The sequence below is a fragment of the Rutidosis leptorrhynchoides genome, chromosome 5, assembly GCF_046630445.1.
Source record: "Rutidosis leptorrhynchoides isolate AG116_Rl617_1_P2 chromosome 5, CSIRO_AGI_Rlap_v1, whole genome shotgun sequence".
Taxonomy (NCBI): domain Eukaryota; kingdom Viridiplantae; phylum Streptophyta; class Magnoliopsida; order Asterales; family Asteraceae; genus Rutidosis; species Rutidosis leptorrhynchoides.
In genome coordinates, this window is record NC_092337.1 from 25,206,737 (window position 1) to 25,278,825 (window position 72,089).

A 72,089-nucleotide genomic window follows, 5' to 3' on the forward strand; every position below is an offset into this window, starting at 1 on the left:
AGTTAGCGTGGATTCTTAACAAAATTTCTCATAGTTAATTTGTTTGTTTCTAACAAATTTTATTTTTGTAAAATGTTTTCATCATTATGCCACTTGTTGGATTCTGATAGGTCAAAATCCAATTACGAAATTGAATGAAGATGGTTATTCTGCGGTGAACAGATACGTATATCGGTTGATGTAAGTAGAATAATAAATGACCGTTGAATTAGATTCAAAGAATGTACAGTGTAACTTATTAATGTGAAATCTAAATATTCCTCGGGTATTACCTACCCGTTAAAATATTTTCACCATTAACAGTTTGTACAAAAGAATTTTTTTTTTTTAATTACAATCTTTATGAAAACATACTTAAATATATATTTTCTTCAGATGTAATTATAGATTTAATGAGTCGATATGATATTAAACTCATTTGATTTACCGTTTGAACAAGAATATATAATCTCTAAAATATTAGAGTTTACATAATCATCATGTCGAACGAAGATAAATGATGTAGAACGTCATGTGGAACGATGATTATACTCAAGGTACAGAATGAGATGTCGAAGCTGGTGATGTGAATGTTGTTGTTGGTGGTACTAGTGCTGTTGGTGCTAAGGTTGGTGATGTGACTGGTGTTGGTGATACCGCTGGTGCTTGCAAACTGTGTACCGTGCTCTCTAAAGTTAACACTCGAGCTCGGAGTTCTTTAACTTCTTCTACTAACCCTGGTTGGTTATCAGTGTGGGGTAGAGATTGGATATCTTCTCTAGTTCCGTTAATGGTAGTCTCAAGACGAAAAATTCTGGCAAAAATGGTATAAACGGTGTTGCGAACAGGTTCGCCGGTGAGCGGGTCGAGTACTCCAAGGTTAGGTGGTAGATTTGATTCATGATATGGAGTACCTTCTTCCCTTCTCCATAGGGTGAGTATGTCGCGAACCCACCCCCATTTTTGCCAGTAATCACGATAGTTGATTGATTGGTGTGCTCCTGTCACGCTGTCTTCGGAGTTCGAGGAACTTGGTCGATTCGTAGAGGCCATCTTACGCGATCTCAGGAAAGATTTTTGATATGAAGAGTTTAGTGACAGTAATTGATAGTTGGATGGTATTCTCAATGCATAATTTACATAGATATATATAGTACCAGGATCCCTTAAATTAAGGAGAAATTTACTAGAGATATCAGGCAAGGTCTACAGTAATAGATACGCTAAGATATGAATTGTCAGATACGCTAAGATATGAATTTTGTCTATACACTATTCATGCAGTCAATGCAGTAAAACGTGTCTAGACTAAGAATAATGAGCATGTAATTTTCTAAGGATGATAAGCAGATGATTTTCGACAAAAATGATAAGCAAAACTTTTGACATGCAGACACGGTCGAAGTCCAGACTCACTAATGCATCCTAATGACTATCAGTTAGACACACTAATGCAAGACCCGGTTCACTAAGACCACCGCTCTGATACCAACTGTGAAGACCCGTCCTAATCCATCCGGACGAAGTCCACATCGATTATAAATGATTCACAACAGTTGATTACATCGTGAGGTTCTTGACCTCTATATAATACATTTTATAAATATTGCATTCGTTTTTAAAAGACAAACTTTCATTTACATTGAAAGTTGACGACATGCATACCATTTAATAATATATCTAAACTATAAATGACTTAATAATAATCTTGATGAACTCAACGACTCGAATGCAACGTCTTTTGAAATATGTCATGAATGATTCCAAGTAATGTCTTTAAAATGAGCAAATGCACAGCGGAAGATTTCTTTAATACCTGAGAATAAATATGCTTTCAAGTGTCAACCAAAAGGTTGGTGAGTTCATTAGTTTATCATAAATAATCATTTCATAATTTTAATAGACCACAAGATTTCATATTTCCATTTCTCATAAACATACGTCCCATGCATAGAGACAAAAATATCATTCATATGGATTGAACACCTGGTAACCGACATTCACAATATGCATATAAGAATATCCCCATCATTCCGGGATCCTCCATCGGACATGATATAAATTTCGAAGTATCAAAGCATCCGGTACTTTGGATGGGGTTCGTTAGTCCCATAGATCTATCTTTAGGATTCGCGTCAATTAGGGTGTCTGTTCCCTAATTCTTAGATTACCAGACTTAATAAAAAGGGCATATTCGATTTCAATAATTCAACCATAGAATGTAGTTTCACGTACTTGTGTCTATTTCGTAAAACATTTATAAAAGCAGCGCATGTATTCTCAGTCCCAAAAATATATATTGCAAAGGTATTTAAAAAGGGAATAATGAAACTCACCATACTGTATTTTGTAGTAAAAATACATATGACGTCATTAAACAAGTGTAGGGTTGACCTCGGATTCACGAACCTATATCATTAATGTATATTAATACATATATTTGCAATCGAACAAATTTATTTAAATCGTATCTTAGTTTATATGTTATATGTATTTAATTTGTATATATTTAAAATGATTAATATTTATACATGTAGATATCTTAATATGTATGTTAGTATTTTATCAATAAATTGTTATTTGTAATATTTATAAAAATAATGTTAATATGTTTAGTATATAATTATATGTAATATAAGTATAATATTTATTTATTATTAAAATAATAATAAAATGATAATTAAAATAGTAATGATAATCAAAATAGTAATGATAATAATAATGATAGTTTTTAATAATAATGTAAATTAATAATAATAATATTAAAGATAATAATGTTTTTATGTAAAAAAATCATTTCAATAATAATAATAATAATAATAATAATAATAATAATAATAATAATAATAATAATAATAATAATAATAATAATAATAATAATAATAATAATAATAATAATAATGATAATGATAATGATAATGATAATGATAATGATAATAATAATAATAATAATAATAATAAAAACTACCTTTGAAGAATAAGTCTCAAAAAAAAAAAGTGTCCTTGCTCAGACTCGAACCCGAGACCTCTTGCTAACCAACACTCCCTCTAACCATTCCTCCATTTAATCATTTCTGATATAATCTAAACTTAAATTTGTAAAACCCGTATTTTTTTTCTGTTTCATCTTCTTAATTTTATTCCCATTAATCTATGGATTACTCTTCCTAGCCCAACAGATAGCTTTCGGCCCAACCTTAATTACTCGACCCAGTAACACTTTACGGCCTATTTAACATAAGGGACTCGGCCCAACATGTACTATTCTGGCCCAACAGTTTCAATTGTTAAAAATAAAACTCAATAGTCTGGTTTCGAAGCTTGGACCTCTCGCTCAAACACAAAGCCCCTAACCATTGCTCCGCTATTTTCTATCTGTTTTATTAAGGATTTAATTCCTTTTATTTCTTATTTCGCTTTCTTCTTCTTCATAAAAGTAATAATCGATCAAAATACTTATCAATTAATGTTTATCATTATCAACTCAACCTGTTAACACCGTCAGTATTAATTGGCTCACCTCATCATCATATTACATCACCATCATTGTTTATCTTATCACATAAAAAAATAAGCGACTTAATCCCCTAGTTCAAAGTGTCGGCTAGGAGATGTATTGGTTGTCCCACATAATAATTTATTTCGACCACTTTTTATTCCTTTAATCCTCACGGTCCATTCCTAGTTATTTATTTTCCACTTTGTCTGCCAATAAGAAAAATAAAGCAAGGTGTATGACTAACTATCAATTGTAGTTGCCAAAAGAAAAAAAATGCGGGCCAGCAGTTACCCAAATATGTTTGGGGTATTGGACTTGTATAGAAACAGATATAACATAGTTGTAGCTGTACAAGAGAAATAGCTAAATATACAAGAACAATTGAGGTGCTTGGCTTTTGGTTTTACACTAAATGAAAAGAAAAGAAAGAAAAAAAAATATCAGCAACAATATCGACAATGAGCTGTAGGTGGTGATGGTTATTGATTGTTATGAAGAAGATGGTGATTATTGGTTCAAAGCGAGTACGTAACAGTCGAGTTGAGTAACGAATGGGTTTGTAGGGTTTGCTTCTTATGTTCAACAGATAGTAGCAATTGAGGATTTTATACAGATGGTTCATAGGTGTGACCAAAACATAAACATATAACAAGGTTACAATGGTTTAAGAAGATGATTAATGGATAACGGTGTACATCGAGTAGAACAGAAAGGAACACTTACATCTTAGTTCAAAATCGACCAGGTATCCATACATCCGAATACAAACAAAAGTAAACCAAAACGGTTAGCAGTATTTAATAGTTATGGTGGTGAAGTGGTTGATCGAATTGCAAACCAAAATCGTGTAGTAATAGGTAAACTATAATGATGGTGTTTAGGTGGTGGTCTCTCGGTTATAAATAGGTACGAAACAATGGTGGTTCTTAATGGCTGTTTTATGATGGGGTTTGAATGCTTCTCAACGAAAACAGGAAAAGGTGATGGTACGGTTGTGAGGGTGGCGAGTTTGTTACTAATGGTGGTAAGGTAGTGATGGTGATTCAAGGTGGTGAGAGTGGTTGAACATGATGGTAACCGGGAGTGGTGGTTGAGGGTGATGGAGGTTCACGTCTACAATAAAAAGAGAAGATAAAGAGAGAGAGAGGAGATAGAGAGGGTAAATCATGGTGGTGCTCCGGTGTAGTGGTGGCGGCAGAGGAATATGGTGTGACGTTGTGGTTTACTAAGGTGATCAAACTTGGTGAATGTTGTAGGAGAGGAAGTCAAAAGGGTGGTGATTTCTCCTTTATCAATTCTCTTCGCATATATAAATATAAATATACATAATATACTCCGTAATAATTGGTGGGGAAAAGAGTCCAAACAAAACACTAAATCAATTATCAATCAATACCTCATATGTCAAAAAGTTTCCAATTAGTAATAGTGGACATATTGTTTTGTTTTGATGATTCTCGTCCAAAATGACAAAATGACAAGTAAAATTCAAATATCTTAAATAGTAGCAGCCGGGTATTTGTCTATATCTCATTGCATCTATCCCTATATAGATATATAATATATTAATTTATAATCTAGTTGATTAATAATAATAATAATAATAATAATAATAATAATAATAATAATATTTATAATAATAATATTAATGTTAATAATGAAAGTAGGAAATATATCATTAATATTAATACAACAAATATATTTTAAATTTGTAGTTATTTACATATAAATAAATTTTATAAGTTTTTACATATAATGTTTATAAACTATTTATTTTTTCAATATAAAAATAATTATGTATAGAATATTTTATATATATATATATATATATATATATATATATATATATATATATATATATATTCATGTGTATATTTATTTACATATTTATTTTTAATGAGTTAATAACATTTTATAATTTCTAAAACTTACATTTATAATTATATATGTATATATATATATATATATATATATATATATTTATTTTCTTACAAACAATTGTTCGTGAATCATCGGGCATAGTCAAAGGTCAATGAATTCATTAAAATAGTTTAAAATTTCTTGAGACTCAACTTTACAAACTTTGCTTATCGTGTCGAAACCATATAAAGATTAAGTTTAAATTTGGTCAGAAATTTCCGGGTCGTCACATTTTGCGACCATTAGTTATCATTAAAACGAAACTACACTCTCATATATTCGCGTTCAATATGAATTCTAGAAACAAAAACAAAAATAAGGTCATGAATCTCGAGAAATAAAAAAGCGGCTAAAAATACTCAATAATAAAACCAAGTCGTTATAAAAGCAGCAACGTTTTATAGCTAGTGGTGAGATAGTAGCCCCAACATGATTCTAGATGGACCTAAATACAAATAAAAACAAGTATCATAGTGGTATGTAAACAAGCACAACAATTCACACGTTAAGGTATTACTTATCTTTAGATCTAAAAGTAAAATTAACCTTTAAAAATAGTAAAATGTTATTTTCTGCATCTAAACTGCTTCGAACTAGGGAACGCCTTAAGGAAGTCTTGATCGTAGTGTCATTTTCTAGTTATCTTGCAAAAATGGGTCTAATTTACAATAGAAGATTTTTCGAAAAATTCTGCACGAAATTTTACTCGATTTTGTGGGGAATGTAGTGACTTCAAATATGTGTTTTGCGGCCATTAGTTATCATCAAAACGAAACTACACTCTCATATATTCGCGTTCAATATGAAATTAAGAAATAAAAATAAAAATAAGATTATGAATCTCGAGAAACAAAAAAGCGGTTAAAAATACTCGAACAATAAAACCAAGTCGTTATAAAAGCAGCAACGCTTTGTAGCTAGCGGTGAGATAGTAGCCCCAACATGATTCTAGATGTACCTAAATACAATATTAAATAAAAACAAGTATCATAGTGGTATTTAAACACGCACAACAAATCAAACGTGAAGGTATTAGTTATCCTCATATCTAAAAGTGCAAAATTTACCTTTAAAATAGTAAAATGTTATTTTCATCATCTAAACTGCTTCGAACGGGGGAACGCCTTAAGGAAGTCTTGATCGTAGCGCCGTTTTCTAGTTATCTTGCAAAAATGGGTCTAATCTCCAATTGAAAATTTTTCGGAAAATTCTCTACAAAATTTTACCCGATTTTGTGAGAAATGTAGTGACTTCAAATATTTGTTTTGCGGCCATTAGTTATCATCAAAACGAAACTACAATCTCATATATTCGCGTTCAATATGAAATTTAGAAACAAAAACAAAAATAAGGTTATGAATCTCGAGAAATAAAAAAGCGGCTAAAAATACTCGAACATGTCATTATAAAAGCAACAACGTTTTGTAGCTAGTGGTGAGATAGTAGCCCCAACAAGAAACTAGATGTACCTAAATACAATATTAAATAAAAAAAAGTATCATAGTGGTATTTAAATAGGCACAACAATTCACACGTGAAGGTATTAGTTATCCTCATATCTAAAAGTGCAAAATTCACCTTTAAAAATTGTAAAATGTTATTCTCAGCATATAAACTGCTTCGAACGGGGGAGCGCCTTATGGAAGTCTTTATCGTAGCGCTGTTTTATAGTTATCTTGAGAAAATGGGCCTAATCTGCAATTGAAAATTTTTCAAAAAATTCTCCACAAAATTTTGCCCGATTTTGTGGGGAATGTTGTGACTTCAAATATGTGTTTTGCGGCCATTAGTTATCATCAAACAGATACTACACTCTCATATATTCGCGTTCAATATGAAATTTAGAAACAAAAAAAACAAGAATAAGATTATGAATCTCGAGAAATAAAAAAGTGGCTAAAAATACTCAAACAATAAAACCAAGTTGGTATAAAAGCAGCAACGTTTTGTAGCTAGTGGTGAGATAGTAGCCCAAACATGATTTTCGATGTACCTAAATACAATATTAAACAAAAACAAGTATCATAGTGGTATTTAAACAGGCACGTACAACAATTCACCTGTGAAGGTATTGCTTATCCTCAGATCTAAAAGTGAATAATTCACCTTTAAAAATAGTAAAATGTTATGTTCGGCATCTAAACTGCTTCGAATGGGGGAAAGCATTAAGGAAGTCTGTCTCGTAGCGCCGTTTTCAAGTTATCTTCCGAAAATGGGTCTAATTTGCAATTGAAAATATTTCGAAAAATTATCGACAAATGTTTTCCCGATTTTGTGGGGAATGTAGTGAATTCAAATATGTGTTTTGCGGTTAGTTATAATTTAAACGAAACTACACTCTCATATATTCGCATTGAATATGAAATTTAGAAACAAAAACAAAATTAGGGTTATGAATCTAGAAAAATAAAAAAGTGGCTAAAGATACTCGAACAATAAAACCAAGTCGTTATAAAAGAAGCAACGTTTTGTAGCTAGTGGGGAGATAGTAGCCCCAACATGATTCTAGATGTACCTAAATACAATATTAAATAAAAATAAGTATCATAGTGGTATTTAAACATGCACAATAATAAACATATTAAGGTATTACTTATCCTCAGATCTAAAAGTGCAAAATGCACCTTTAAATATAGTAAAATGTTATTTCCAGCATCTAAACTGCTTCGAATGGGGGAACGCCTTAAGGAAGTCTTGATCGTAGTGCCGTTTTCTAGTTATCTTGCCAAAATTAGTCTGATCTGCAATTGAAAATTTTTCGGAAAATTTTCCATAAAATGTTACCCGATTTTGTGGGGATTGTAGTGACTTCAAAAATGTGTTTTGCGTCCACTAGTTATCATCAAAACGAAACTACACTCTCATATATTCGCGTTCAATATGAAATTTAGAAACAAAAATAAAAATAAGGTTATGAATCTAGAGAAATAAAAAAGCGGCTAAAAATACTCAAACAATAAAACCAAGTTGTTATAAAAGCAGCAACGTTTTGTAGCTAGTGGTGAGATATTAGCTCCAACATGATTCTAGATGGACCTAAATACAATATTAAATAAAAACAAGTTTCATAGTGGTATTTAAAGGGGCACAACAATTCACATGTGAAGGTATTACTTATTCTCAGATTTAAAAGTACAAAATTCACTTTTAAAAATAGTAAAATGTTATTTTCGGTATCTAAACTGCTTCGAACGGGGGAACGCCTTAAGGAAGTCTTGATCGTAGCGCCATTTTCTAGTTATCTTGCGAAAATGGGGCTAATCTGCAATTGAATTTTTCAAAAAAATTCTCCACAAAATTTTGTCCGATTTTGTGGGGAATGCAGTGACTTCAAATATGTGTTTTTCGATCATTAAATATCATCAAAATGAAACTACACCCTCATATATTCACATTCAATATGAAATTTATAAACAGAAATAAAAATAAGGGTATGAATCTATAAAAATAAAAACGCGGATAAAAATACACGAACAATAAAACCAAGTCCTTGTAAACGCAACAACATTTTGTAGCTAGTGGTGAGATAGTAGCCCCAACATGATTTTAGATGTGCCTAATTACAATACTAAATAAAAAAAATATTATATGGTATTTAAACAGGCACAACAATTCACATGTGAACGTATTATTTATCCCCAGATCTAAAACTGCAAAATTCACCTTTAAAATAGTAAAATGTTATTTTTGGCGTCTAAACTGCTTCGAACGGGAAAATGCCTTAAGGAAGTCTTGATCGCAACGCCGTTTTATATTTATCTTGCGAAAATGGGCCTAATCTGCAATTAATAATTTTTCGAAAACTCTCCACAAAATTTTGCCCGATTTTGTGGGGAATGGAGTGACTTCAAATATGTGTTTTGCGGCCATTAGTTATTGATAGATCAGATCATGTTGAGATTGAGAGAAAAGATAAGATAGAGTGAGATTCGGTATATAGGGAGAAGACTCGGTATGAGAGAGAATCGGTAAAATTACATTCCACAGCTTCCTTGAACACTTTTACAAATCTTTGGCTATGTGTGTGAATGGCTCACATCTAAGGTTGCCTTGTGGGATATATATAGCCCTCGTCTATATCCCACCTTTACAAGGCTTAGCACACAATCTATACAATTCCTGGGGTCCTAACAATCTCCCTCTTTGCATTGATTGTGTGCAAAAAGTTATCAACCTTGCTAATTACATACAAAAAATCTAAAACTACTAGTCTAATCCTCGATTTATGTATGTTGCCATTGTTGACGATCTTGAATTTCTTGAATTCTTGGAGCTTCAACGGACTTCTTGAGAATCTTCTTTGAATTTGCGCGAATTGTTGAAGACCTCGTACTTTCCCTTATATCTCCCCCTCAAAATGTGATTATCCCTTAAGCATATTTTGATCTGAGAGGGAAAGGGTATCAGAGCCCATGCAAAAGTAATCGGCGTTGAATCTTCATGCATAGCTCCCCCTTGACTAATGCGGAAACTTAATCAAGGTATCAGAGTCAGGAATTATGGTAAGCGTGTGTTCACTCCCCCTGGAAGTAAGAACACTTTCTCCCCCTTGACAAGTTATGTCGGTCAAGGTATGATGTTTAACATCTCTTTGAAGAGCGGGTCCCATACAGAAGTATATGGAAACCGTAGTGAAGTTAAATCATCTTTGTGTGAAATATCACTGGTAGGTATTATCAATTGCATCTATGGATTCTTCACTCCACTTTGTCGGGACATTTGTTTTAGCTTTCGAGAATAGTTCCGGTGGAATTAAAGGGAATGAAGTTTTAGCCATATTCACGGATCTTGGCTTAAACTTGAGTAACTCTTTAAAAGAGTATTTGGTTTTTGTTGTTGCAGAAATGTGTGTGGTGCCAGCTTTGATTGACACTTGTTTCGGAAACCGAATCTTTAAAGTTTTAGAAACTAGGTCAACTTTGGTACGCGGGGTTTTTCTCGGACCTATGGATGACTTCTTGGTTTTGTGTGGAAACCAACCATATTGATCACGATAACCCGTAATTTCTCTATTCTCCCCGTATGTAGTTTTCAGAAACGGACGATTCACGTTGGTTTCGTAACCGGAATAAATCTTTTTGCTTGTGGAAAATGTTGTCTTGGGTTTAGAAGCTGTAGGAGGAGTGGATTCCGTCTTGATGACCTTCTTCTCAACCGTTTGAGGAAAATCTGGAATCGTAGACGTTGATTTATCCACTACTGATATCGGATCAGTATTAACTCCTAATGACACCGTTTTGGGTTTTGGAATTGGTGTTGATTTAACATCTAACTCATTTTGTAACTCAGACATGTGTTTCTCAAAGTCACACATTAATGTTTGATTTTGCTTGCGAAGTTGAGTGATGACCTTTGAATCAAGCTCACGTTCCTTGGAAAGTATCAGTTTTTCAACAACCTGTGAACTTTGAAGAGTAATCACTTTCTTTTGAAGCTTTTCAGATTCTGATTTACTGTATGCAACGAGAGATTCCAGTTCTTTGATTTGAGCTTGCAACTTGGAAATCTCTGAAGATGTCGTTTGAACTTCTTGTTCTTTCATCTGTTGAAGTTCTGTTTGAAGTTGTTGATGAAGTTTGTATTGTATAAAGATACAATTGGAAGGTTCACTTCTGTTGTGGCATGAACAACTATATTCATAATGTACAGTCTTTTCAACAGATGATGGTTCTCGTGGAGTCATTAAGAAAGCAATCGACTCAAGTTGTGTAGCTTTTGTATCTTCCACAAATCTGATAAAAGCACATTTTTCGGGAGTGTTGTAACAACAAGACCATCTCTTGTCTCGATGATTGAATCTCACAATGAAATCGGGTGTCATCATCACGAAACGTTGAATAATATCAAGTATTATCGCCTTTTCTCCCCCTCGAAATATGATTCCGGTGAATCAAATTTTGTTTTTGAACGTTTCGTTAACTTTCGTTAAGTTCTCGTTAGTCTAGATTCGTAATGGACTACCCTTGTAAATTCTTATAAACTGACAGGGGCTGAAAGTGTCAAATAAGTCCTCAGATTCGGTAAGGGACTTCTGTTGCAAAAATCTGAAACCTTAAGGGACCAAAAGAGACAACTTTGCACTCAGATTCGGTATTGGGCTGAAGTAGGCTTGTTGGGCTTAGAAGCTTTGGTAAGTCCAAATTAAGATTCGGTAGGCCTTTATTGGGCCACAATATGATCTAGTAACAAATAGGAACTGAATCAGATGTATACCGAAGCTTATACCAAGTCAGTAACTGAAACCAAATGTGGTCGTATACCGAATATATACCGAGTGTGATTCAAGTGCAAGTACCGAATGTTATTCAATATGAAATACCGAATGTGTTCTTGATTAACACCAAAAATTCTGTGAAATTCGAATCTAATGAAATTGATCCTCAACTTTGATGTCAACACACTCCTGAAGCAACAAAATACACTTTATTTGAAGGATCTAATTCCAAAACATCACAAAATTCATGAATCAGTCAATGAACAGTGGCGTGTTTGATGAACTTCAATGATAAAATCGATTTTCCATTTTAATTTGTTTCAGATCATGATACCTTCACCAAACATGTGACAAATCACCTCAATAACACTCGACAACACCAATCACGATCTAAAAACTGCTTGAGTTTATCAATTTTACGATCTTTGACCTTTAAGAAAAGTCAAACGAACTCGAATCTATAATCAAATGATGTTGTTGATTGAAATTACTTGTTCACGAAGCTCGAAAATGTATCCAGGAACTTGAATATATGATTCATTCGATGCAATTATGATCGAGTTCCATGAAGAAGATAACAAAGCACTGTAGCAGTAGCAGTTGATTTTAAGATAGATAGATCGATGTTCGAAGATGAAGATGCTTTATCATAATCTGATAGTGAAGATTAAGATTCGATAAAATAGATCTGATGTAGATGATATGATCGATGTTGAGATTCGGTTTTGAGGAAGATAGATCGATATACAGTATATGATAGGAGAGAGAAGGAGACTCTGTTACTGTAGCGTAAGAGAGAGAGAGAGAGAGTTGAGATCTCAAAATAATTTTCGGTACTGTTGGTGTCAGGAGAGAGAAGATTAGAGTGATCACTGTAGCGTCAGGTGGATGTATATTCGGTATATAATTTTTTATTTTGTATTTGTAAAATGAATTTGTTTAAAATTCGATAATTGAATAATATTTTGGATAAATTCGGATTCGGTAAAATTTTGTTGGAAGATTCGAAGATTCGGTAAAATTTTTGATGAAGATATGAAGATGTGTATGAAGATGAGTTGAAGATTTAAAGATTCGGTTTGAAGATTCAAATGAGAGTATGAAGGTGGTTTGAAGATACACACGATATTCGGATCGATGCTTAAAAGCTTTTGCTCTGATACCAAATGATAGGTCAGATCATGTTGAGATTGAGAGAAAAGATAAGATAGAGTGAGATTCGGTATATAGGGAGAAGACTCAGTATGAGAGAGAATCGGTAAAATTACATTCCATAGCTTCCTTGAACACTTTTACAAATCTTTGGCTATGTGTGTGAATGGCTCACATCTAAGGTTGCCTTGTGGGATATATATATCCCTCGTCTATATCCCACCTTTACAAGGCTTAGCACACAATCTATGCAATTCCTGGGGTCCTAACAGTTATCATCAAAACAAAACTACACTCTCATATATTCGAGTTCAATATGAAATTTAGAAACAAAAACAAAAATAAGGTTATGAATTTAGAAAAATAAAAAACCGGCTAAAAATACTAGAACAATAAAACCAAGTCGTTATAATAGCAGCAACGTTTTGTAGCTAGTGGTGAGATAGTAGCCCCAACATAATTCTAGATGTACCTAATTACAATATTAAATAAAAACAAGTATTATAGTGGTATTTAAACAGGCATACCAATTCACATGTGAAGGTATTACTTATCCACAGATCTAAAAGTGCAAAATTCACGTTTAAAAATAGTAAAATGTTATTTCCAGCATCTAAACTGTTTCGAACGTGAGAACACCTTAAGGAAGTCTTGATCATAACGTCGTTTTCTATTTACCTTGCGAAAATGAGCCTAATCTACAATTGAAAATTTTTCTAAAAATTCTCCACAAAATTTTGCCCGATTTTGTGGAGAATTTAGTGACTTCAAATATGTGTTTTGCGGCCAATAGTTATTATTAAAATGAAACTTCACTCTCATATATTCGCATTCAATATGAAATTTAGAAATAAAAACAAAAATAAGGTTATGAATCTAGAGAAATAAAAAAATTGCTAAAAGTATTCAAACAATAAAATCAAGTCGTTATAAAAGTGGCAACGTTTTGTAGCTAGTGGTGAGATAGTATCCCCAACATGATTCTAGATAGACCTAAATACAATATTAAATAAAAACAAGTATCATAGTAGTTTTTAAACAGGCATAACAATTCACATGTGAAGGTATTACTTATCTTCAGATCTAAAACTGCAAAATTCACCTTTAAAAATAGTAAAAATGTCATTTTCGATATCTAAACTGCTTCGAACGGGGGAACACCTTAAGGAAGTCTTGATCGCAGCGCTGTTTTCTATTTATCTTGCGAAAATGGTCATAATCTGCAATTAATAATTTATCAAAAAATTCTCCATAAAATTTTACCCAATTTTGTGGGGAATGTAGTGAATTCAAATATGTGTTTTGCGGCCATTAGCTATCATCAAAACAAAACTACACTCTCATATATTCGCTTTCAATATGAAATTTATAAACAAAAACAAAAATAAGGTTATGAATGTAGAAAAATAAAAAACCGACTAAAAATACTCGAACAATAAAACCAAGTTGTTATAAAAGCAGCAACGTTTTGTAGTTAGTGGTGAGATAGTAGCCCCAACATGATTCTAGATGCTCCTAAATACAATATTAAATAAAAAACAAGTATCATAGTAGTATTTAAATAGGAACAACAATTCACATGTGAAGGTATTACTTATCCTCAGATTTAAAAGTGCAAAATTCACCTTTAAAAATAGTAAAATGTTATTTCCGGCATCTAAACTGCTTCGAACAGGGGAACGCCTTAAGAAAGTCTTGATCATAGCGCCGTTTTCTATTTATCTTGTGAAAATAAACCTAATCTATAATTTAAAATTTTTTAAAAAATTGTCCAAATTTTTTTTCCCGATAATGACTTCAAATATGTGTTTTGTGGCCATTAGTTATCATCAAAATGAAACTACACTCTCATATATTCGCATTCAATATGAAATTTAGAAATGAAAACAAAAATAAGGTTATGAATCTAGAGAAATAAAAAAGCGGCTAAAAATACTCGAATAATAAAACCAAGTCGTTATAAAAGCAGCAACGTTTTGTAGCTAGAGGTGAGATAGTAGCTCCAACATGATTCTAGATGCTCCTAAATACAATATTAAATAAAAAACAAGTATCGTAGTAGTATTTAAACTGACACAACATATCACATGTGAAGTTATTACTTATCCTCAGATCTAAAAGTACAAAATTCACCTTTAAAAATATTAAAATGTTATTTTCGACATCTAAACTGCTTCGAACGGGGAAACGCCTTAAGGAAGTCTTGATCGTAGCGCCGTTTTCTTGTTATCTTTCGAAAATGGTTCTAATCTGCAATTGAAAATTTTTCAAAAACTTCTCCACAAAATTTTTCCCGATTTTGTGGGGAATATAGTGACTTCAAATATGTGTTTTTCGGCCATTAATTATCATCAGAACGAAACTATACGCTCATATATTCACATTCAATATGAAATACAGAAACAAAAACAAAAATAAGGGTATGAATCTATAAAAATAAAAAAGCTGCTAAAAATACTCGAACAATAAAACCAAGTCGTTATAAAAGCAGCAATGTTTTGTAGTTAGTGGTGAGATGGTAGCCCCAACATGATTTTCGTTGTACCTAAATACAATATTAGATGAAAAAAATATTATAGTGGTATTTAAACAGGCACAACAATTCACATGTGAAGGTATTACTTATCCTCAGATCTAAAACTGCAAAAATTCACCTTTAAAAATAGTGAAATGTTATTTTCGCCGTCTAAACTACTTCGAACGGGAAAACGCCTTAAGGAAGTCTTGATCGTAGCACTGTATTATATTTATCTTGCGAAAATGGGCCTAATCTACAATTAATAATTTTCGGAAAACTCTCCACAAACTTTTGCCCAATTTTGTGGGTAATGTAGTGACTTCAAATATGTGTTTTGTGCCATTAGTTTTAACCAAAACGAAACTACACTCTAATACATTCATGTTTAATATGAAATTTAGAAACAAAAATAAAAATAAGGTTATGAATTTAGAAAAATAAAAAACCGGCTAAAAATACTCGAAAAATAAAAACCAAGTCGTTATAGTAGCAGCAATGTTTTGTAGCTAGTGGTGAGATAGTAGCCCCAACATAATTCTAGATGTACCTAATTACAATATTAAATAAAAACGAGTATTATAGTGGTATTTAAACAGGCACAATAATTCACATGTGAAGGTATTACTTATCCACATATCTAAAACTACAAAATTCACCTTTAAAATAGTAAAATGTTATTTCCGGCATCTAAACTGCTTCGAACGAGGGAATGCCTTAAGGAAGTCTTGATCGTAGCACCGTTTTCTATTTATCTTGGGAAAATGGACCTAATCTGCAATTGAAAATTTTCGTAAAATTCTCCAAAAAAATTTGCCCGATTTTGTGGAGAATGTAATGACTTCAAAGATGTGTTTTGCGGCCATTAGTAATCATTAAAATGAAACTTCACTCTCATATATTCGCATTCAATATGAAATTTAGAAAAAAAAAAAAAATAAGGTTATGATTCTAGAGAAATAAAAAACCGGCTAAAAATATTCAAACAATAAAACCAAGTCGTTATAAAAGCAGCAACGTTTTGTAGCTAGTGGTGAGATAGTAGCCCCAACATAATTCTAGATGGACCTAAATACAGTATTAAATAAAAACAAGTATCATAGTGGTATTTAAACAGGCACAACAATTCATATGTGAAGGTATTACTTATCCTCAGATCTAAAATTGCAAAATTCATCATTAAAAATAGTAAAATGTTATTTTGTTATCTAAACTGCTTCGAACGGGGGAACACCTTAAGGAAGTCTTGATCGTAGCGCCATTTTCTAGTAATCTTGCGAAAATGGGCATAATCTGCAATTGAAAATTTTTCAAAAAATTCTTCACAAAATTTTGCCCGATTTTGTGGGGAATGCATTGACTTCAAATATGTGTTTTTTGGCCATTAAATATAATCAAAACGAAACTACACCCTCATATATTCACATTCAATATGAAATTTAGAAACAAAAACAAAAATAAGGGTATGAATCTATAAAAATACAAAAGCGGTTAAAAATACTCGAATAATAAAACCAAGTCGTTATAAAAGCAACAACATTTTGTAGCTAGTGGTGAGATAGAAGCCCCAACATAATTCTAGATATACCTAATTACAATACTAAATAAAAACAAATATTATAGTGTTATTTAAACAGGCACAACAATTCACATCTGAAGGTATTGCTTATCCTCAAATCTAAAACTGTAAAATTCTCCTTTAAAAATAGTAAAATATTATTTTCGGCGTCTAAACTGCTTCGAACGGGAAAATGCCTTGAGGAAGTCTTGATCATAGCGTCGTTTTATATTTATCTTGCGAAAATGGGCCTAATCTGCAATTAATAATTTTTCGAAAAATTCTCCACAAAATTTTGCCCCATTTTGTGGGGAATGTAGTGACTTCAAATATGTGTTTTGCGGCCATTAGTTATCATCAAATCGAAACTACACTCTCATATATTCGCGTTCAATATGAAATTTAGAAATAAAAACAAAAATAAGGTTATGAATTTAGAAAAATAAAAAACCGGCTAAAAATACTCGAACAATAAAACCAAGTCGTTATAAAAGCAGCAACATTTTGTAGCTAGTGTTGAGATAGTAGCCCAAACAAAATTCTAGATGCACCTAATTACAATATTAAATAAAAACAAGTATTATAATGGTTTTGAAACAGGCACAACAATTCACATGTGAAGGTATTACTTATCCTCAGATCTAAGAGTGCGAAATTCACCTTTAAAAATAGTAAAATGTTATTTTCGGCATCTAAATTGCTTCGAACGGGGGAACGCCTTAAGGAAGTCTTGATTGTAGGGTCATTTTCTATTTATCTTGCAAAAATGGACCTAATCTGCAATTGAAAATTTTTCGAAAAATCCTCCACAAAATGTTGCCCAATTTTGTGGAGAATGTAGTGTCTTCAAATATGTGTTTTGCGGCCATTAGTTATCATTAAAATGAAACTTCGCTCTCATATATTCGCATTCAATCTAAAATTTAGAAATAAAAACAAAAATAAAGTTATTAATCTAGAGAAATAAAAAACCGGCAAAAAATATTCAAACAATAAAACCAGGTCGTTATAAAAGCAGCAATGTTTTATAGCTAGTGGTGAGATAGTAGCCCCAACATGATTCTAGATGTGACCAAAATACAATATTAAATAAAAACAAGTATCATAGTGGTATTGAAACAGGCACAACAATTCACATGTGAAGGTATTACTTATCCTCATATCTAAAAGTGCAAAATTCACTTATAAAAATAGTAAAATGTTATTTTTAGCATCTAAACTGCTTCGAACGGGGGAACGCCTTCAGGAAGTCTTGATCGTAGCGCCATTTTCTAGTTATTTTGCGAAAATGGGTCTACTCTGCAATTGAATATTTTTCAAAAAATCCTCCACAAAATTTTGCCTGATTTTGTGGGAATGCAGTGACTTCAAATATGTGTTTTTCAGCCATTAATTATCATCAAAATGAAACTACACCCTCATATATTCGCATTCAATATGAAATTTAGAAACAAAAATAAAAATAAGGGTATGAATCTAGAAAAATAAAAAAGCGGCTAAAAATACTCGAACAATAAAACCATGTCGTTGTAAAAGCAACAACGTTTTGTAGCTAGTGGTGAGATAGTAGCCTCAACATGAAATACTCGAACAATAAAACCATGTAGTTGTAAAAGCAACAACGTTTTGTAGCTAGTGGTGAGATAGTAGCCTCAACATGATTCTAGATGTACCTAATTACAATATTAAATAACAACAAATATTATAGTGGTATTTAAAAGGCACAACAATTCACATGTGAAGGTATTACTTATCCTCAGATCTAAAACTGCAAAATTCACCTTTAAATATAGTAAAATGTTATTTTTAGCATCTAAAATCCTTTGAACGGGTAAACGCTATAAGGAATTCTTGATCGTAGCGCCGTTTTCTATTTATCTTGCGAAAATGGGCCTAATCTGCAATTAATAATTGGGTAAATTGCCCAAAAAGGTAACATAAATGCCACTTTTTCCCAATAAAGGGTATATCCGTTTTTTTTTTCCCATAAAGGAGTATCATTTCAATTTAGTGTGTAAAAGGGTGTGTTATTGAAAAATAGTTGCAATTGAGGTAACATGTGAAATGTCCCGTTCTTATTGATTAAAAATGTTCCATATTAATTGATTTCGTTGCGAGGTTTTGACCTCTATATGAGACGTTTTTCAAAGACTGCATTCATTTTAAAACAAACCATAACCTTTATTTCATCAATAAAGGTTTAAAAAGCTTTAAGTAGATTATCAAATAATGATAATCTAAAATATCATGTTTACACACGACCATTACATAATGGTTTACAATACAAATATGTTACATCGAAATCAGTTTCTTGAATGCAGTTTTTACACAATATCATACAAACATGGACTCCAAATCTTGTCCTTATTTTAGTATGCAACAGCGGAAGCTCTTAATATTCACCTGAGAATAAACATGCTTTAAACGTCAACAAAAATGTTGGTGAGTTATAGGTTTAACCTATATATATCAAATCGTAACAATAGACCACAAGATTTCATATTTCAATACACATCCCATACATAGAGATAAAAATCATTCATATGGTGAACACCTGGTAACAGACATTAACAAGATGCATATATAAGAATATCCCCATCATTCCGGGACACCCTTCGGATATGATATAAATTTCGAAGTACTAAAGCATCTGGTACTTTGGATGGGGTTTGTTAGGCCCAATAGATCTATCTTTAGGATTCGCGTCAATTAGGGTGTCTGTTCCCTAATTCTTAGATTACCAGACTTAATAAAAAGGGGCATATTCGATTTCGATAATTCAACCATAGAATGTAGTTTCACGTACTTGTGTCTATTTTGTAAATCATTTATAAAACCTGCATGTATTCTCATCCCAAAAATATTAGATTTTAAAAGTGGGACTATAACTCACTTTCACAGATTTTTACTTCGTCGAGAAGTAAGACTTGGCCACTGTTGATTCACGAACCTATAACAATATATACATATATATTAAAGTATGTTCAAAATATATTTACAACACTTTTAATATATTTTGATGTTTTAAGTTTATTAAGTCAGCTGTCCTCGTTAGTAACCTACAACTAGTTATCCACAGTTAGATGTACAGAAATAAATCGATAAATATTATCTTGAATCAATCCACGACCCAGTGTATACGTATCTCAGTATTGATCATAACTCAAACTATATATATTTTGGAATCAACCTCAACCCTGTATAGCTAACTCCAACATTCACATATAGAGTGTCTATGGTTGTTCCGAAATATATATAGATGTGTCGACATGATAGGTCGAAATATTGTATACGTGTCTATGGTATCTCAAGATTACATAATATACAATACAAGTTGATTAAGTTATGGTTGGAATAGATTTGTTACCAATTTTCACGTAGCTAAAATGAGAAAAATTATTCAATCTTGTTTTACCCATAACTTCTTCATTTTAAATCCGTTTTGAGTGAATAAAATTGCTATGGTTTCATATTGAACTCTATTTTATGAATATAAACAGAAAAAGTATAGGTTTATAGTCGGAAAAATAAGTTACAAGTCGTTTTTGTAAAGGTAGTCATTTCAGTCGAAAGAACGACGCCTAGATGACCATTTTAGAAAACATACTTCCACTTTGAGTTTAACCATAATTTTTGGATATAGTTTCATGTTCATAATAAAAATCATTTTCTCAGAATAACAACTTTTAAATCAAAGTTTATCATAGTTTTTAATTAACTAACCCAAAACAGCCCGCTGTGTTACTACGACGGCGTAAATCCGGTTTTACGGTGTTTTTCGTGTTTCCAGGTTTTAAATCATTAAGTTAGCATATCATATAGATATAGAACATGTGTTTAGTTAATTTTAAAAGTCAAGTTAGAAGGATTAACTTTTGTTTGCGAACAAGTTTAGAATTAACTAAACTATGTTCTAGTGATTACGAGTTTAAACCTTCGAATAAGATAGTTTTATATATATGAATCGAATGATGTTATGAACATCATTACTACCTCAAGTTTAGTAGGTAAACCTACTGGAAGTGACAAGAAATGATCTAGCTTCAAAGGATCTTGGATGGCTTGAAAGTTCTTGAAGTAGGATCATGACACAAAAACAAGTTCAAGTAAGATTTTTACTCGAATTAAGATAGTTTATAGTTATAGAAATTGAATCAAAGTTTGAATATGAATATTACCTTGAATAAGAAACATAACCTACTATATATAACAAAGGTTTCTTGATCTTAGATGATTCCTTGGAATGGATTAGAAAGCTTGGAAGTAAATTAGTAAACTTGAAGGGATTTTTGAAGTGTTCTTGAAGTGTTCTTCCTATGATGATTATAGCTTGATTCTTGAAGTGATTTTTGATGAAGATGATGATTAACTACTGGAAAAATACGTTCATAATAGTGTGTGTGTGTGTGTGTGTGTGTGTTGAGAGAGAATTAGAAAGAGAATTGGAAGTGAAATGGAGTGAATGATGAGTGGTAATTGGTGAGTGGTGAGTGGGGTTAAAAGGAGTTCTAGTTAGTTGACTAGCTCATGGTAGAAGTTAAAATTGATTAGTCATACATGACATAATCAAGAGTGGAATCCCATGCTAGTTCCTATTGGTATATACCCATAGTAAGTACGTTTTGAAGCTGTGTATAATACGGGTAAGAATACGACTAGAATTCTTGATGAAAGAAAAGAATGGGAAAGTAACTGTAACCATTTTCGTTAAGTATGAGTGTTTTGATATATGTCTTGAAGTCTTCCAAAAGTATTTTAATACATCTAAATACACTACATGTATATACATTTTAACTGAGTCGTTAAGTCATCGTTAGTCGTTACATGTAAGTGTTGTTTTGAAACCTTTAAGTTAACGATCTCAATTAATGTTGTTAACCCATTGTTTATTATATCTAATGAGATATTAAATTATTATATTATCATGATATTATGATATATTAATATATCTTAATATGATATTTATACATTTAAATGTCGTTACAACGATAATCGTTACATATATGTCTCGTTTCGAAATCCTTAAGTTAGTAGTCTTGTTTATATGTATATAACTCATTGTTAATATACTTATGGAGATACTTACTTATCATAATCTCATGTTAACCATATGTATATCCATATATATATCGTCAAGTCGTTTTTACAAGTTTTAACGTTCGTGAATCGCCGGTCAACTTGGGTGGTCAATTGTCTATATGAAACATATTTTAATTAATCAAGTATTTACAAGTTTGATTGCTTAACATGTTGGAAACATTTAATCATGTAAATATCAATCTCAATTAATATATATAAACATGGAAAAGTTCGGGTCACTACAGTACCTACCCGTTAAATAAATTTCGTCCCGAAATTTTAAGCTGTTGAAGGTGTTGACGAATCTTCTGGAAATAGATGCGGGTATTTCTTCTTCATCTGATCTTCATGCTCCCAGGTGAACTCGGGTCCTCTACGAGCATTCCATCGAACCTGAACAATTGGTATCTTGTTTTGCTTAAGTCTTTTAACCTCACGATCGATTATTTCGACGGGTTCTTCGATGAATTGGAGTTTTTCATTGATTTGGATTTCATCTAACGGAATAGTGAGATCTTCTTTAGCAAAACATTTCTTCAAATTCAAGACGTGGAAAGTGTTATGTACAGCCGCGAGTTGTTGAGGTAACTCAAGTCGGTAAGCTACTGGTCCGACACGATCAATAATCTTGAATGGTCCAATATACCTTGGATTTAATTTCCCTCGTTTACCAAATCGAACAACGCCTTTCCAAGGTGCAACTTTAAGCATGACCATCTCTCCAATTTCAAATTCTATATCTTTTCTTTTAATGTCAGCGTAGCTCTTTTGTCGACTTTGGGCGGTTTTCAACCGTTGTTGAATTTGGATGATCTTCTCGGTAGTTTCTTGTATAATCTCTGGACCCGTAATCTGTCTATCCCCCACTTCACTCCAACAAATCGGAGACCTGAACTTTCTACCATAAAGTGCTTCAAACGGCGCCATCTCAATGCTTGAATGGTAGCTGTTGTTGTAGGAAAATTCTGCTAACGGTAGATGTCGATCCTAACTGTTTCCGAAATCAATAACACATGCTCGTAGCATGTATTCAAGCGTTTGTATCGTCCTTTCGCTCTGCCCATCAGTTTGTGGATGATAGGCAGTACTCATGTCTAGACGAGTTCCTAATGCTTGCTGTAATGTCTGCCAGAATCTTGAAATAAATCTACCATCCCTATCAGAGATAATAGAGATTGGTATTCCATGTCTGGAGACGACTTCCTTCAAATACAGTCGTGCTAACTTCTCCATCTTGTCATCTTCTCTTATTGGCAGGAAGTGTGCTGATTTGGTGAGACGATCAACTATTACCCAAATAGTATCAAAACCACTTGCAGTCCTAGGCAATTTAGTGATGAAATCCATGGTAATGTTTTCCCATTTCCATTTCGGGATTTCGGGTTGTTGAAGTAGACCTGATGGTTTCTGATGCTCAGCTTTGACCTTAGAACACGTCAAACATTCTCCTACATATTTAGCAACATCGGCTTTCATACCCGGCCACCAAAAATGTTTCTTGAGATCCTTGTACATCTTCCCCGTTCCAGGATGTATTGAGTATCTGGTTTTATGAGCTTCTCTAAGTACCATCTCTCTCATATCTCCAAATTTTGGTACCCAAATCCTTTCAGCCCTATACCGGGTTCCGTCTTCCCGAATATTAAGATACTTCTCAGATCCCTTGGGTATTTCATCCTTTAAATTTCCCTCTTTTAAAACTCCTTGTTGCGCCTCCTTTATTTGAGTAGTAAGGTTATTATGAATCATTATATTCATAGATTTTACTCAAATGGGTTCTCTGTCCTTCCTGCTCAAGGCATCGGCTACCACATTTGCCTTCCCCGGGTGGTAACGAATCTCAAAGTCGTAATCATTCAATAATTCAATCCACCTACGCTGCCTCATATTCAGTTGTTTCTGATTAAATATGTGTTGAAGACTTGTGTGGTCGGTATATATAATACTTTTGACCCCATATAAGTAGTGCCTCCAAGTCTTTAATGCAAAAACAACCGCGCCTAATTCCAAATCATGCGTCGTATAATTTTGTTCGTGAATCTTCAATTGTCTAGACGCATAAGCAATCACCTTCATTCGTTGCATTAATACACAACCGAGACCTTGCTTTGATGCATCACAATAAATCACAAAATCATCTTTCCCTTCAGGCAATGACAATATAGGTGCCGTAGTTAGCTTTTTCTTCAATAACTGAAATGCTTTCTCTTGTTCATCATTCCATTCAAATTTCTTCCCTTTATGCGTTAATGCAGTCAAGGGTTTTGCTATTCTGGAAAAGTCTTGGATGAACCTTCTGTAGTAACCAGCTAGTCCTAAAAACTGGCGTATGTGTTTCGGAGTTTTCGGGGTTTCCCACTTTTCAACAGTTTCTATCTTTGCCGGATCCACCTTAATACCTTCTTTGTTCACTATGTGATCGAGGAATTGAACTTCTTCCAACCAAAATGCACACTTTGAAAACTTAGCGTACAATTCTTCCTTCCTTAATACTTCTAACACCTTTCTCAAATGTTCACCGTGTTCTTGGTCATTCTTTGAGTAAATAAGTATGTCATCAATGAAAACAATGACAAACTTGTCAAGGTATGGTCCACACACTCGGTTCATAAGGTCCATGAACACAGTTGGTGCATTAGTTAAACCAAACGGCATGACCATAAACTCATAATGACCGTAACGTGTTCTGAAAGCAGTCTTTGGAATATCATCTTCTTTCACCCGCATTTGATGATACCCGGAACGTAAGTCAATCTTTGAATAAACAGACGAGCCTTGTAGTTGATCAAATAAGTCGTCGATTCTCGGTAGTGGGTAGCGGTTCTTGATGGAAAGTTTGTTCAACTCTCGGTAGTCGATACACAACATGAATGTACCATCTTTCTTCTTGACAAACAAAACAGGAGCTCCCCACGGTGATGTGCTTGGTCGAATGAAACCACGCTCTAAAAGTTCTTGTAATTGGCTTTGCAGTTCTTTCATCTCGCTGGGTGCGAGTCTGTAAGGAGCACGAGCTATTGGTGCAGCTCCTGGTACAAGATCTATTTGAAATTCAACGGATCGATGTGGGGGTAATCCCGGTAATTCTTTCGGAAATACATCGGGAAATTCTTTTGCAATGGGAACATCATTGATTCTCTTTTCTTCAGTTTGTACTTTTTCGACGTGTGCTAGAACTGCATAGCAACCTTTTCTTATTAGTTTTTGTGCCTTCAAATTACTAATAAGATGTAGCTTCGTGTTGCCCTTTTCTCCGTACACCATTAAGGGTTTTCCTTTTTCTCGTATAATGCGAATTGCATTTTTGTAACAAACGATCTCTGCTTTCACTTCTTTCAACCAGTCCATACCAATTATCACATCAAAACTCCCTAACTCTACTGGTATCAAATCAATCTTAAATGTTTCGCTAACCAGTTTAATTTCTCGATTCCGACATATATTATCTGCTGAAATTAATTTACCATTTGCTAATTCGAGTAAAAATTTACTATCCAAAGGCGTCAATGGACAACTTAATTTAGCACAAAAATCTCTACTCATATAGCTTCTATCCGCACCCGAATCAAATAAAACGTAAGCAGATTTATTGTCAATAAGAAACGTACCCGTAACAAGCTCCGGGTCTTCTTGTGCCTCTGTCGCATTAATATTGAAAACTCTTCCGCGGCCTTGTCCATTCGTGTTCTCCTGGTTCGGGAAATTTCTAATAATGTGGCCCGATTTTCCACATTTATAACAAACTACATTGGCATAACTTGCTCCGACACTACTTGCTCCGCCATTACTCGTTCCGACACCATTTGTTCCTTTCGTTCTATTAACCCCTGGTCCGTAGACCTCACACTTCGCCGCGCTATGACCATTTCTTTTACACTTGTTGCAAAATTTGGTGCAGAACCCCGAGTGATACTTTTCACACCTTTGGCATAGCTGCTTCTGATTGTTGTTGTTGTTGCAGTTATTATTGTTGTTGGGATGATTGTTGTAGTTGCTGTTGTTGTTGTTGTTGTTGTTGGGCCGTTTGTTGTAGTTGCGATTGATGTTGCGATTGTTGGGATAATTGTTGCGATTATTGTTGTAATTGCTGTTGTTGTTGTATTGGTGATTCTTATCACCGTTTTCCTCCCACTTTCTTTTGACTTGCTTCACATTGGCCTCTTCAGCAGTCTGTTCTTTAATTCTTTCTTCAATCTGCTTCACTAGTTTGTGAGCCATTCTACATGCCTGTTGTATGGAGGCGGGCTCGTGTGAACTTATATCTTCTTGGATTCTTTCCGGTAATCCTTTCACAAACGCGTCGATCTTCTCTTCCTCATCTTCGAATGCTCCCGGACACAATAGGCACAATTCTGTGAATCCTCTTTCGTACGTGGTAATATCAAATCCTTGGGTTCGTAACCCTCTAAGTTCTGTCTTGAGCTTATTGACCGCGGTTCTGGGACGGTACTTCTCGTTCATCAAGTGCTTGAATGCTGACCATGGTAGTGCGTACGCATCGTCTTGTCCCACTTGCTCTAGATAGGTATTTCACCATGTTAATGCAAAACCTGTGAAGGTATGCGTAGCGTACTTTACTTTGTCCTCTTCAGTACACTTACTTATGGCAAACACCGATTCGACCTTCTCGGTCCACCGTTTCAATCCGATCGGTCCTTCGGTTCCATCAAATTCCAAAGGTTTACAGGCAGTGAATTCTTTGTAGGTGCATCCTACACGATTTCCTGTACTGCTAGATCCAAGGTTATTGTTGGTATGTAGCGCAGCCTGTACTGCGGCTATGTTTGAAGCTAGAAAAGTACGGAATTCCTCTTCATTCATATTCACGGTGTGTCGAGTAGTCGGTGCCATTTCCTTCAAAATAGTCAAATGGAACAAGTTAATCATACAGAATATTAAGAGTAGTTAATAGTATTTCGTAGCAAAATATGAACTCATTTATAAAAGCTTTTTCTTCATATTAGCATTTTATAAGTTTAAATTCGGGTAGTACCTACCCGTTAAGTTCATACTTAGTAGCTAATATACAATTCAACTACTACAATTCTATATGAAAAACTGATTATAATAATATTTCGCGTTCAAACTTTTATACAATATTTTACAAACTTACAATACCGCTTATTTTACATAAAGCATGAAATATAGCACACAATAACTTTGATACAAGATAGTTGTGAAGATAATTCTAGCTAGTACACAAGTCGTTCAGCAAAGGCAATAAAGACACGTAATTCATACGTCCAGAAACAAGTCATGCATTCTGGTTTTACTAGGACTACTTCCCATCCTTGGTCTTGTGGAACATAACCGTTATGGCCGTTGATAAGATAGCGTGTTGTAACGTCGTCAAAGGGACGAGGGTTACGTAATGTCCAACAGTCCCGTAACAATCTAAAACCCTCATTTCTTACCCCAATTACCGACTCCGTCACTTGTGAGAACGTTTTGTTTAATAGTTGTAGGCCGATGTTCTTGTTCTCACTTTGGTGAGAAGCGAACATTACTAATCCATAAGCATAACATGCTTCTTTATGTTGCATGTTAGCCATTTTTTCTAAATCACGAAGTCCAATATTCGGATATATTGAGTCAAAATAATTTCTTAACCCATTGCGTAGAATAGCATTTGGGTTCCTCGCAATATATGCGTCAAAGTAAACACATCGTAACTTATGGATTTCCCAATGTGATATCCCCCATCTTTCGAACGAAAGCCTTTTATAAACCAAGGCATTCTTGGAACGTTCTTCGAATGTCTTACAAACTGATCTCGCCTTAAATAGTTGTGCCGAAGAATTCTGACCGACTCTAGACAAGATTTCATCAATCATGTCTCCAGGTAGGTCTCTTAAAATATTGGGTTGTCTATCCATTTTGTGTTTTTATACTGTAAAATAGACAAGAGTTAGATTCATAAAAAAAATACTTATTAATACAAGCAATTTTTACATATATCATAAAGCATAAGCACACTATATTACTTATTTAACACCACACGAATACAACTATCTTATTCCGACTCGCTTGTTTCGTCTTCTTCGGTTTTGGTTCATTTTGCCAAGTTTCTAGGGATATATGATGTTCCCCTAATACGAGCCGTCGTTATCCACATTGGTTTAGAAAAACCTGGTGGTTTAGAGGTTCCCGGGTCATTGTTACAACTTAAGGACTTCGGGGGTTGACGATACATATAAAGTTCATCGGGGTTGGAATTAGATTTCTCTATTTTTATGCCCTTTCCCTTATTATTTTCTTTTGCCTTTTTAAATTCAGTTGGGGTAATTTCTATAACATCATCGGAATTCTCGTCAGAATCCGATTCATCGGAGAATTGGTAATCCTCCCAATATTTTGCTTCCTTAGCCGAAACACCATTGACCATAATTAACCTTGGTCAGTTGGTTGAGGATTTTATTTTACTTAACCGTTTTATTATTTCCCCCACCGGTTCTATTTCTTCATCCGGTTCCGATTCTTCTTCCGGTTCCGATTCTTCTTCTGGTTCTGACTCTTCTTCCGGTTCCTCTTCGGGAACTTGTGAATCAGTCCACGAATCATTCCAATTTACATTTGACTCTTCATTATTATTAGGTGAGTCAATGGGACTTGTTCTAGAGGTAGACATCTATCACATAATATCAAACGCGTTAAGAGATTAATATATCACATAATATTCGCATGTTAAAAATATATAGTTTCCAACAAAATTTGTTAAGCAATCATTTTTCAAGTAAACACGGTCGAAGTCCAGACTCACTAATGCATCCTAACAAACTAGATAAGACACACTAATGTAAAATTCTGGTTCTCTAAGACCAACGCTCGGATACCAACTGAAATGTCCCGTTCTTATTGATTAAAAACGTTCCATATTAATTGATTTCGTTGCGAGGTTTTGACCTCTATATGAGACGTTTTTCAAAGACTGCATTCATTTTAAAACAAACCATAACCTTTATTTCATCAATAAAGGTTTAAAAAGCTTTACGTAGATTATCAAATAATGATAATCTAAAATATCATGTTTACACACGACCATTACATAATGGTTTACAATACAAATATGTTACATCGAAATCAGTTTCTTGAATGCAGTTTTTACACAATATCATACAAACATGGACTCCAAATCTTGTCCTTATTTTAGTATGCAATAGCGGAAGCTCTTAATATTCAACTGAGAATAAACATGCTTTAAACGTTAACAAAAATGTTGGTGAGTTATAGGTTTAACCTATATATATCAAATCGTAACAATAGACCACAAGATTTCATATTTCAATACACATCCCATACATAGAGATAAAAATCATTCATATGGTGAACACCTGGTAACCGACATTAACAAGATGCATATATAAGAATATCCCCATCATTCCGGGACACCCTTCGGATATGATATAAATTTCGAAGTACTAAAGCATCCGGTACTTTGGATGGGGTTTGTTAGGCCCAATAGATCTATCTTTAGGATTCGCGTCAATTAGGGTGTCTGTTCCCTAATTCTTAGATTACCAGACTTAATAAAAAGGGGCATATTCGATTTCGATAATTCAACCATAGAATGTAGTTTCACGTACTTGTGTCTATTTTGTAAATCATTTATAAAACCTGCATGTATTCTCATCCCAAAAATATTAGATTTTAAAAGTGGGACTATAACTCACTTTCACAGATTTTTACTTCGTCGAGAAGTAAGACTTGGCCACTGTTGATTCACGAACCTATAACAATATATACATATATATTAAAGTATGTTCAAAATATATTTACAACACTTTTAATATATTTTGATGTTTTAAGTTTATTAAGTCAGCTGTCCTCGTTAGTAACCTACAACTAGTTGTCCATAGTTAGATGTACAGAAATAAATCGATAAATATTATCTTGAATCAATCCACGACCCAGTGTATACGTATCTCAGTATTGATCACAACTCAAACTATATATATTTTGGAATCAACCTCAACCCTGTATAGCTAACTCCAACATTCACATATAGAGTGTCTATGGTTGTTCCGAAATATATATAGATGTGTCGACATGATAGGTCGAAACATTGTATGCGTGTCTATGGTATCTCAAGATTACATAATATACAATACAAGTTGATTAAGTTATGGTTGGAATAGATTTGTTACCAATTTTCACGTAGCTAAAATGAGAAAAATTATCCAATCTTGTTTTACCCATAACTTCTTCATTTTAAATCCGTTTTGAGTGAATAAAATTGCTATGGTTTCATATTGAATTCTATTTTATGAATCTAAACAAAAAAAGTATAGGTTTATAGTCGGAAAAATAAGTTACAAGTCATTTTTGTAAAGGTAGTCATTTCAGTCGAAAGAACGACGTCTAGATGACCATTTTAGAAAACATACTTCCACTTTGAGTTTAACCATAATTTTTGGATATAGTTTCATGTTCATAATAAAAATCATTTTCTCAGAATAACAACTTTTAAATCAAAGTTTATCATAGTTTTTAATTAACTAACCCAAAACAGCCCGCGGTGTTACTACGACGGCGTAAATCCGGTTTTACGGTGTTTTTCGTGTTTCCAGGTTTTAAATCATTAAGTTAGCATATCATATAGATATAGAACATGTGTTTAGTTAATTTTAAAAGTCAAGTTAGAAGGATTAACTTTTGTTTGCGAACAAGTTTAGAATTAACTAAACTATGTTCTAGTGATTACGAGTTTAAACCTTCGAATAAGATAGTTTTATATATATGAATCGAATGATGTTATGAACATTATTACTACCTCAAGTTTAGTAGGTAAACCTACTAGAAGTGACAAGAAATGATCTAGCTTCAAAGGATCTTGGATGGCTTGAAAGTTCTTGAAGTAGGATCATGACACAAAAACAAGTTCAAGTAAGATTTTTACTCGAATTAAGATAGTTTATAGTTATAGAAATTGAATCAAAGTTTGAATATGAATATTACCTTGAATAAGAAAGATAACCTACTGTATATAACAAAGGTTTCTTGATCTTAGATGATTACTTGGAATGGATTAGAAAGCTTGGAAGTAAATTAGTAAACTTGAAGGGATTTTTGAAGTGTTCTTGAAGTGTTCTTCCTATGATGATTATAGCTTGATTCTTGAAGTGATTTTTGATGAAGATGATGATTAAATACTGGAAAAATACGTTCATAATAGTGTGTGTGTGTGTGTGTGTGTTGAGAGAGAATTGGAAGTGAAATGGAGTGAATGATGAGTGGTAATTGGTGAGTGGTGAGTGGGGTTAAAAGGAGTTCTAGTTAGTTGACTAGCTCATGGTAGAAGTTAAAATTGATTAGTCATACATGACATAATCAAAAGTGGAATCCCATGCTAGTTCCTATTGGTATATACCCATAGTAAGTACGTTTTGAAGCTGTGTATAATACGGGTAAGAATACGACTAGAATTCTTGATGAAAAAAAAGAATGGGAAAGTAACTGTAACCATTTTCGTTAAGTATGAGTGTTTTGATATATGTCTTGAAGTCTTCCAAAAGTATTTTAATACATCTAAATACACTACATGTATATACATTTTAACTGAGTCGTTAAGTCATCGTTAGTCGTTACATGTAAGTGTTGTTTTGAAACCTTTAAGTTAACGATCTCAATTAATGTTGTTAACCCATTGTTTATTATATCTAATGAGATATTAAATTATTATATTATCATGATATTATGATATATTAATATATCTTAATATGATATATATACATTTAAATGTCGTTACAACGATAATCGTTACATATATGTCTCGTTTCGAAATCCTTAAGTTAGTAGTCTTGTTTATATGTATATAACTCATTGTTAATATACTTATGGAGATACTTACTTATCATAATCTCATGTTAACCATATGTATATCCATATATATATAGTCATGTCGTTTTTACAAGTTTTAACGTTCGTGAATCGCCGGTCAACTTGGGTGGTCAATTGTCTATATGAAACATATTTCAATTAATCAAGTCTTAACAAGTTTGATTGCTTAACATGTTGGAAACATTTAATCATGTAAATATCAATCTCAATTAATATATATAAACTTGGAAAAGTTCGGGTCACTACAACATGTGACATCGTGGATTTTTTTATAATTTTTATTGATGATGTGTATTTACATGTCATATTTCATTTAGTGACTAGCATTTTAACATTTTTTTTAAATTTTTACAATTTAGTGACTAGGATTCTCTAATTGGATCTCCATCTTCAACAAAAATATTAAACATCATTATCATTATCACATTCATAACAGGCTAATAGCAGAATTATTATGTAAAATCAAAACCTTAAAACTCAAATCCATCATCGACTCACCAAACACCTGCTGTTGTTCCCACCACCGCCCGTCCTCCGACAGCATCACCACCGCCTGTCCTCTAACTGCACCACCAGCATCTTAATCTCACTAAAAGAATAATTTTTTCACACCAATTAAACAAAAATTAATCACTAATTTCATGTTTCTGTTGGAAGTTCATGTTTCTGTGTGGTCGACTGTATGTTGACACCACCCACCACCGCCGTAAAGTTTCAATTTGAGTTTAATTTGAATCTAAAGTTTAATTTGTTTCTGTGTGGTCGACTGTAGCAATGACTAGGACGTAATGTTTCTGTTGGGTTGATTTGGATTTATGAATCTGAAGTTTCAATTTGAGTTTAATTTGTGTGACTTTGATTTGTATTTATGAATTTTATCTTTTTAAACTTGGGGTAGAAGGATGATGAAGATGGAAGGATGATGAAGATGGTGTGCAGATCTGGGTAGCAATGAAGATGGTGTAAAGATCTGGGTTTGACCACTTTAAAAATTTTTTTTTATTAAGTTAAAGTTGAATAAAATAGTATTAATGATGTAGCAATGAAAGTATCACACTTGGAATATTAATGATGATTTAATTGACATGGAATATACACATATGCAACAAAAATTAAAGTTTATTTCTAAATATTGACATGGAATATACATGTAAGCATAAAATAATATAATACAATGACACGTGTCAGATATTACCCCAATTGCAACTATTTTTCAATCACACACCCTTTTACGCACTAAATTGAAATTATACTACTTTATGGGCAAAAAAAAGCGGATATACCATTTATTGAGAAAAAGTTGCATTTATGTTACCTTTTTGTGCAATTTTCCCTTAATAATTTTTTGGAAAATTCTCCACAAAATTTTTCTCGATTTTGTGGGGAATGTAGTGACTTCAAATATGTGTTTTGCGGCAATTAGTTATCATCAAAACGAAACTACAATCTCATATATATGCATTCAATATGAAATGTAGAATCGAAAACAAAAATAAGGTTCTGAATCTAGAGAAATAAAAAACCGGCTAAAAATATTCGAACTATAAAACCAAGTCGTTATAAAAGCAGCAACATTTTGTAGATAGTGGTGAGATAATAGCCCCAACATGATTCTAGATGTGACCTAAATAAAATATTAATTAAAAAAAAGTATCAAAGTGGTATTTAAAAAGGCACAACAATTCACATGTGAAGGTATTACTTATCCTCATATCGAAAAGTGAAAATTTCGCCTTTAAAAATAGTAAAATATTATTTTTAGCATCTAAACTGCTTCGAACGGGGGAACGCCTTAAGGAAGTGTTGATCGTAGTGTCGTTTTCTAGTTATCTTGCCAAAACGGGCCTAATCTGGAATTGGAAATTTTTTAAAAAATTCTCCACAAAATTTTGCCCGATTATGTGGGGAATGCAGTGACTCCAAATATGTGTTTTTCAGCCATTAATTATCATCAAAACGAAACTACACCCTCATATATTTGCATTCAACATGAAATTTTGAAGCAAAAGCAAATATAAGGGTATGAATCTAAAAAATTAAAAAAGCGGCTAAAAATACTCGAACAATAAAACCAAGTCGTTGTAAAAGCAACAACGTTTTGTAGCTAATGGTGAGATAGTAGCCCCAACATGATTCTAGATGTACCTAATTATAATATTAAATAAAAACAAATATTATAGTGGTATTTAAACACGCACAACAATTCACGTGTGAAGATATTACTTATCCACAGATCTAAAACTGCAAAATTCACCTTTAAAATAGTAAAATGTTATTTTTGACGTCTAAACTGCTTCGAACGGGAAAACGCCTTAAGAAAGTCTTGATCGTAGGGCCGTTCTCTATTTATCTTGAGAAAATGGGCCTAATCTGCAATTAATAATTGTTCGGAAAATTCTCCACAAATTTTGCCCGATTTTGTGGGGATTGTAGTGACTTCAAATATGTGTTTTGCGGCCATTAGTTATCATCCAAACGAAACTACACTCTCATATATTCGCATTTAATATGAAATTTAGAATTAAAAACAAAAATAAGGTTTTGAATCTAGATAAATAAAAAACCGGCTAAAAATATTCGAACAATAAAATCAAGTCTTTATAAATGCAGCAACGTTTTGTAGCTAGTGGTGAGATAGTAGCCCCAACATGATTTTAGATGTGACCTAAATACAATATTAAATAAAAACAAATTTCGTAGTGGTATAGAAACAGACACAACAACTCACATGTGAAGGTATTACCTATCCTCAAATCTAAAAGTGAAAAATTCATCTTTAAAAATAGTAAAATGTTATTTTCGGCATCCAAACTGCTTCGCACGGGGGAAAGCATAAGGAAGTTTTGCTCGTAGCGCCGTTTTCTACTTATCTTGAGAAAATGGGCCTAATCTCCAATTGAAAATTTTTTCGGAAAATTCTCTACAAAATTTTGCCCGATTTTGTGGGGAATACAGTGACTTCAAATATGTGTTTTGCGGCTATTAGTTATCATCTAAACGAAACTACACTCTCATATATTCGTATTCAATATGAAATTCAGAAACAAAAACAAAAATAAGATTATGAATCTAAAAAAATAAAAAAGCGGCTAAAAATACTCGAACAATAAAACCAAGCCGTTATAAAAGCAGCAACGTTTTGTAGCTAGTGGTAAGATGGTAGCCCCAACATGATTCTAGATGTAACTAAATACAATATTATAAAAACAACTATCATAGTGGTATTTAAACAAGCAGAACAATTCACATGTGAAGGTATTACTTATCCTCATATCTAAAAGTGCAAAACTCACCTTTAAAAATAGTAAAATGTTATTTTCAGCATCTAAACTACTTCGAACGGGGGAACGCCTTAAGGAAGTCTTTATAGTAGCACCATTTTCTAGTTATCTTGCGAAAATGGACCTACTCTGCAATTGAAGATTTTTTGTAACGACCCAACCCGTTAATCCTTCCAAAAACGTGCCATAAATTTTTTTTCCTGAAACAACACATCTGGACGGCGTCCAGTTATCTGGACGGCGTCCAGCTCTGAAGGACTGGACGGCGTCCAGCCATCTGGGACGGCGTCCAAATGTACTAAAATATTCTGATCAGTTTTTCAAACAAACGCGAGCGGTAAACCCGCTTCCCGACACTTTTAAACCAAAACACTTTCACAATATGTTATAATAATTAAACCTAAGAGTTTTCCACAATAAAACCGAGTTTTACAACACTGGGCCCACATCCACCCATCTTACTACAAAGTGACCATTTCGACCCATTTAGTTTAATTCAAAACGTAGACCGAGCATGGTGATTGGGGATAAGCTACCCAATCCTAATCGAATCCAAAAGCAAGTCTTCTAAAGCAAACTACGCGAGTCCACTACAAACCAACCCAATTGATACAATACAAACAACACAATTAGGGTGGACTTACAAACCAACCCAATTGATACTTAGTGCAATTTCGACCCAAATGAACTTCCAAGCACAAACCGCGCCCAAACTAACCAACATTCACTAACACGAGTGAAAATGGTCCTAACACACCGATTAAACCCGAACACAAGTGTTAAACACGTGTCTTACCCATTTTGACACCAAAACCCTAATTCGACCCATTTCAAAATTAGGTAACCAAACACACCCAAAAGTGTTCCAACACTTCCATAATCACTAAACCTAGTGATTAAAACTCAAGATCAAAGCCTAATCAAGGCCAAATCATCAACCGACCCAAAATCCGCCAAGTGACAAGAATAACTAGTCACCATGAACCCACTTCATCATCTAAAAGGGTTTTACAACAAACTAGCTCAAAACCCTAACTTGAATATCAAATCTAATAAATGAAATTCGAAGTTTAAGCTTACCAATACCACCACAACGTAGCTAGGAGCAAGATGAACAACTTTAGAACCCGAGCTTTGGTGAGAATCCGACTCCTTCTTCTCCAAATCAAGCCCTCTTTCTCTAAACTCTTACTCTCTCTAGATATGGTTGAGAGTGTTTGTGTTGGTGAAGATAAGGTTGAATGAGCTCAACCTTTGCCCATTTGTGGCTTAAAACTGGCCACCAAGCAAAAAGACCAACATACCCCTTTTTAAAACCTTAAAATATCACAGCAGGCCCGACAGACCAACTAGACGGCGTCCCAAATATTGGACGGCGTCCAGCTCTTCTTTGCTGGACGGCATCCCGAATCCTGGACGGCGTCCCGATCGACTGAAATGGAAACAGGGTCTTACATTTTTCAAAAAATTCTCCACAAAATTTCGCCCGATTTTGTGGGGAATGCAGTGACTTCAAATATGTGTTTTTCGGCCATTAATTATCATCAAAACGAAACTACGCCCTCATATATTCGTATTCAATATGAAATTTAGAAACAAAAACAAAAATAAGGGTATGAATCTAGAAAAAGAAAAAAACGGCTAAAAATACTCGAAAAATAAAACCAAGTCGTTGTAAAAGCAACAACGTTTTGTAGCTAGTGGTGAGATAGTAGCCCCAAAATGATTCTAGATATACCTAATTACAATATTAAATAACAACAAATATTATTGTGGTATTTAAACAGGCACAACAATTCACATGTAAAGGTATTACTTATCCTCAGATCTAAAACTGCAAAATTCACCTTTAAATATAGTAAAATGTTATTTTCGGCATCTAAAATGCTTCAAACGGGTAAACGCTATAAGGAAGTCTTGATCGTACCGCCGTTTACTATTTATCTTGCGAAAATGGGCCTAATCTGCAATTAATAATTTTTCGAAAAATTTTGCCCGATTTTGTGGGGATATAGTTAATTCAAATTTGTGTTTTGCAGCCATTAGTTATCGTCAAAACGAAACTACACTCTCATATATACGCATTCAATATGAAATGTAGAATCAAAAACAAAAATAAGGTTATGAATTTAGAGAAATAAAAAAAATGGCTAAAAATATTCGAACAATAAAATCAAGTCGTTATAAAAGCAGCAACGTTTTGTAGCTAATGGTGAGATAGTAGCCCCAACATGATTCTAGATGTGGCCTAAATACAATATTAAACAAAAACAAGTATCATAGTGCTATTTAAACAGGTATTACTTATCCTCAAGTCTAAACAAATACATTATAAAAGCAACAACGTTTTGTAGCTAGTGGTGAGATAGTAGCCCCAACATGATTTTCGATGTACCTAAATACAATATTAAATAAAAATAAGTATCATGGTGGTATTTAAATAGACATGACAATTCACATGTGAAAGTATTACTTATCCTCATATCTAAAAGAGCAAAATTCACCTTTAAAAATAGTAAAATGTTATTTTTGGCATCTAAAGTGCTTCGAACGTGAAAACACCTTAAGGAAGTCTTGATCATAGCGCCGTTTTCTATTTATCTTGCGAAAATTGGCCTGATCTGCAATTGAAAATTTTTTGAAAAATTCTCCACAAAATTTTGCCCGATTTTGTGAGGAATGCAGTAACTTCAAATATGTGTTTTTCGGCCATAAATTATCATCAAAACGAAACTAAACTCTCATATATTCGTATTCAATATGAAATTTAGAAACAAAAATAAGTGTATGAATCTAGAGAAATAAAAAAGCGGGTAGAAATACTCGAACAATTAAACAAATACATTATAAAAGCAGGAACGTTTTGTAGCTAGTGGTGAGATAGTAGCCCCAACATGATTTTCGATGTACCTAAATACAATATTAAATAAAACAAAAAGTATCATAGTGGTATTTTAAAAAGGCACGGCAATTCACATGTGAATGTATTACTTATCCTCAGATCTAAAAGTGCAAAACTCACCTTTAAAAATAGTAAAATAAAATCGTTTTGTAACAATAAAAAAAATCGTTATAAAAGCAGCAACGTTTTGTAGCTAGTGGTGAGATAGTAGCCCCAACATGATTCTAGATGTACCTAAATACAATATTAAACAAAAACAAGAATCATAGTGGTATTTAAACATGCACAACAATTCACATGTAAAGGTATTACTTATCCTCATATCTAAAAGTGAAAAATTCACCTTTAAGAATTGTAAAATGTTATGTTCGGCATCTAAACTACTTCGAACGGGGGAAAGCCTTAATGAAGTTTTGCTCGTAGTGTCGTTTTCTACTTGTCTTGCGAAAATGGGCCTAATCTGCAATTGAAAAATTTCTAAAAAATTCTTCACAAAATTTTGCCAGATTTTGTGGAGAATGCAGTGACTTCAAATATGTGTTTTTTAGCCATTAATTATCATCAAATTACACCCTCATATATTCGCATTCAATATGAAATTTAAAAACAAAAACAAAAATAAGGATATGAATCTATAAAAATAAAAAAGCGGCTAAAAATACTTGAACAATAAAACCAAGTCGTTGTAAAAGCAACAACGTTTTGTAGCTAGTGGTGAGAAAGTAGCCCCAACATGATTCTAGATGTACCTAGTTACAATATTAAATAAAAACAAATATTATAGTGGTATTTATACAGGCACAACAATTCACATGTGAAGGTATTACTTATCCTTAGATCTAAAACTGCAAAATTCACCTTCAAAAATAGTAAAATGTTATTTTCAGCATCTAAACTGCTTCGAATGGGGGAACGTCATAAGGGGGTCTTGATCGTAGCGCCGTTTTCTATTTATCTTACGAAAATGGGCCTAAGCTGCAATTAATAATTTTTCGGAAAATTCTCCACAAAATTTTGCTCGATTTTGTGGGGAATGTAGTGACTTCAAATATGTGTTTTGCGGCCATTAGTTATCATCAAAATGAAACTACACTCTTATATATTCGCATTCAATATGAAATTTAGAAAGAAAAAAAACAAAAATAAGGGTATGAATCTCGATAAATAAAAAAGCGGGTAAAAATACTAGAACAATAAAACAAAGATGTTATAAAAGCAGCAACTTTTTGTAGTTAGTGGTGAGATAGTAGCCCCAACATGATTTAGATGCGACCTAAATACAATATTTAATAAAAACAAGTATCATATTGGTATTTAAACCTGCACAACAATTCACAAGTGAAGATATTACTTATCATCAGATCTAAAAGTGCAAAATTCATCTTTAAAAATAGTAAAATTTTATTTCGACATCTAAACTGCTTCGAACGGGGGAACGCCTTAAGGAAGTCTTGATCATAGCACCGTTTTCTAGTTATCTTGCGAAAATGGGCATAATCTACAATTGAAAAAATTTCAAAAAATTTTCTATAAAATTTTTCCCGATTTTGCGGGGAATGTAGTGACTTCAAATATGTATTTTTGGGCCATAAATTATCATCAAAACGAAACTACACCCTCATATATTCGCATTTAATATGAAATTTTGAAACAAAACCAAAAATAAGGGTATGAATCTAGAGAAATAAAAAATCGGGTAAAAATACTCGAACAATAAAACAAATACATTATAAAAGCAGCAACGTTTTGTAGCTAGTGGTGAGATAGTAGCCCCAACATGATTTTTGATGTACCTAAATACAATATTAAATAAAAACAGATATCATAGTGGTATTTAAACAGGCAGGGCAATTCACATGTGAAGGTATTACTTATCCTCATATCTAAAAATGCAAAATTCACCTTTAAAAATAGTAAAATGTTATTTTCGGCATCTAAAGTGCTTCGAACGAGAAAACGCCTTAAAGAAGTCTTGATCGTAGCGCCGTTTTCTATTTATCTTGCGAAAATTGGCCTGATCTGCAATTGAAAATTTTTCGAAAAATTCTCCACAAAATTTTAACCGATTTTGTGGGGAATGTAGTGACTTCAATATGTATTTTGCGACCATTAGTTATCATCAAAACGAAACTACACTCTCATATATTCGTATTCAATATGAAATATAGAAAAAAAAAAACAAAAATAAGCTTATGAATCTCGAGAAATAGAAAAGCGGGTAAAAATACTAGAATAATAAAACAAAGATGTTATAAAAGCAACAACGTTTTGTAGCTAGTGGTGAGATAGTAGCCCCAACATGATTTTTGATGTACCTAAATACAATATTAAATAAAAACAAGTATCATAGTGGTATTTAAACAGGCACAACAATTCACATGTGAAGTTATTGCTTATCCTCATATGTAAGAGTGCAAAATTCACCTTTAAAAATAGTAAAATTTTATTTCGGCATTTAAACTGCTTCAAACGGGGGAACGCCTTAAGGAAGTCTTGATCGTAGCGCCGTTTTCTAGTTATCTTGCGAAAATGGGCATAATCTACAATTGAAAATTTTTCGAAAAATTCTCCACAAAATTTTGCACGATTTTGTGGGGAATGCAGTGACTTCAAATATGTGTTTTTCGGCCATAAATTATCATCAAAACGAAACTATACTCTCATATATTCGCATTCAATATGAAATTTAGAAACAAAAATAAAAATAAGTGTATGAATATAGAGAAATAAAAAAGCGGGTAAAAATACTTGAACAATAAAACAAAGATGTAATAAAAGCAGCAACGTTTTGTAGCTAGTGGTGAGATAGTAGCCCCAACATGATTTTCGATGTACCTAAATACAATATTAAATAAAAACAAGTATCATAGTGGTATTTAAACAGGCACAACAATTCACATGTGAATTTATTACTTATCCTCATATCTAAAAGTGCAAAATTTACCTTTAAAAATTGAAATATTTTATTTTCGGCATCAAAACTTCTTCGAACGAGGGAATGCCTGAGGGAAGTCTTGATCGTAGCGCCGTTTTCTAGTTATCTCGCGAAAATGGGCCTAATCTGCAATTGAAAATTTTTCGAAAAATTCCCCGCAAAATTTTGCCCGATTTTATGGGGAATGCAGTGACTTCAAATATGTGTTTTAGGGCCATAAATTATCATCAAAACGAAACTTCACCCTCATATATTCGCATTCAATATGAAATTTAGAAGCAAAAACAAAAATAAGGTTATGAATCTAGAAAAATAAAAAAACGACTAAAAATACTCGAACAATAAAACCAAGCCGTAATAAAAGCAACAACGTTTTGTAGCTAGTGGTGAGATAGTAGCCCCAACATTATTCTAGTTGTACCTATTTACAATATTTAATAAAAACAAGTATTATAGTGGTATTTAAACAGTCGCAACAATTCACATGTAAAGGTATTACTTATCCTCAGATTAAAAAATGCAAAATTCACCTTTAGAAATAGTAAAATGTTATTTTCGGCATCTAAACTGCTTCGAACGGGGGAACGCCTTAAGAAAGTCTTGATCGTAGCGCCGTTTTCTATTTATCTTATGAAAATGGGCCTAATCTGCAACTGAAAATTTTTTGAAAAATTCTCCACAAAATTTTGCCAGATGTTGTGGGGAATGTAGTGACATCAAATACGTGTTTTACAGCCATTAGTTATCATCAAAACGAAACTACACTCTCATATATTTGCATTCAAAATGAAATTCAGAAACAAAAACAAAAATAAGGTTATGAATCTAGAAAAATAAAAAAGCGGCTAAAAATACTCGAACAATAAAAGCAAGTCGTTATAAAAGCAGCAACGTTTTGTAGCTAGTAGTGAGATAGTAGCCCAAACATGATTCTAGATGTACCTAATTACAATATTAAATAAAAACAAGTATTGTAGTGGTATTTAAACAGGCACAACAATTCACATGTGAAGGTATTACTTATCCTCAGATCTAAAAGTACAAAATTCACCTTTAAAAATAGTAAAATGTTATTTTTGGCATCTAAACTGCTTCGAACGGGAAAACGCCTTAAGGAATTCTTGATCGTAGGGCCGTTTTCTATTTATCTTCCCGAAAATTGGCCTAATCTGCAATTGAAAATTATTCGAAAAATTCTCCACAAAATTTTGCCAGATTTTGTGGGGAATGTAGTGACTTCAAAAAGTTTCCGGTTGAGGATTCAGCTATAAATACCACCAACCTTTTGTTTGTCCTTAGACAACGTCGTTTTTGGGGTGATAAAAATATCGGTGAGGTATCTATCCCGGTTCGTGAACTTGTAGAATTAGACACCCATTCAGGAACCAGTGAACACGTGGTCGACTACCAGGTGAAAACGGTTAGAGGAAAATCTGTTGGCACGTTTACATTTTCGCACCAATTCATAGAGAAGCCATTTCCTGCACGAGATTCAACCGGAACATCCGGTAGTAATCATCCACCGGGCCCTGCATACATGATAATTCAACAAGGAATGCCTGGTTACCAGTCACCGTACTCTACAACACCCCAAGGGTATGTAAACTACCTTAGAGCAGGGTACGGTAACGGGTGGTACCCACAAACAACTCCACCTGGGGGATATGCATATCCCCACCCCAACAAATGGGTTATAATCAACAGCGGTGATCAACGGAGCAATAAGGTGGCTTTGGATACGGTAAGTTTGGGCTACGAAAAGGGGCAGGTATGGTCGAAGAACATGTTGCGATATATAACGATTTTCATTTGTCTATATCAGAAGAATCATATTAAAGAAGACCTTAAAATTATTATATCATGAAGTAATACTAATTTGATTTGATCTTGTTTGAATCCTCATTAACTTGTTGGCATTTCATCATTAATGATTGGTTTGTAACCATATATAATGTATTTTTATTGATAAACAACATTTAGCAAAGATAGTATTTGTTGGTTCTAAATGCAATATCTTATCTGATGGCATAAAAGTAGAAAGACTGGCATTGTTGCTTTTAATAATCTTAATTAATTAACACAATTTGACATAAAATCCTTAGTAAATTGACCAGCTGTTTGATGGGAAGGACCTTAATTCATACAATCTTAATTCATACAATCTTGGTCAATATCAAGCTTGAGAAATTTGTACTTTGTGCATTAAATATTGTGACTAGCTGTTTGATGGGAAGGACCTTCCCCAAACTACTTATTCTCCATGCATTCTTCTTTTTCATGAACATGCAAATCATCATCAATGGTAATAGCCACAGTTTTTGTGCCGTTTGGACCCTGCAATATGTTCTCGTGCACCTGTCGATGCTCATCGATGTGCACCATTTCTTCTTTTTCTGTCGTTTTACTGCATTTAATTTTCTTAAAGAAGTAACAAGAGGCAAACACTATCGGTACAAGGAAGAATACACAACCAAACGAAATGAAAACTATGAATACGATGGTCTTCATTATCGAAATCTGTTTGATGAGATTGTTTAGTATTTGAGTATTTTTTAGATGGATTTGATGTGAAAATATAAGTTTTGTGGGTTGCTATTTGTAGTAGAGATAAAATCAGGTTTGTGACTATATTGGTGGACTAGTGCATAACTTCTAAGTTTTAATAAACTTGTCTTGCACCCATAAATAGTGTGTATTGTAAAACACCTCTAAAGATTTAGTCATGAATTGAAGTGCACTTTTTATTCTATTGTCCATTTATTAACACATGTTTCATAAATGATTAACATATACATTTTCATCACTTGAGAAAAATGAAACAAATTACAAATAAAATGAAATCTTTGAAAGTGTTTTACAATACAATCAATTAACTTGCTTCATATGAAAGTCAAGTTTCTTGATACTTGTAAGTCATGTACTGTTTCTCAAGATGTCAACACAGCAACTACAAATAATCATCTTTCATACTTCTTTTTGCATGCCAAGCTCATCTCTAAAACCCAAAATATATATAACCAATTATATCTAAAAAATATCGAGATATTTCAACAATGGTGACTGTCATATTTGTAGTGTTTGTGTCATTTGGCTGTGTTTTCGTTTTTGCACTCTCCTTTTTCGCTTTGTGTTTTGTTTTTAAGAAGTTGAAATGCAATAAGACGGTTAAGAAGACCGAACTGGTGAATTTTGACGAGCATATGAAGATGCGAGAGAACATTGTGCAAGGTCCGAATGGCATGAAAGCTGTTTCGATTACAATTGACGAAGATGTGCATGGTGATGGAGAAGAAGAAGAGTTCAGGAAGAGTGAGAAGCTTGAAAAAAAACTTACATCAAACACCTTGTGATGACAATGATGCACATAGTACAACTTCTCAAGCTTTAATTTGAAATTGTTGGTTTAAATAGGGCTGTTCTTATTATAACTTATGCTATATCTATATCTATATCTATAATATACAGTATAATATATAATGTAATGTAACTGCATCTTAATATATTGCACTTTCTACTATCTAGTTGATGGAAAAAAAAAAAAAAAAAAAAAAAAAAAACTGAGGCAAAGAAGATAAATAAATACTGATGCATTTTACCACATTTTAAATGATACCGTAACATATACACTCTCCGTCCCAATATAAACCGACACATTTTGACTTTTAGAAGTCTTTCATTTTCAGCTTAGACTTTAAACATTTGTGTTTGTGTTATATAATACGAGTACTTGATAAATATTATACCAATGAAAACACGTTTAGAACCTGGTCCATACACATAAATTTCATCTGATATCACTATATAACACAAACAAAACATTTTGAAGCCTAAGTTGAGAACGAATGACTTTCAAAAGTCAAAACGGGACAGTGATCTCACTAAATGGAAGGATTCGATTTGAATCTTTACACTCTCTCTACTTAATGTTCAAATAGAAATCTAATCTAATATTAAACAAACAAGAAAGATTAGTAAACTACCCTCTTAATTATATTAAAGAAGAATATAACGTGTACAATCGTTACACAACATATTTAAAAAAATTTGTTATACAACAACATATTTATAAGAATTTGTTAGAACTTACAGCCTCTTCTTTCCTTTTTATACACTCCCAAAAACAGAGTCCACGCCTTCGTTTCCTGAAAATAACAAAGTCAACTGAATTAGTTTAAACATCAAGGTCAACAACCACCTAAATTCAAATTCAAAAGTGAGCTTAACTTTGAAGAAGATATACTTAAAAAAAAAAAAATGGAACTTGGATCAGGCTTTACGATATATACTTTTATTCTATACAGATTTCTTATATTTGTAGAATTGTATCCGATATGTTTAGATAGTAAGGAGGTTTGACTTGAAAAGAGACGAAAAGTCAACTTACCACGGTCAAATTTCATAGATATGAGAAGAGGATTTCATTCCATGCATCAGGGACACCAGGCAAACACCAATGGCTACAATCAGGAACCGTTGGATTATCACTCCATGTGCCAACATGTGCATCACTACGGTACGAGCCCATTGGAGTCACATGCATTGTCGTTACAGGAACCGACATATTATTCACCACTCTCTTTATAATATCCGAGAACGGACTTCTATATTCATTCTTGATTCTAGACAAGGGGGTTTTTGTAACTTTGCAAGTGTGACCTTTTTGCCCGCTGGTACACAAAAAGTTCCCCGAATCGTTAAAAAGGTCACATTTAATACTCTGAATTCATAAATAATACTTCGTAGTAAAATAGTAGTAGTCTATAGTCAATTTTGAGGTCAAAGTCAACCAATTGATTCAAATTCGATATTCATATGACTTAACAAGACTTTTACAAAGAGATTTCAATCACTGTATTGAAGTTTCAGAACAGGTAGTAGAAAAACAAGGTTTTAATCTACAGCTTTTAATGGGTCTTAAAAGAATTCAAAATATGAAAAGCAAATAGATTTGACCTTAAAAGTCAAAGTGCATTACTTGTGTAAGATTATACCTTTGTTCAGGCGAACAAAAACACTTCAAATTTAAGTTCAATCTTCATATGACATCTATAAATTCTAAAAGAATATTACTATATTTCTCTGGAACCTATAGGTTCATAACGTTTAAACTATATTAACTGTTTGAAATACAGTAACAAACTAACGTACCTCCAATGACTGCCCTCAAAAGTCCTAAAGAACACACGGGTCCGATCTGTATCAACCATATTTTCGACCCATGAAGCCCAAGTGCGTAAAGCTGTTGTATAAGCATCCATGGTTGACATTCCAAGTTTTAGCCTTCCACCAACCTTAAAATAACAACCCCTGTACAATAAGTTAAGATAAATTAAAGGTAATAACTAAAAAAAGTACAATGTATATTCAAAACAAGAGAGTAAAATCTACTGTAACTTGCAAAAAATAGTACTAAAATGAAAACCGAACAGCCAAGAAACACTTACATTTCAAAAAGCTTTGCATGATTCCACCAATGACCTGTATTAAACACAAGAATATCTGAATTAATCCATTTTGAGCTAATACCATCCAATTCATCAAGTTTGATTGTTGACCGAACTCTCTTTGGTGCACGTTTTGGAACAGAACCAATTTGCATTAAAAAAACAGACCGGTAGAACTCAACTGTGAAATTATAAGAACTAAACCGAACAGCCAAATATCTAATCTGTTTACTAATCTTATTCCCATTCATTTCATAAACACTCCTTTTATCATCCACACCGGTCATAAGCAAACATATCATAGACTCCCATTGTGTCCTACTCAAAGAATCACCAACAAACACGGCCCGTTTTCCACGAAGCTTTTCCAAAACGACCCGTACATCGAACCTAACAATCTCACAGTTATTAGGTTTCCATCTCCATTTTAGATACTCTTTGTCTCTCCTACCATTAGCTAAACAATTAAAACTTTGTTCAGCAAAAGGACATTGAGACGCAGTGTATAAAGGGTAATTTTCATCAAGAACCCATTTTCCATCATACAGATCACACACACCATTTGATTCTTTTACATCACTAATTGTGTTTTCTTCACTAACTGTGCTTTCTTCAAGATTTGCAGATGAAACAGCTCCATACAAGTATACATAACCACAAATTATAGCTAATACAATCAATAAGCAAGAACTAACTACATTGAATCTGTTAAATGACCTATAAAGAAATCTTTTAAAATGTACCCAAGTCACAATTAAAGTCCTAAAACACAAAGATGAACTCCAATGTACTTTATGAAGCATTTATATAAAATCTTTCAAAAAAGATCAAATCTTTTCAATAACCCAACATGATAAATCGAAAAAGAAACAAACTTGCAGCAAACCCTAAACCAAAATCAAGAAATTAAGCAGTTTAAAGAAACCCCAGATCCTGACCATTCAAATTATACCAGCAATGATTCTGCACAAACAGTAAGTGATGATGTAAGATCAGGTTTCAGCGATCACCATCACATATTAGCGTTGCCAGTTGTCAATTATTACCCGAATATAAGATCAAAAAATAAAGATTTAAAATTTAGACCAGAAATGGTATGATTTGGTAAGGATCTTGATGTTTTGTCAACTGGGTTGAAGTAAATCATTGTTTGAGTAAACCCGACGTTTAGAAAGGAGTAGAATTAGAGAAGAGATGGGTAGTTTGGTCATTTTAAAATATAAAGCTGGTAGCCATTGATGAAAATGGTTGAAGGTGACGTGTAAATTAATTTAATTTTGTGGAACCGACAATTGATTTTTGGTCGGAGATATTCAGGGCTATCTGGTCCGTACATCTGATGATCCGAGTATGATAATTGATAAAAAGAAATACTAGTAAAAAACACTAAAATCCTCCACCAAATTTTATCTTTATGATTATTACAGTAGAATTTTAAAGGGAACGCTCTCCTAAACGAAATTCAAATAAAGACTTTCGAATGGATATCAAATCGATCGAGGAAAAATTCGTTTCGTGGTCGCAATGGCTTAAAACCCGAGCTCTTATGATGATAACGACTGAATATTAATGTCATAGGTGTCGTTATGGAAAGTAAATTGTAGTTTTAATGTTTCGTTTCTTCTTGTAGGCTAGTAATCTTACAAGTCTCCTGTACTTGTTTCCTTCTCTTGACATTTTCTCTTATGTCGCACTGTTTCTTTTCTTTAATAAAAATTTTTGCTTTTCAAAAAAAAATTTATGATTATGATGATTACACATTTTTTTTTTTTTGAAAGGCAAGCTTGCATCAGTCCGGACCGAAGCCTAGTCATCATTTGCACACACACACGCGCTTTCGGGCAGGAAACCCGAACCACACTCTGAGGATCCGACCCTTTAACCATCCCGAGGGGCAGGCGGGCCGGATCTTAGTCCCGGAGCGGGTCGGTAAAACCTTCCCTTTAGGCCACCTTCAAGGAATATATTTCAATTCCTAGAGCGGGTGACGAGGCTCGAACCCGAGACCTCTAGCCCTGCGAGTACACAAGTGTAACCGCGGTACCATTGAAGCAATGCTTCGTTGGTAACATCTTAATATATTGATACCCCAATTTTGCAGTCTTCTGTTTTAATAACTTCTATTTTGAAACTGGAGTTGTATAAATGTAACAACTTAACAGACGATATACCTTACGTATTTAAATATACATAAATAGGTAAGTACAATAATCAAATTATTATGAAGGGTCAGGTTTAATCATATAAAAGATGCATGAAAGTAAATTGAAATATAGCATAGAGAACACATACAACAGAATAAGAAGCCCATAAGAATCCTGAAGTTAGATCTAAAACAATATCCATCCAAATAGAAAATAATCAACACAAATCAAAAGTACATCAAATGAAGAATAAAGATGCAAAATTTCATAAACAAATTAAAAAATACCAACCTTTAATATAAAGTGCCCTAAAACTTGAAATATGTTTATCTAATTGCACACCCAGGATTCGGTCTTCATTATGCCCGGCAAACCAAACCCAAAATGCTCAATTTGGGTCTAATGAGTCTTGCATATGGATCAAACGGGTCGAGTGGTAAAGTTTCCAGTTTTTGAGATTCGCATCTCTAAAAATTGGTCCAATGAGTGTTTTTAAAAAATATTGGGTCTCAGACAAAAAAATAAGAAATGGGTCAATCGGGTTCAAATCCACCAAGTCCAACAAATAGAGACGGGTCTAACGGGTCTTGTATATGGGTCCAACGGGTTAAGCTGTAAAATTTTGAATTTTAGTTGCACGATATAATTTTTCAAAATATAATAAAAAGTAATAAAATAATAAAAATAATAAATAATAAAAATGATAAAAAAAATATATTTAAAACTAAAATTATTGAATAAAATGGTTCTCGACCCGACCCAACCCGTTGTGTCTTGACCCACTCAGACCCAACCCGACCCGGGTCCCAACTCAACCCGTTTGACCCATTTAAATTCTGACCCCTTTCGACCCATGACCCGTTTCAACCCAAACCCATTTGGGTCTCGACCCAACCCGACTCAACCCGACCCGTTTGCCAGGCATAGTCTTCATACACTCCGTATTCTCACGTTCGTTGCTCTTCGGGCAATCATGTTTGATGGTGTCCTCTGGGACAACCGCTGGAGTGGAAGCAGCGTTGATGGCGGCGTATGGAGCAATCGGGCGAGTAGAGTTAATGGTGGTGGTGGTAAGAAGGCAAAGAGGGTGGAGGGGAAGTAGCTGGAAAGATCGGGGTTTTAAAAAAAACCCAAAAGTTACTGGTGTACTGTAGATGGTAGTGGATGTTGTGGGCAATGGGAGTGTGAGTTTTTTAAGTGAATTAGTGGTAGTGGATGTTGTGGCAATGGGAGTGTGTTTTAACGAGTGTGTTTTTATATATTAATTCAAAGGATTAATTACTAAAGGTACCATGGAAAACTTGTCTCTCAACTTTAGGTTGATAACAAATTTTGAGTTAGAAACGGATTAAAGGGAATTTCAATTATTATTTTCTGACAATTTATGTGATCCTGGATTTGTTAAATGAACGAGGAACCGCAAAAATGGTTACATTTTGTTTTGTTAGGAATATTGTTTTAGTCGATTGTTACAAAAGGCCATACTTTTCACATAAAGATAATGATAACATATATGCAAATAGCAGATATATTAGTAAAAGTGTGAAAAAACATAAAAAAATAAAAAAAAAGAAGTTTATGTTGTTGATCTTCTAACTTTCATATATAAGCACAATCACTTCATTTCATCCTGATGTTCAAGCTTCACTAATAAGGACATTAGCTAAGCCAATTTTTTGCTTTTGGAAAAAAAAAAAAATGAAAAGAAAGTTAAGCCACTTTTTAAGCATCTAAAATTAAAAAATGTAAAGTGCAAGAGCAACACTAGACAATTTCTGCTAAAGGGTTCCTGGCTTCACGGTATCAAGGTAACTCGTCAACCTTTAGGTTTAGGTTGTTACTTCGAGTCCTTGTTATTGACAAAAAGGTGTGTGTTTGTTATTCAAAAAAACACTAGACAATTTTATATTAAATTGCCTACAATAAATTATGTGACTCCAATTTTGGTTCATACAGAGATTGCAGAACCCAATCTCATCAAAAAAAAAAATTTGCCTTAGGCAACATGAATAAATCCTAGAAACTGAAACATTCGAATAAGGTTTCGAAAAAACTGAAATCTTTAAATTTAAAACCTCAACAAGTCCAAAATGGACTCGAGTCTCTTTGAGTTCGTTAATCATCAATTGAAGGACGAGTGTTGTTAGGCAATCTATGACCACGAACAAACGAGCTGAACAAATGTAGGGCCCGATCAGGCTGAGCATACGGTACCATATGAGCAGCACCTCATAGCGTTGCAATAGTTGGTAGATTCCCATACTCGGTGATCAAATCGTTAACTATAGGCTTCTTGTCATTTTTCATATCCAACTTTTTTGAGACGGATGCAAAATCCACCAAGCCCTTATCAACTCCATAAATGTCCACGGCGGCGATGATCCCTTACGATCTATGTGATTTGGTAGTTGTTAAATGACAGAGGAACCGGCAAATTGTTACATTTTGTTTTTTGAATATTGTTTGTCAATTGTCAAAGAAGGCCATGCTTTTCACATAGAGATAAGGTTAACATATATGCAATTAGCAGATATGTTAGTAAAAGTGTAAAAAAACATAAAAAAAAAAGTTTATGTTGTTGATCTTCTAATTTTCATATATAAACACAATAATCACTTCATTTAATCCTAATGTTCAAGTTTCACAAATAAGGACATTAGTTAAACCACTTTTCAAGCATCTGAAATTAAAATTTCCTAGAGTGCAAGATCAACACTAGACAATTTCTCATTAAACTGCCTACAATAAATTATTTGACTCCATTTTTGGTTCATACAGAGATTGCAGAACCCAATCTCATCAATTTTTTTTCTTGCCTTAGGCAACATGAATAAATCCTAGAAACTGAAACATTCGAATAAGGTTTCGAAAAAATTGAAATCTTTAAATTTAAAACCTCAACAAAATCCAAATGGGCGCGAGTCTTTTTGTGTTCGTTAATCGTCAATTGAAGGTCGAGTGTTGTTAGGCAATCTATGACCACGGACAAACGAGCTGAACAAATGTAGGGCCCGATCAGGCTGAGCATACGGCACCATATGAGCAGCACCTCGTACCGTTGCAAAAGTTAATAGATTCCCATACTCGGTGATCCAACCTCCAACCTACACCAGAAACATGCACATTTTGACTTTATGAAATTTCACTTGTTTGACTTTTAAAGTCAATCATTAAGATATAAAACTGATTCATGCTCTCAAATGTAATCAACGATGAAACTCAGTAAAATTATAGAGATCAGATTAGTGGACTACTAATAACCAGCTTACAAATCTTGAAGATATTACAGTAATAAAAATCGCTAACTTAGAATATGAAATTTCACTTGTTTGACTATCAAAGTCAAACTAAATGGTCAATGGATTAATGAAGTACCTGGCCCTTATGAAACCAGGCTGTGTATGGAACAGTAGCCTCAAAATGCAAATCATGAGCCAATTCACGAACAAGTGTTCTTGATCCAAGCAATGGAACTACAGAATCTTGATCACCACTTAAATAATGCAAATTTATAACTGGTAATCAGTAATTTGGAGATCATGTTTATGTGATTTCTTGTAAAGCTTAAAACTTTACCTGAAAATCCAAACTGGGATTCGATTTTTGATTATTCTGTAAAGCAATGGCAGAAGATCGATGCTCCCGTCATTCTCATTGTAATTTAGAATACTGTTCCAATAAGAATGAGAGACATCAGTTCATGTATAAAGATTGGGTCAGATTGGCCCAATACAATCTTGACCCATTCGACTTGTTCAAGACAATTTGCTTGTTTACTGTTAAACTTACCCACTGCACATTGACCAAGAATATGGTAACTTGGTTCGATTAGCATGAAGAGCGCGTTGAACCTCGGGAAGGTTAAAATAGTATTTTCGTTCATAACTCATGCACACATCAACTCCAAAACTGATCTTGGTTGCCTTTTGAAATCATAACACCAAACAAAAATACACATAAAAAAGTTTCAAACTTTATCAAAAGTAGAAGAAAAAAAAATCATAAAGATAAAAAAAAATTACCGTTTTCTTCAAGCGTAACTCTTGTTCAACAAGAGAAGGGTAGCATACATCAAGAATCACATCGTAGTTATTGATATAATCACCGATTATGTCGTTTGCTTTAGAAATGGCATTATTACATTCAACAGATTCATTATGAGGCGAAGGAAACGTATAATCTTCAAAATTGCAATCGTTCATGATAGTAAGGCCAATCTCATCTGATATCATCCCGTGGGACCAGTAGTACTCGTATACAGCTGGCACATCACGGTCAAGTTTAAGTAGTGGATTACCAATCTGAATTTAAAAAAAAAAAAAAAAAAAAAAAAAAAAATCAGTTAGTCAATAAAAAGTAGCCGAACATTTGAATGGTTTAAGATCTTACAGCAACTCCTTTGATGTTGAATTTGAAATCAGACGAACGTTCATTGTGGTCCAAAAGGGCGATTGTTAATTGTGGAATATAATGTCCTACATGTAAAAACATAGTCATCAGTTATTTGTATAGAAAATGAATTTGGACATAAATTTGCTTATTGATACATACCGGCATAGCTTTCCCCGGTAAGATATAACTCTCGTGACCGAAAAGATGGAAACTTTTTGTACCAATTTAACAAGAATGTAACCATATCTTTAGCTGTTTGATCATAAGATAGTGAATTGTTAGATACATGAACACTATAAAACAACCTATGTAATGTGGTAATGTAGTAAAGGTTGTAAAAGTCACGAGTCAGGTTTGAGTCAGGTTTGACCAACGTTGACTTTTAGTAATAAATAGATTATAGATTAAACATATACATATTAAACATAATTATATCAAAACAAAATACATAAATGTTGAAAACATAGATATAGATATTGGGCACAAAATCTATTTTTAAAAAAATATTAAAAATTTGACCTAACTATGACCAATTTTGACTTTGACCGAATTTTACAACAATGAATGTAGGAATGTGGTAAATAAGATCTTACCTGTGTTAGCATCACCGGTAGTGTAATCTGAAGTTGTGTTGGAGTATGACCATCCTACCCCAGCCGGAGACTCAACGAACAAAAGATTTGATACTAGTTCATAACAAAAGAGAAGCCATAGTTACAACATAAGTGACAAAACGGGCTGGTCAATCAGTTTGGATAACTCATACATTACATAATGTAAGTTTGTAACACATGAAAACAAACCTTTGTTCCATGACTTTGTATTTACTCGTAGTCCCCGGCCGTTACCTTGGGGGAAAAAGGGGCCCAATTCGGTGAAGGCTCCCCCACCCATTGATGAGCAGCCTGGGCCTGATACAAATAAAAGAATGATTTTTCAAAATTATGACACCAGTAATATTAAACAAAACACATCAACTTATCTTAGTATCATTTGAATTTTGTTGCTATTTTCAAGACTATTTAAAAATACTATATAATACTAGTATGAATATGAATATATATCATTTTACACCTAATAACCAGGGCAAACATTTAATGTTGCTCACTGAAATCTGCAATCTCAAAGCACACTATTCAACCCAATTCATGGTATTAATTAGACACAGCTGCAACTACTTGGAAACCCAAACCAAGAAAGTCAAGAAATTGGTAACTTTTTTCTTCTTCTTTAGGAATTCATAATAAATACAGTACGTTTGGTAAATACATATATACATAAATGATTAACACATAAAAATAACAATAGTAAAAAACTGTTATAAACTTTTTCTGTAGTTATTAAAGAAGGTTGACCAAACATGAGATTATACACCTTTAGAGAAGTAGGCGTAACATCATATGAACCTATCTACTTAAAAAGTTATACTAGTAGATGGTGTCTGATATATGTAGTAACTATTAGAGCATATTTGATGCTATCACTAAATGTGTCTTGTTTACATTGAAAAGTAATGCAAATTGACATTTAGTACATCGGTAAATGGATTAAGATTTTTCATGTTCGATGATACTCGAGTAAGGAAAATATTTTTTTACTCAGATATATGCGGCCTAACCATATTATCCAGTAACCGTTACTGTAACCATTTCGAACTATTTTGCCTAGCCAGAACAGAATATATTGCTAGTAAGGTTTGAACTTGAGAACTCGTGAGAATATGAGGAGCCAAACCACTAGAATATCTTGGTAAATGTAAAAAGGTAAAATGGACGGGGTAACACGGAGAGCGAAATTTTTTTACTAAGATGTACGCCGCTTAACCGGGTAATTCGTGATCGTTTCCGACCCTTTCTTTGACTATCCCAATATATGTTAGCACTAAATAGTAAATACTACTGTACACTACTTTTGTGTAATGTCAATTAGTGTTTAGCTCAACTAATAATGCTCTTGTAAGTATCATTTCCACTGTATCTGTAAAATATCTAAATTAATGAAATTGAAAAGTATAATACTTCAAAGTTGAATATGGAATTGACTTGACATTTGAAACACCGAGATAAAAAGGAGTAGAACATACCAGTAAAGTAGCATTCATAAATATGTTGGTGCATATTAATACACTATACACTATTACCATTACAATATAAACTTTATACCCAACAACCAAAAAGATAAAAGTATGAGGAGCATGCTGGTTCCTAAAGTACAGTATTTTTGTAAAAAGGGACCTTCTAATATCCATGCTTAAATGAGTACCACCTACCTCTAAAGTCTTCCCAATTCCTCTCAATTTTATGTTAAGCATACCATTTTTTATTAAAGCAATATTATAGATTGTATTAAAATTGATTATTGTTAATCTTACTATAATTTACAGTTCATAGCAAAATATGGTTATGATTGACCAATTCACTAAAGCTAAGAAGATGTAACAAACTCCATATTAATCTCAAAAACTAGTTTTTATATAACTATATCAACTTCTATACTATTATTCCGGATCCCAACTGTCATCATTTTGAGCCTAAACAACTTGATAGAAAAGAGCTCAAACAAACATTCAATATATATGCATTATGCATTATTATGCATACACCATTATATATGTTATATACAGTAGTCATTTATTTACATATAGCTACAACTAAAATCATTAAAGGAAAGCTAAAATGGTAAAAATACAAACCTCCATTAAGCCAAAGAGAAAGGGGTTTATGATCAGGATCATTATCAGCTTCAACAAAATAATAAAATAAACTCCTTCCATTTTTGTCATCCACATCAACATAACCAGCATACTGTTTAAACGTAACATTTGGTTGTCCTGGCAATCTAGTCACCAAATCCTCCACCGGAAAACCATCTCCACCACCAACTATCACCGCCACCACCACCACCACAAACAACCATCCAACACCCATCTCACAAAATTCAAAATTTAAGCAAACCCAGTTAGGAAATTGCTCACTTCTCTGTAAATCAAAGGGGAAAAAAAAAATCTTGAAAAAAGTGAGACAGAATGAGTATAAAGTGGTGGGTTTTTATAAGTGAAATCTGTCAAAGAGAAACATGTGAAGTTTGAATAACAGAAAGGGTTTGAGAATGTGTGTGTGTTATGATTATAAAGTCTTTGCAGCTTTTTATTTATTTATTTTTATTTATTTATATTTATATTTATATTATATATAAACACATAATAACTACAAAAGTGTGTTGCTGTGTTTGTTACAGAGAGAGAAACACAGGAAACATAGAGAGAGAGATATAGATAAACCGCGGTGTAATTGGATTTGGAATTTGAATTAAAGAATTAAATTACATACAGTATTATATAAATTTATTTATTATTTATTCTTTTATTATATTATATAGAAGATAGAAGATAGAATAGAATATAGAAAGATTATAATTTATACTTTTTATTTTTTTAATATAATAATAAATGTATCATAAATATATATAAAAATAAAAATAAATAAATAAAATATTATATAGTCAAACTACCCCAATTTATGGATAAGAAATAGGCGCCTTTATTTCCACGTTGGATTTATCAACGTGGCAACAACATTATACGGAGTACCACATAAAAGAGAATATATAACATTTTTTTTTTTTTTAAAGAAGTATCTATTCTATCTATTCTATATATCTATCTTCTTTCTTTCTATCTATCTATCTATCTATCTATCTATCTATTCTATATATAATAACAAAAGCTAAAATAGATTATTTTTAAATAGCAAAACTAATCTTACCCATCCATTAAATTAATTATCAATGATCTAGACCCTTAATTTTCTCCTAATCTTTCTAATGACCTCATAATTCTAGCATTGAATTGTTTGATTACGAAACTACCCTTATACAAAAAAACTTCTATTTATGAATAATTATCTAATACGGAGTAGAAGAAAATATCATTCATCGAATAGTTAATGAATTATTTCCTATGAGTTCGATACAGAGTAGAAGAAAATATCATTCAACGAATAGTTAATGAATTATTTCCTGAGAGTTCGTTTGTGTTCATTTTCTATTGAATAACGAACTATCATTTACACTTATAATTTGTATTCATTTATGATTTGCTTTTCCGGATGTTATTTCTAATTGCATATGATGGTGTGGATCATGATCATGAACATGATTATATTATGTTTTAATCAGTAGTAGGTCAAAAAAAATTAAAATTTCCAATTTAAATTTATGACCCATAAAAACATATGTGCTAATATGCTTATGATGCAACGAGTTTCATAAAACCTGCAACAACTATAACTTATAAAATACATACTGTTATAGATTGAATATGTACTGGCAATTTTGACATGTGGAGATTATTTGAGGCACATTTTTTTATAATAATAGAATGTAATGTATATGTAACCTGAACTCGGGGAATGAAAAGATAGAAGGGTAATGGGGTCAGAAATACAAAAAAAATTATTGAAATTACATTTTTCAGCCTATTTAAAGGGCTAGAAAAATAACTCGATCTATACACACATACTTAATGTGAAGGTGTTGCATTTGGCGGGTCAGAAACATATCAAAATGAGTTTCGACATAAATGGGTAATATTTTTGCAATCGACTTCCTTTGTGTAATATTTTCTTTCTTTTTTCGTTGAAAAAGTTCGTATATGTATTTATTCCTAATGTTCAAATTCATACTAAAGATTGTTTATTTGTAAATACTAGATGCTTGGATCCAATGTTTTGTAGGGCATTTTTTTGATAAATTGTCAGTGGTGACTATCCTTGATAAGTTGATTTATATTTACACTGTATTTGTTTCTTTAATTGTGGTGGCTATGATTAACTTCCCATAAAAGGTACACTGTAATGTGACTAGAATGAATACGTTCAATTGTTTGACAGAAATTAGGAATATCGTGGTTTTTGTTTTGAAGGTTGTTTGCGAATTTGTAAAGATGGGTTTAATGGGAAAGCAAACATGAAGCTACAATTTGCGAACATGTCAATGGTTAGTAATGGCATTTTTTTTTATACAAACTTATTGTTACCTTTTATCTAGATTCATATGTAGATATAAACCATTAATGGTTTGAAATTGACACCTTAAACATCCATTTGTCTATATTTATTTCTAACTTATTACTCCTAACTTATTAGGCATTTTCAACTCTATCTTTTAGGTTTGCTTATCGGTAATGCTAATTTGAGGACACTTTGATTTGTGATAGTTAACATAATTCTTTTAAGAGTAAGTAGTTGTTTGCAACCAAGATCACTCATGAGTTTGCTACTAAAACAATAGAAATTTTGTTGTCAACCCTTTCAAGTAAATGAGTCAAAATTGGCTCACTGCTGTATCATGAGTTTATTACTCTCCGATTTTTTTTTTATGTTTTGCTTTTCCGAATGTTACTTCTAATTGCATATGTTGTTTTCCCATGTGTGTTTGATTATTGTTGCTTGTGAGATAATTATATGGTGTTTGATAGTAGTTGTTGTCATTGTTTGTGTTGTTTTTTCTGCTGTTTCAGGAAGGTATTTCAAATCATCAAACGTCGCTATCTTTACATCAACACGTCAAGAGATTGGAAGCGTGAAATAATCTATGGAAAACAAGACCTAAGTTTAAGAATTATACTTGCATCTATGGGTTTATTTGTTATCTTTCGATCAACAACTATATAACAATATTCTATGATTGTGTCCATTACTGAAAACTACGCAAATAATATAATGTTTCACATTAAGTATTTTCTAACTAATGTTTGCTTAGTCCCATAAAATAGCCCCGCGAATTCGCGGGCATTAAGCTGGTATATTAAATAAAAAGAGAAAGAAAAAGTACATCTAGCAAGAAGCTAGTTAAGGCATCGAGAACACGAAGCAAACACACACGAAAACAAAACACGACAAAGCCCAAATTATGAGAAGAAAAACAAAACACGACTACACTCTAAGAAACTCAAAAGTCCCAACCCACCAAAACCTAACGAAAAGACAACATCCGAAGCACGGTAAAGGTTGAAACCAAAATATTACAAAAGAACAGAAACACAGAAACAACCACGACCCAATAAACACTTCTACGAGTTCGAATCCGAGTCCGACCCCGAGCCTGAATCCAAATCCGAATTCGAGGAGGATGAAAAATCTTCATTAGATGTCTCATATCCCTCTAAGTTTTTCATCAAATCAATGAGATAAGCTCTTTCGATTCATCTATTTTTATCCCGACATCTTCTGCGCTTCAAATGTTTTTTTCCCCGGATGTAATTAGAAAATGATGTTTGATCAATGTATTGTTTAGTTAATATAAAACCCATTAATAGCCCATAGTCTAATTTCCACAAGTGTCGTTCTTTTATCCAAACCCCAATTATGGTACAAGGCCCAATTACCCAATTTTAGTAATTAGCCCAACATCATGATTACTTCGGATTAAATAAGCATAATAATAACTTAGCTACGAGACATTAAATTAAAAAGGTTGAACATAACTTACAATGATTAAAAATAGCGTAGCGTTACACGGACAGAATTTCGACTTACACCCTTACAACATTCGCTAACATACCCTTATTATTAGGATTAAAATTAAAATTAAAATTAAAATATAAATTATAAATATAAATATTACGTATATATATAGAGAGATTGATATATTATATATATTTTTTACGATCAGAATGCGCGAGCTTTATAGGCAGTTTCAACATTTGGGGCTCCGCGACTCGCGGCCCTTTTCTTCTTCAAACTCCGCGAGTCGCGGAGATCGTTTTTACAGCTCACCCACAGTTGGCTCTTTGTTTGCCAACGATTTATTTTATAAATATAATATATATATAATTAATATAATTAATTATATATTATATTATATTTATATACATAATTAACTTGTAATTTTTAGTCTGTTGCGTCGAGCGTTGAGAGTTGACTCTGGTCCCGGTTCCGGATTTTCGAACATCCTTGCGTATTATTTTATATCTTGTACTTTGCGTTTTGAATCTTGTACTCTTGTAATTTCGAGACGTTTCTTATCAATAATTGGAACCTCTTTGATTGTATTTTGTATTTTTGAGCTTTTTGGTCGTTTGCGTCTTCAATTCATCGAATCTGTCTTTTGTCTTCACCTTTTATTATTTAAACGAATATCACTTTTAAATAGAACAATTGCAACTAAAAGCTTGTCTTTCTTGAGGAATAATGCTATGAAATATATGTTCGTTTTTAGCATTATCAAATATTCCCACACTTGAGCGTTGCTTGTCCTCAAGCAATATAGTCTTGAAATACTAGAATCACTTCTTTATTCTTCACACTTTGTACATTAGTGATTTCTATACGGTGGTATAAACAATGGTAGTAACGATATGGTTTACAGTCCCACATGACTATAAAAATTTAGATCCATTAAGGAAATTGGATCTTTATGAAAACATTTGATCTTTTGAAAATTAAATCTAGTTTTTACCCTAGATAAGTTTTCCGGAATAACCCTTCACCGGTGTTTACAAATTATTTTTTTGTGGGTTTGGTGGGTTTCATATTTGAAAATTTTAGCTCAAAACTTATGGTTTTGTGTCACCCACTTGCTAACCTTGTATTAGGAAAGCAACACGTCCAGTTTACTTGTCCCGTATATTACCTTTCGGTAAACTACCGTCCGGTTGTAAAGGAAAGCGTTGAACAAGCAACTGTTAAGGCAATGTCCCCTGACATGCTTTTAATTATGGTCTATAACGTGTCGGACGCAATTACTATCCTTTGTAGGAGCAATAGTAAAGCTCACCCTTATGATTTTTTTGGTCTGGCACAAGGTCCTGTCTTTGACCATGCTATGCAACCACCGTTCTTACGGTTGACACCCGATTTGGTTCAGGTGACCTAATGAATTCCAGGTGAATTCCTAGGATTTTACGTTCAATGGTAATGAACGCATTGAAAATGGGTTTTTAGAAAACAAATCGGTTTGTAATTTTGATCAAAATATTTTCTCGTTCAGGCTCGAGTTTAGATATCATTGAATTCCATGAGTTTGTAATTCTCAATCTTTAAGGTCAATCTCAAGTATTGAGTAATATCAGACTTAAAAGCTGATTTTTAATCTTTAAGGAGATTATCCTTTCTGGGGATCTGATTCATTAGTCTTATCAAGCTAATTTGTACGGTGCCCCCCCATTGTACGAGATAAATCCTTATCATGGTTAGGATAAATCTGACCACTTGGCGACCCTGTTTAATGCTGAGGTCCGTGGATTTCCTGCTGATTTTAGTGATGACTTTTCTAGGTTTTTCGTCAACCTACAGCTGGTCTGGACGACAACTTCCTGACCTAAATCAAGAAGCGCGTTTCTTTTTCGGAAGACTTTACTTCCTTTTAATGATGGAATTGATTCATCGTGTAGATCCATCTCTTCTTTTCTTTCATCGGGTAGAACAGTTTAGTTTAGTCCAAAGCAAAAGTATTTTCAGTTATTTGTTACAGAAATATGTGACATATGTTTAAGATAACTTGGTAATTTTTCCCACACTTGGCTTTTATTTTCCTTTTTATTGTCCTTTATTCCATTTTAAATGAATTCTAACATTTTGGTTTGTTTCTCAATTTATGTCCTTTCCAAGGTAACAATAATTTCGGTGTTAACACCTAGTTTTATCGTTCATAAATATGTATAAACATGATTTTGAGTTCATTTAATTGAAAATTTTGAAAATTTTTACTAGAATTGGGTAGTCAGTATATAAGACTAGGGCTGTTCTTTATTATCAGAGAGCACTAGGTTCTAATACAACTACTGTTTTACTAGTATTTTTAATGGTAACCAAGTGTTTAAGATAAAAATTTTAAAAATCCGAAAGAATTTAACCCCTTCCCACACTTAAGATCTTGCAATGCCCTCATTTGCAAGAAATCAGTAACAATTTAAATTATTGAGGGTGATTTGTGTGAAAATGATTAAATTTCACCAAAGTTTCTAAACATATTGGCGTTTGTTTGCTGAATGATAAATGGTGCATATCATTTGTTCATTCCGTCTTGTTGTTATATCACATTTATTTTGCATCTTGTCGTCAAAATTAATTGCTTTTGCTGAACTTAATGCCAGTCTTTGAAAATGCGTTGTTTTACCCTGTTGTGTACATAAGATAAACTGCAAACATATATACATATTTTTGAAGTTTAGTATATTACCCCACATTCAAAAATTATTAAAATCTAATAATAAAAGTTAGAAAATTATAAAAACTATTACAATATTAACATAAGTATTAAATGTATCAACATTACAAATTATAAAATAAATAAAACTAAGTAGACTAGGGATGATACTGATACCAGTAGGGGTTCCATGCATAACCATAGGTGCTATAAAATGCTTCGGCTGGGTTATATGTAGGATACGGTGGTTGGATCTCTATAGACCAGGGAGGGAATATGGGCGATGGAGTAGGAATATAGTTTCTACCTATATGTTGGCAATAAGCTATGATTTGGTTTTGATGAACTTGCCAATCTTCAAATGCTCTATGTCTAGCATTTTCATACTCTTGTGAAGCTATAAACCTTTGCATTTCTGCCATTTCATTTCCCCCTCCTACATTACCTTGCTGTTGGTTTCTCTCAACCTGTGAATGTCTACCATGGTATTGTACTGCGGCGTTATTTCGCCTCTTCAAAACCATCGCACCATAGTATACATTTAAACCTATTATATCGCGGGGTTCTGGTTCTTCGACTAATAATCCCCCCCGACTTATATCCACACCGAGATATTCAGCAATCAAAGTAATAAATATACCACCTCCTATTATGCTATGCGGTCTCATCCCCCTAACCATAGCTGATAAATAATAACCCACACAATAAGGTATACTTACAGCGCTTTGTGGGTCTCGAATACACATATGGTAAAACAAATCCTGTTCATTTACCTTTTCCTTATTCTTACCTCTTTGTGTAATCGAATTAGCTAAAAACCTATGAATTACTCTTAACTCTGCTCTATCTATATCCAAATAAGAGTAATTTCCCCCTTTAAATCGGTGATGGCTAGTCATTTGACTCCATACACCATGTGTATCAAAATTTTCGTCTATCTTTCTACCATTTAGTATCAACCCTCTACAATCGGCAGATGCTAACTCCTCAGGCGTATATATACGTAAAGCCTGAGCCATGTCTAGTAAAGACATGTGGCGCATCGAACCTCCTAACAAAAATCTAATAAAAGATCGATCTGTTAAACTAGCTACCCGATCATTTAATTCTATACTACACAACAATTCTTCACACCATACTTTATATACAGGTCTACGCATGTTGAATAACCGTACCCAATCGTTAAAAGTAGAATTACCATACCTCTGTGTAAGTAATTCCCTAATTGGCCCGGCCAATTCTACAGCTTCTAATGGTCCCCATTCTATGACCCTAGGCACTTCAACAGCTTTAGAATGAAGAGTATGCAAACCCCTTTGGTATTTTGGATAATCTATCCAAAGTCTGTCAAATCTCAGGTTCGGGTGCAAATCTTCCAAGTGCATATCAGAAAATGTCATGACTGGATGAGGTATATCTTGTTTGTAGTAGTTATCCACCTCCTGTTGTTCCGTATTCTCAGAAGGAGCATTGCGAGCTTGGGATGAAGATTCACCCCTTTCAGTCTGCAAAACACATCAAACACAATTTTTGTGCATCCAAATATGCATTAGTGTCAGCAAAATCATCAATCAAAATAAGTACAATGACATGTCCAATTTATATCAAACTTAAGCTCATTTTCATATTTTTATCAAATCTACACTTTTTCAAATAAGCATATACGAAAATGATCACCAAGTTCATAAGCATTCAACTCAAATAACATATCAAAATAATCATCACTAGCAATTAAACAAGTTTCAAATGGCATTATCTCTCAAAAATCAAGTTCATGAATTTTAGACTTGAAAAAGTCCACTTTAATTCTCAAAATCATGCTTAGGCTCAAAGTTTGGATCATTTAACTACCTAAACATGTTACACTACTTAATTTAGCAACAATTCATGACAAAAATCGGCCATAACCTGTTTATATCAAAAAATCCCAAATTGCTCAAGAACACAAACCCTAGATTACTCAAAATTTGAAGTTTAAGGCTTCTAATCATGTTAAATAGCATCAATTTAGGTTATACAAGCATAATACATAAACAATTTAAGCATAATTACACTAAAAAGCATCAAAATCAAATTGGGCATAAAATTGCTCAAGAACACTAATTTTCGGATTAAATGGTGTTTAGGTGTAAAAATTTACCGTTTTTCTTGAGTAATTCCTTGATAGCATCCTTCTCAATATGATTTTAGTAAAAGATTTAATGATTAACGGTCAAAAATTGCGAATTTGGTGTGTGTTTTTCGGGTTTTTTCGGGTTATTTTCGCAGTTTTTGTGGTGTGGGGATGTTCAACTGATCAGTTTTTGCGTTTTATTTTTTTCTGTATTTTGGTCCCTCCGCGAGTCGCGGTGTTTGACCCTTCAAACTCCGCGAGTCACGGAGTTTGTATTTTATATATATATATATATATATATATATATATATATATATATATATATATATATATATATCTTATACTAATTAAAACAATTAAGTAATTAATTTTAAAATTTTGTTTCCCTTGTTATTTAGGACGAGGTCGTTTCGGATCGATGTCCTAGTCCGTCCCTCGACAAAATTTTAAAATTTGTCTTTTTGTAGCGATTGTTTTAAAAGCTAAGATTTTTGGGTTTTTTAATGTTTTTGGCATACTTTAATTCAATAAGATTAAAAATAATGATAATAAAAGTTCTCGTCCCTCCCTTGGGTAAAGCAATTTCGGTTCAACGACCTAGTCTTCAACTTACGATGAATTTTAAAAATCATATTTTTAACTTAATGAGATAAAGTAAATTTTTGTTATTAAATTCACACCAACTTAAATTAAAAATACATAAAATTCAAAATTAATATTAAAAATTTACACTAAACTTACAATTTAAAATGCATAAAAATAAAATTCATATTTTAAAAATTAAAAATTCACACCAAACTTAATTTAAAAATTCATATTATAAATTCACACCAAACTTATATTAATTTTTCAAATATTTACAATTTTAAATATATTGATTTTACAAAGTTTACAATATTAATTTAAGATTTATATATATATTTTAAAAACATGGTAAAAATAAAATTAAAAATCTTTTTGGCTTTTTATCCCACTTTAATCAATCAAATATTATCAAAAATATGCGCCCCTCTTTTCGGTAAAGTAATTTCGGTTCCAAGACCTAATTTAACTCATGACGAATTTTTTGAAATATTTTGGGTTGATTGATTAAAGATATTTATACCTTAAGAATAAACGTTAAATTTCGCAGTGATGTAATAAATTTTTGAATGATATCAATAATTTCGGTCGCCAAACCTAATTTTATTCAATACCAATTTAATACTTTATAGCGAACAAATTAGCGTTTATTATCAAAAGGTTAAAAATAAAAATAAAAATAAAAACTGTACAGACATACCTGTGAGATATTATTCTTAGTTATATGATCTATCCCATTCATAAGATAGTCAGTTTAATTGGTTTTCCATAGCTACATAGGCGTAACCTCGAGCATTCAGTGTTTTTTCTTCTAAACATATGAACGGTCCGTCTCTGCATAAAGTAACAAATTCGGTATTTGAATAGGTTTGATTATTTGAACATTTACCTCCATGTGACCATTTTCCGCATTTGTGACATCTTTCTAGGTGTCGTGCTCTTCTTTTTGCTGCGGATTTTGATTTTCCTTTACCAAATTGTAACTTATTATCTTCGCATCTGGATTCTTTTCTTACTCCGTCCAATCTTTCTCTGATTACTGATACTATTTCACTCGGAAGTGTGTCATTATTACGTTTAGTGATCAAAGCGTGTAGCATTAGACCATGGTTTAGTTCACAGGCAGTCTTCATTTCGTAAAAACCTAAAAAAAATAAAAATTCAGAATGGGGGGAGAAGACTAGTTCTTTAGGGTCTGCTAGGGAAAGACCATTCGAGTTCCATTTTCGAGAACTACACTAAAACAGAAAATCTAATTCTAACAGAAATACATAAACCCCCTATACTTAGTTGAAATTGTGATTAACATTATTTTCAATTGAATCATCAACAACTTGTATATCTTTGACTTTTACTTCAAAATTTTCAATTGGATCATCATTAAGTGTTTCTTCATCTTCCCCACACTTATGCGTTTTTATTGGTCTAACAGTTTTGGTTGGTGGAGATCTAAACTTTCGGTTCACAATCACCATCCCTAAGTGTCATTCTACCTTCTCTTACATCAATGAATGCCTCGGTGGTTGCTAAAAATGGGCGACCTAGAATTAGAGGAATATCAAGGTTTTCCTCCATATTAATCATTATGAAGTTTGCAACAAAGGTCAAACTTCCCACGTTAACAAGTAAATTATTTGCTATTCCAACCGGGTGTTTAATGGTTTGGTCAAATGATTGAACACCTATTTTGGTTGGTTTTAATTTACCCATGCCTAATCTTTTGTATAAGAAAAGAGGCATAATATTTGCACTTGCTCCTAAATCTGCGAGTCCATTATATACAACACCATCATTAAGCAAGCAAGAAATGATAAATTCACTCGGGTCTTCTGCTTTAGTAAGTCGAGTTGGTTTGTAAACCTTTTTCGGGTGTTCTTTCCTTGGTTCTTTCACTTCTATTTGAATTTCTTGTTCACATTTTTCTTCGTTTTTTGGAATGGGAGGTTTGTATAAGAATTCTTCTTCATCACTCAAATTTGAATCCTCCTTATATTCTAATTTTGATTTTTCATATGTTGTTGATAACATATTTATGTTTTCATTTTGAAGGTTTTCTTGGGTGGTGAAATTATGATTAACTTCATTGTCAACTTCCATCGGACCATGTATGTAATGTTTAACTCTGTGACCATTGAAATGTCCCGTTCTTATTGATTAAAAATGTTCCATATTAATTGATTTCGTTACGAGGTTTTGACCTCTATATGAGACGTTTTTCAAAGACTGCATTCATTTTAAAACAAACCATAACCTTTATTTCATCAATAAAGGTTTAAAAAGCTTTACGTAGATTATCAAATAATGACCTGAGAATAATGGTTTACACACGACCATTACATAATGGTTTACAATACAAATATATTACAACAAAATAAGTTTCTTGAATGCAGTTTTTACACAATATCATACAAGCATGGACTCCAAATCTCGTCCTTATTTAAGTATGCGACAGCGGGAGCTCTTAATAATCACCTGAGAATAAACATGCTTAAAACGTCAACAAAAATGTTGGTGAGTTATAGGTTTAACCTATATATATCAAATCATAATAAAAGACCACAAAATTTCATATTTCAATACACATCCCATACATAGAGATAAAAATCATTCATATGGTGAACACCTGGTAACCGACATTAGCAAGATGCATATATAAGAATATCCCCATCATTCCGGGACACCCTCCGGATATGATATAAATTTCGAAGTACTAAAGCATCCGGTACTTTGGATGGGATTTGTTTGGCCCAATAGATCTATCTTTAGGATTCGCGTCAATTAGGGTGTCTGTTCCCTAATTCTTAGATTAACAGACTTAATAAAAAGGGGCATATTCGATTTCGATAATTCAACCATAGAATGTATTTTCACGTACTTGTGTCTATTTTGTAAATCATTTATAAAACCTGCATGTATTCTCATCCCAAAAATATTAGATTTTAAAAGTGGGACTATAACTCACTTTCACAGATTTTTACTTCATCGGGAAGTAAGACTTGGCCACTGGTTGATTCACGAACCTATAACAATATATACATATATATCAAAGTATGTTCAAAATATATTTACAACACTTTTTATATATTTTGATGTTTTAAGTTTATTAAGTCAGCTGTCCTTGTTAGTAACCTACAACTAGTTGTCCACAGTTAGATATACAGAAATAAATCGATAAATATTATCTTGAATCAATCCACGACCCAGTGTATACGTATCTCAGTATTGATCACAACTCAAACTATACATATTTTGGAATCAACCTCAACCCTGTATAGCTAACTCCAACATTCACATATAGAGTGTCTATGGTTGTTCCGAAATATATATAGATGTGTCGACATGATAGGTCGAAACATTATATACTTGTCTATGGTATCTCAAGATTACATAATATACAATACAAGTTGATTAAGTTATGGTTGGAATAGATTTGTTACCAATTTTCACGTAGCTAAAATGAGAAAAATTATCCAATCTTGTTTTACCCATAACTTCTTCATTTTAAATCCGTTTTGAGTGAATCAAATTGCTATGGTTTCATATTGAACTCTATTTTATGAATCTAAACAGAAAAAGTATAGGTTTATAGTCGGAAAAATAAGTTACAATTCGTTTTTGTAAAGGTAGTCATTTCAGTCGAAAGAACGACGTCTAGATGACCATTTTAGAAAACATACTTCCACTTTGAGTTTAACCATAATTTTTGGATATAGTTTCATGTTCATAATAAAAATCATTTTCTCAGAATAAAAACTTTTAAATCAAAGTTTATCATAGTTTTTAATTAACTAACCCAAAACAGCCCGCTGTGTTACTACGACGGCGTAAATCCGGTTTTACGGTGTTTTTCGTGTTTCCAGGTTTTAAATCATTAAGTTAGCATATAATATAGATATAGAACATGTGTTTAGTTAATTTTAAAAGTCAAGTTAGAAGGATTAACTTTTGTTTGCAAACAAGTTTAGAATTAACTAAACTATGTTCTAGTGATTACGAGTTTAAACCTTCGAATAAGATAGTTTTATATATATGAATCGAATGATGTTATGAACATCATTACTACCTCAAGTTTAGTAGGTAAACCTACTAGAAGTGACAAGAAATGATCTAGCTTCAAAGGATCTTGGATGGCTTGAAAGTTCTTGAAGTAGGATCATGACACAAAAACAAGTTCAAGTAAGATTTTTACTCGAATTAAGATAGTTTATAGTTATAGAAATTGAATCACAGTTTGAATATGAATATTACGTTGAATAAGAAAGATAACCTACTGTATATAACAAAGGTTTCTTGATCTTAGATGATTACTTGGAATGGATTAGAAAGCTTGGAAGTAAATTAGTAAACTTGAAGGGATTTTTGAAGTGTTCTTGAAGTGTTCTTCCTATGATGATTATAGCTTGATTCTTGAAGTGATTTTTGATGAAGATGATGATTAACTACTGGAAAAATACGTTCATAATAGTGTGTGTGTGTTGAGAGAGAATTAGAAAGAGAATTGGAAGTGAAATGGAGTGAATGATGAGTGGTAATTGGTGAGTGGGGTTAAAAGGAGTTCTAGTTAGTTGACTAGCTCATGGTAGAAGTTAAAATTGATTAGTCATACATGACATAATCAAGAGTGGAATCCCATGCTAGTTCCTATTGGTATATACCTATAGTAAGTACGTTTTGAAGCTGTGTATAATACGGGTAAGAATACGACTAGAATTCTTGATGAAAGAAAAGAATGGGAAAGTAACTGTAACCATTTTCGTTAAGTATGAGTGTTTTGATATATGTCTTGAAGTCTTCCAAAAGTATTTTAATACATCTAAATACACTACATGTATATACATTTTAACTGAGTCGTTAAGTCATCGTTAGTCGTTACATGTAAGTGTTGTTTTGAAACCTTTAAGTTAACGATCTCAATTAATGTTGTTAACCTATTGTTTATTATATCTAATGAGATGTTAAATTATTATATTATCATGATATTATGATATATTAATATATCTTAATATGATATATATACATTTAAATGTCGTTACAACGATAATCGTTACATATATGTCTCGTTTCGAAATCCTTAAGTTAGTAGTCTTGTTTATATGTATATAACTCATTGTTAATATACTTATAGAGATACTTAATTATCATAATCTCATGTTAACCATATGTATATCCATATATATATCGTCATGTCGTTTTTACAAGTTTTAACGTTCGTGAATCGCCGGTCAACTTGGGTGGTCAATTGTCTATATGAAACATATTTCAATTAATCAAGTCTTAACAAGTTTGATTGCTTAACATGTTGGAAACATTTAATCATGTAAATATCAATCTCAATTAATATATATAAACATGGAAAAGTTCGGGTCACTACAGTACCTACCCGTTAAATAAATTTCGCCCCGAAATTTTAAGCTGTTGAAGGTGTTGACGAATCTTCTGGAAATAGATGCGGGTATTTCTTCTTCATCTGATCTTCACACTCCCAGGTGAACTCGGGTCCTCTACGAGCATTCCATTATTTCGACTGGTTCTTCGATGAATTGAAGTTTTTCGTTGATTTGGATTTCATCTAACGGAATAGTGAGATCTTCTTTAGCAAAACATTTCTTCAAATTTGAGACGTGGAAAGTGTTATGTACAGTCGCGAGTTGTTGAGGTAACTCAAGTCGGTAAGCTACTGGTCCGACACGATCAATAATCTTGAATGGTCCAATATACCTTGGATTTAATTTCCCTCGTTTACCAAATCGAACAACGCCTTTCCAAGGTGCAACTTTAAGCATGACCATCTTTCCAATTTCAAATTCTATATCTTTTCTTTTAATGTCAGCGTAGCTCTTTTGTCAACTTTGGGCGGTTTTCAACCGTTGTTGAATTTGGATGATCTTCTCGGTAGTTTCTTGTATAATCTCCGGACCCGTAATCTGTATATCCCCCACTTCACTCCAACAAATCGGAGACCTGCACTTTCTACCATAAAGTGCTTCAAACGGCGCCATCTCAATGCTTGAATGGTAGCTGTTGTTGTAGGAAAATTCTGCTAACGGTAGATGTCGATCCCAACTGTTTCCAAAATCAATAACACATGCTCGTAGCATGTCTTCAAGCGTTTGTATCGTCCTTTCGCTCTGCCCATCAGTTTGTGGATGATAGGCAGTACTCATGTCTAGACGAGTTCCTAATGCTTGCTGTAATGTCTGCCAGAATCTTGAAATAAATCTGCCATCCCTATCAGAGATAATAGAGATTGGTATTCCATGTATGGAGACAACTTCCTTCAAAAACAGTCGTGCTAACTTCTCCATCTTGTCATCTTCTCTTATTGGCAGGAAGTGTGCTGATTTGGTGAGACGATCAACTATTACCTAAATAGTATCAAAACCACTTGCAGTCCTTGGCAATTTAGTGATGAAATCCATGGTAATGTTTTCCCATTTCCATTCCGGGATTTCGGGTTGTTGAAGTAGACCTGATGGTTTCTGATGCTCAGCTTTGACCTTAGAACACGTCAAACATTCTCCTACGTATTTAGCAACATCGGCTTTCATACCCGGCCACCAAAAATGTTTCTTGAGATCTTTGTACATCTTCTCCGTTCCAGGATGTATTGAGTATCTGGTTTTATGAGCTTCTCTAAGTACCATTTCTCTCATATCTCCAAATTTTGGTACCCAAATCCTTTCAGCCCTATACCGGGTTCCGTCTTCCCGAATATTAAGATGCTTCTCCGATCCTTTGGGTATTTCATCCTTTAAATTTCCCTCTTTTAAAACTTCTTGTTGTGCCTCCTTTATTTGAGTAGTAATGTTATTATGAATCATTATATTCATAGATTTTACTCGAATGGGTTCTCTGTCCTTCCTGCTCAAGGCATCGGCTACCACATTTGCCTTCCCCGGGTGGTAACGAATCTCAAAGTCGTAATCATTCAATAATTCAATCCACCTACACTGCCTCATATTCAGTTGTTTCTGATTAAATATGTGTTGAAGACTTTTGTGGTCGGTATATATAATACTTTTGACCCCATATAAGTAGTGCCTCCAAGTCTTTAATGCAAAAACAACCGCGCCTAATTCCAAATCATGCGTCGTATAATTTTGTTCGTGAATCTTCAATTGTCTAGACGCATAAGCAATCACCTTCGTTTGTTGCATTAATACACAACCGAGACCTTGCTTTGATGCATCACAATAAATCACAAAATCATCATTCCCTTCAGGCAATGACAATATAGGTGACGTAGTTAGCTTTTTCTTCAATAACTGAAACGCTTTCTCTTGTTCATCATTCCATTCAAATTTCTTCCCTTTATGCGTTAATGCAGTCAAGGGTTTTGCTATTATGGAAAAGTCTTGGATGAACCTTCTGTAGTAACCAGCTAGTCCTAAAAACT

General features: G+C 33.0%; 3 protein-coding genes across 4 annotated transcripts; 1 reads left to right on the top strand and 2 right to left on the bottom strand.

Moving 5' to 3' along the window:
• Window positions 1-11,603: 11,603 nt before the first annotated feature.
• On the top strand, window positions 11,604-43,054 carry LOC139848471 (protein SRC2-like). The gene is made up of 3 exons (XM_071838201.1): window positions 11,604-11,626; window positions 42,105-42,612; window positions 42,986-43,054. Exons 1-3 carry the CDS (start codon window positions 11,604-11,606, stop codon window positions 43,052-43,054), a joined length of 600 nt encoding a protein of 199 aa, XP_071694302.1.
• A 1,727-nt stretch (window positions 43,055-44,781) lies between these two features.
• Window positions 44,782-47,560, bottom strand: LOC139847843 (protein trichome berefringence-like 7). The gene is made up of 4 exons (XM_071837573.1): window positions 46,316-47,560; window positions 46,020-46,178; window positions 45,256-45,538; window positions 44,782-45,013 (listed from the first exon to the last, which is right to left on the bottom strand). The coding sequence occupies exons 1-3, from the start codon at window positions 47,116-47,118 to the stop codon at window positions 45,268-45,270; spliced, it is 1,233 nt and encodes a 410-aa protein (XP_071693674.1). The 5' UTR covers window positions 47,119-47,560; the 3' UTR covers window positions 44,782-45,013; window positions 45,256-45,267.
• A 3,165-nt stretch (window positions 47,561-50,725) lies between these two features.
• On the bottom strand, window positions 50,726-55,920 carry LOC139846911 (serine carboxypeptidase-like 42). 2 transcript variants are annotated; one of them, XM_071836486.1, is made up of 10 exons: window positions 55,544-55,920; window positions 53,655-53,762; window positions 53,445-53,537; window positions 53,011-53,103; window positions 52,849-52,934; window positions 52,482-52,760; window positions 52,249-52,382; window positions 52,036-52,128; window positions 51,835-51,952; window positions 50,726-51,563 (listed from the first exon to the last, which is right to left on the bottom strand). In XM_071836486.1, the coding sequence occupies exons 1-10, from the start codon at window positions 55,776-55,778 to the stop codon at window positions 51,396-51,398; spliced, it is 1,407 nt and encodes a 468-aa protein (XP_071692587.1). In that variant the 5' UTR covers window positions 55,779-55,920; the 3' UTR covers window positions 50,726-51,395. The 2 variants fall into 2 exon arrangements, 1 of the variants encoding a protein (XP_071692587.1); XR_011759227.1 differs by having other exon boundaries at window positions 51,426-51,563; window positions 51,835-51,941.
• Between the last annotated feature and the right edge of the window lie 16,169 nt (window positions 55,921-72,089).

What these genes read in the sequence shown, in the direction of transcription:
- LOC139848471 (XM_071838201.1), top strand. Translation starts at nt 11,604, where the DNA reads ATGTATACCGAAGCTTATACCAA. An exon ending in TATACCGAAGCTTATACCAA is followed by an intron (nt 11,627 to 42,104) that starts GTCAGTAACTGA and finishes TGGGGAATGTAG; the next exon opens with TGACTTCAAAAAGTTTCCGG. An exon ending in ATAAGGTGGCTTTGGATACG is followed by an intron (nt 42,613 to 42,985) that starts GTAAGTTTGGGC and finishes TAAATTGACCAG; the next exon opens with CTGTTTGATGGGAAGGACCT.
- LOC139846911 (XM_071836486.1), bottom strand. Translation starts at nt 55,778, where the DNA reads ATGGGTGTTGGATGGTTGTTTGTGGTGGTGGTGGTGGCGGTGATAGTT. An exon ending in TCAACATCAAAGGAGTTGCT is followed by an intron (nt 52,761 to 52,848) that starts GTAAGATCTTAA and finishes TTTTAAATTCAG; the next exon opens with ATTGGTAATCCACTACTTAA. An exon ending in CCTGGTTTCATAAGGGCCAG is followed by an intron (nt 51,564 to 51,834) that starts GTACTTCATTAA and finishes TTTCTGGTGTAG; the next exon opens with GTTGGAGGTTGGATCACCGA.
- LOC139847843 (XM_071837573.1), bottom strand. Translation starts at nt 47,118, where the DNA reads ATGCTTCATAAAGTACATTGGAGTTCATCTTTGTGTTTTAGGACTTTA. An exon ending in CATGCAAAGCTTTTTGAAAT is followed by an intron (nt 46,179 to 46,315) that starts GTAAGTGTTTCT and finishes CTTATTGTACAG; the next exon opens with GGGTTGTTATTTTAAGGTTG. An exon ending in TTTGAGGGCAGTCATTGGAG is followed by an intron (nt 45,539 to 46,019) that starts GTACGTTAGTTT and finishes TTTGTGTACCAG; the next exon opens with CGGGCAAAAAGGTCACACTT.